At 38.2% G+C, this 72089-nt stretch overlaps 3 protein-coding genes across 4 annotated transcripts in view; all 3 read right to left on the bottom strand.

Annotated features, from left to right (window-relative positions):
* Positions 1-10402, bottom strand: part of LOC121387710 (obg-like ATPase 1) — a 20587-nt gene extending 10185 nt beyond the window's left edge. Inside the window, exons 1-5 of one of the 2 annotated variants that reach the window (XM_041518905.1) lie at positions 10199-10402; positions 6332-6489; positions 3937-4019; positions 3491-3551; positions 2480-2607 (exon numbers count right to left, since the gene is read on the bottom strand). In XM_041518905.1, coding sequence (XP_041374839.1) covers positions 2480-2607; positions 3491-3551; positions 3937-4019; positions 6332-6432 — 373 coding nt within the window. In that variant the 5' untranslated portion in view covers positions 6433-6489; positions 10199-10402. The remainder of the gene's footprint in view (positions 1-2479; positions 2608-3490; positions 3552-3936; positions 4020-6331; positions 6490-10198) is intronic. The other variant, XM_041518904.1, reaches the window with a different exon arrangement.
* Positions 10403-17491: 7089 nt separating this feature from the next.
* Positions 17492-28569, bottom strand: LOC121387867 (multiple epidermal growth factor-like domains protein 11). The gene is made up of 5 exons (XM_041519095.1): positions 28388-28569; positions 24802-24951; positions 24145-24288; positions 19126-19231; positions 17492-17942 (listed from the first exon to the last, which is right to left on the bottom strand). Exons 1-5 carry the CDS (start codon positions 28455-28457, stop codon positions 17654-17656), a joined length of 759 nt encoding a protein of 252 aa, XP_041375029.1. The 5' UTR covers positions 28458-28569; the 3' UTR covers positions 17492-17653.
* A 10725-nt stretch (positions 28570-39294) lies between these two features.
* LOC121387169 (multiple epidermal growth factor-like domains protein 10) lies at positions 39295-70780 on the bottom strand. The gene is made up of 9 exons (XM_041518194.1): positions 70624-70780; positions 68413-68625; positions 66779-67009; positions 63949-64077; positions 63018-63170; positions 56423-56566; positions 49867-50010; positions 42484-42595; positions 39295-39822 (listed from the first exon to the last, which is right to left on the bottom strand). The coding sequence occupies exons 1-9, from the start codon at positions 70778-70780 to the stop codon at positions 39480-39482; spliced, it is 1626 nt and encodes a 541-aa protein (XP_041374128.1). The 3' UTR covers positions 39295-39479.
* Positions 70781-72089: the final 1309 nt, after the last annotated feature.

Below are 72089 nucleotides of genomic sequence, written 5' to 3'. Positions count from 1 at the left end.
TTGAAAGATGATTTACACCAAAATCCCGAAACTACAATTCTTCCATGTTACAATTAATTTCCGCAACAGCCCCTATTACAAATGTGAATATCCCACCTAGAAATTCAACAATTGGTTTGAAAGCCGAATTATCACGGAGTTCACTACACCACCCAAACCTCAAACAAACATATATCGGGAAAACAAATAACTAAAATTTGTCTGCATGTTTAGAAATAATATTTCCAAGAAAAATAAATGGCGTGCACCCCCATGCACAACCAACAAAATTACAACAATTCTTTTACTAACAATGTACAACGATTAACCCCATAGCCAGTAATAAAGCATATGGAAACGGAGAGAGAGAGATAAACAAACTCTAAAATCTAGGCTTTAACACACCCCTAAAACATTAATTTACCCAAACCATAATAACTTACGTGTTGACCCTATGAAAACACATCAGAAAGTAAAGTTCCAAGTTTGACCACACGGGCAACACGAGGACGAAATCGTATCTCATTGGTTCATCCCAAATAAACAATCATATAAAAATTATTACCCATAACAATTACGCCTAAAATTCACCAAAATATTCTATTATTACTACAATAGTGTATCCACTTAACAAAATACAAAAATTAATTAAAAGAAAATACAAATAAAAATATATATTTTACTTCCTGTTAAATTACCGTACAACCTTTAAATATTACCCTACTTAAAATTTTATCTTAATAACAATGAATTCCATGTTTTTATCCCAGCAGTATTATTCAGTTAGTAAATAGTGATTAGTATAGTTAATACAGAAGAAATAGAGAATATAACAAAATAAAATTACAACTAAAAAAAGAAAATAGGACAGAAAAGTTAAATGGATAAAAACATGGTTCATTACAGTATGTCAAAGTTAAAACTACAATATTTTGCTTTTCTCACATTTTTTTTGGTAATAAATAATTACAAATTAATCAATCTCATGCATAATCTTTCCATAATTAAGCCATAATAATTTTTAAAATTTAAAGTCTTGAACTGGATGACAAGAGGTGTTTCCTGAATAGTATGTGGCTAAATATAGCATGGTCACCATCTTTGTTTCTTTTGTCAGTTGACTACAAAGACTTCTGGGTAAACTTAGTGTGTTGAAAGAAAGAAATATTTTATTGAATGACACACTCAACACATTTTATTTACAGTTATATGGCATCAGACATATGGTTAAGGACTACACAGACACTGAGAGAGGAAACCCGCTGTCATCACTTCATGGGCTACTCTTTTCAATTAGCAGCAAGGGATCTTTTATATGCACCATCCCACAGACAGGTTAGTACATACCACGGTCTATGACATACCAGTCGTGGTGCACTGGCTGGAATGAGAAATAGCCCAATGGGCCCACCGACGGGATTGATCCCACACCGACCGCACATCGAGTGAGCACCTTACCACTGGTCTACGTCCCCACTAGTGTGTTGAATGTGTACGCATAAAACAGTGATGTCACTAGTTAATGTGTGTGACACACTGTCAAGATTCACCCCTAAAATAGAAAATGTTCTTCTAATAAATGGAATTATTTAGTTGTAAATTTTCATAACAATATAGCTGAAGGTATAAACTTTTATGTTTCAACTTTCAAAGCAAAAATAAATAAATATTGTTGGCGGAAACTGCCATTACTGCAACTTTGACATAGCACTTTTAATCAATGGCCATACGGTATTATGGTAAATGTGACACTTCATTTAATATGTTACCGAACAAATAACAGAAAAATATTTGTTTGTAGAAATAAACCAGTAACAGGCAAATTTCAGGTGAAAAAGAAAATCAGGAAACCGATTTCTTATTGCATAACCCGTTATATAATTATCTATGTCACATCGTAAATTGACTACATTTTGCAAATTCCATGACCCATATACTCCTTGTTTCAAACACAAAGAAAATCCTGATATTTTCGGGTAATTCTGACATGTACATGCAGTCGTAGAGAAAACCAACTACTTTTTTCCATTAGCAGCAAGGAATCTTTTATATACATTTCCCCCACATACCAAGGCCTTTAATAAACCAATCATGGTGCACTTTTTGAGACAAAAACAATACTTAATAGAAGGAAGAAATGTTTTATTTAACGACACACTCAACACATTTTAATTATGGTTGTATGGTGTCAGACAAATGGTTAAGAACCACTCAGATAATGAGAAAGGAAACCCGCTGTCGCCACGCAATAGGCAACTCTTTCCAATTAGAAACAAGGGATCTTTTATATGCTGTATCCGACAGACAGGATACTACAAACTTTGTTACACCAGTTGTGGAGCACTGGCCGGAACGAAAAATAGCCTAATGGGCCCACCGATTGGGATCGATTCTAAACAGACAGCGCCCCAGGCGAGCGCTTTACCACTGGCCTACGTCCAGACCCCAAACTTACTAGAAGAATGGGTCTAGTGATGGGTTCTGAACTATGGGCACTTACGAACAACATGGAATATGGCATCACAGGCACTGATGTTGGAGAGGAAAGCGTTTCCGAGTCCTTTTCCCTCGTGGGCACCTTTCACAAGCCCTGCTATATCCACCACATTGAGGAATGCAGGAACTTTGCTGAAAAAAGAAGGAAACTGTTTATTTAACGACGCACTCATTACATTTTATTTATGGACATATGGCGTCGGACATATGGTTAAGGACCAAACAAACACAGAGAGAGGAAACCCACTGTTGCTAAAAAAAACAAAAAACGTATAATTATCAACTGTTTAATCATCGGCTATTTCATGTAATTCTGACACAGTCATAGAGAAAACCCGCTACATTTTTCCATTAGTAGCAAAGGATCTTTTATATGCACCATACCACAGACAGGATAGCACATACCACGACCTTTAATATACTAGTCACGGTGCACTTGCTGGAATCAGAAACAGCCCAATGGGCCCACCGACAGGGATCGATCTCAAACTGACCACTGGGCTACGTCTCGGCCCTTGTTTAAACGGATGTTGTCGAGCACGAAGTACTATCCACAACTTAACTGACATGTGATAACCTCCTTAAAGGGACATTCCTGAGCTTGCTACATTGTAAGATGTTTCCAACTAATAAAATATTTCTATGATTAAACTTACATATTAAATATATTTTCTTGTTTAGAATATCAGTGTCTGTATATTCAATGTGTTTGTGGTCGTCTTAATATTTGTAAGAAGCCAAAACTGGATTTTGGTTTCAAATAATTTCGTACGTACAATTTTTTTTATTTTAGGAAATAAAATGAAACTTAACCTAGTACAAATGTTAGAATGATCAGAAACACGTTTAATATACAGCCACTAATATGTCATGCAGAAAATTTTATTTGATATGTAATTACAATCGTTAAAAAAGTCTCTGTCAGTCGATAACATCTTAAAAATTGCAGCAAACTCAGGAATATCCCTTTAATGACTGTTCCCAACTTATTTTAATATCTGATCATTCTACTGACCTGAGCGGTTTGTAGTGGTCTACAAGAAAATCCCAACGTTTATCAGGTACTGGGACACGACCTGAAATAGAAGAAGAAGAAAGGAAGGAAATGTTTTATTTAATTACGCACTCAACACATTTTTTGTACGGTTATATGGCGTCAGACATATGGTTAAGGACCACACAGATATAATAAAAGAGAGGAAACCCACTGTCGTCACTTCATGGGCTACTCTTTCCGATTAGAAGCAAGGGATCTTTTATATGCACCATCCAACAGACAGGATAGTACATACCACAGCCTTTGTTACACCAGTCGTGGTGCACTGGCTGGAACGAGAAATAGCCCAATGGGGCCACCGACGGGGATTGATGCTAAACAAACCGTGCATCAAGCGAGTGCTTTACCACTGGGTTACAAGTGAGAGAAAGGTATTTACCCACACCTGACTTGCTAGTACTTACTTTCGTTAGGGTCTATTGTACAGAATGGAAAGTTTTCTGCATGTGCCTGGCTCTTTGTAAGCACATTGAAAAATGTTGATTTTCTGAAAGAAAACAATTATAATAAACATGAACAGGTATGGATGGGATCTAGAAAATCTCGTCTAAAAATAGTAAGATTCTGTGGAAAAATCGGTCATTATGGCAACACTTGAAACAAATGATTATGATATATTGTAATAATATTACTAATATGACCTGCTTATGTATTTACACAATTGTAATAATTCAAACAATGTTATCATAATTTATTTTATAGTGGAAATATCATCATGTATGGAAATATTGTCATGTTTGTGGGTGCCAAAAATAGCTGATTTTAATCTTTTAGGTTATTACTCTTAGATTATCTGACTGGTAAACAAAACCACCATGGTTAACGTACAGTAATGAACTGAGAAACCAAGACATTTGAATTTCTTTTAATCACACCTGTACATACACATATACCATATAAACTATCATAACAACAAAATATTTATCGACAAACCAAAATGTGTTTAATACATGACACAACAAAAAGTTTAAAGTTCTCTTTGGTTTAGTAACCCCACAATGGCACAAGCAGACTAATTAATTCAACCCCTGCAATGGCCAATGACAATCGGCAATCGGCAATGGGCAATCGACAATGGGCAATCGACAATCGGCAATGCCGTGGAGATTGCCGAGGAGGTTTTCATTCTCCACAGCACTTTTTTTGGCTATGGACTGTATTAGATTTTTTCCACGGCTTGTTTTTTTTTTTTTGTGGACGTTTTCTTAATTGCAGGGGTTGCTAATTAATCACTGACTACAGGATGCCAAACAAAGTCTTCAGAAGAAACCAGCTACATTTTTCCATTAGCAGCAAGGAATCTTTTATATTCACTTTCCCACAGAGTGGAAAACACGTACCGTGACCATTAATATACCATTTGTGGGGCAGTTTGGGATGGGTAAAACAAAACCCATAATGGGTGTGCCAGCTACATATTTCCATTATGTCATGTCATAGGGTTTTACGTGCACATTCAGAACAAGCTGTTGTAGCGCACGCCTTTTCCATTAACAGCAAGGAATCTTTTTATATTCACTTTCCCGCACAGAGGAAAACACATACCATGACCATTAATATACCATTTGTGGGGCACTGTTTGGGATGGGTAAAAACAAACTACAATGGGTCTGATGAGAAGGTTCAACCCAAGCACCTCAGGAGAGCATTCTACTGACTCAATTTTATCAATTAAATGGCGAACCTTTACATTCTAAAACTGAAAGTTACGAACTTCAGGATCATCAGAATTTTATTTGCTATGCAAAATTAATGTAATTCTTAGAACCAACCAATAGGTTATGCAAATGAAAATCACATGAACAAAAGTTACGGTTAAGGCGATGTCATACGATACGAGTGCATTGTATAAGAATAGTCACAAGAAAGGAAAGGAATGTTTTATTTAACGACGCACGCTAGTCACAAGAATAACCGAATGCATAGCAACCAATGAAATCATAATGTTTGTCTCGTCAATCGACTATTCTCGTAGTAGGAGGTATTCACAGGTCTAATTCCGGGTAATCAGAAAATATCTCCAAATTATCTCAAAAATGCAAAACCCAAAGCTCATTTCCAACAAAACATCATTTAATTAATACACATTTTTGAGGGGCCAAATTAACATCAAATTTGCCAATGCAGGCCCGTAGCATGATGGACATTATTGGGGGGGGGGGGGGGGGGGGGGGGGGGGGGGGGGGGGGTTTGACAATTGAACGAGTGCCAAAGGAACGAGTTATTTGGGGGGTTCGGGGTGCATGATTCAAAGGTTATTTGCCCGTTACTGTAACTCTCACCGTTAATCTTGATCCGTTAGTCTCGCTACAACTTTTACATTCAGTCGAGATGTAAAGGTTATCAAAAAAAAAAGAAAAAAAAAAAAAGCCCAAAATTATATGGGCCTGCAACTGTTCTAAAAATCTGCAATTGGTGAATTTGACGAGCGGGAGAGTTAGCCCCGATTTGTATTGTGTGGTGTCGCCTTTACCATTTGAAGATTTTGAAATATTGTCCCCTGATGACAGACCTTGATTCCACCCCATGACATAACAATAAAGTCAGTCTTGGTACATAATCAGTGAAACTTTCTTCCTAGATAATTTCACTTTTGGCTTCCAAACTATATAATTATATATCAGGCCTAGCTCTGGCACTCGCCAAATTCGCAAACTGCGAATTTTGAAAGCAGTTGGTGAATTTTATTTTCATTTGGCAAAATAATTTTAGATTATAACTGACATTTTAAAGAAAATAACTGCTGATTTCTGCAATTTTTTAAGTTTAATGGCCAATTTGGCATAATGTAATACCCACCCAACGTTGGGCAAACCAACTATTCCGATCTTCAGATTTGTCCCAACTCGACCAATCAAGGGTGGCGGTCCTGTGTGTTCCTCCTTTTTCTTCGGTGGCATTTTAGGATATCAATCTCAAACAGAGCAAAATGAAAATAATAATTTTGGGATATAAATCTAGAAAAGAACAAAATAAAAATGATAATTTAATGATTTCAAACTTTGAAGCTACATGTAATGAAAACGATCACTAATATTATATTAATACACTTTCTGGTTTTACTTAAGGACGCACTCAACACATTTTATTTTCGATTATATGATGTCACCACACAAGATATTGAGGGAGGAAACCCTCTGTCGCCACTTCATGGGTTACTCTTTTCTATTAGCAGCAAGGGATCTTTTATATGCAGCATCCCATAGACCGGATAGCACATACCAAAGCATTTTATATACCAGTCATGGTGCACTGGCTGGAGAGAAAAACAGGCCAATGGGCCCACTGACAGGATCGATCCCAAACCAACCGCACATGAAGCAAGCGCTTTACCACTGGGCTACATCCCGCCCCTCGATCTTTTTAGAAGCCACCTATTTTTCGATAGATCACTTAACATGACATTACAGTGCAAAAACAAAACACAAAATAAACCATCAAATAAATATTAACTAATTTTGCATTTTTATTTCGTGCTTTTTTGATAATTGATTGGTTGGGACTTTATTTGTGAACACAATAAGTGGAAGAATCTGGCAGAAATATGTTCAAGAAACATTTTTTTTTAAATTTTAATTGGCGACAGGTGGAGATCAGTTGAACTTAAACATCGAGTTGCTACTCCTATTTAAAAAAATTTAACATTTCAGAATTGTGTAGCAATGCAGGGCACAATATTTCACGAGAACCACTGTTCTGTTCGCATGTCAGTTACACACCATTAAAATCACGTGTACCGCTAATCGGTTACGTGGTGAACAATTACATTCTAAAATTAAAACTACAATATATCAGCAGTGAAAATCAGTTTGTTTTTTGAACCACCATTGTATCACAGAACCATAGTTCAAGTGTTTTAGGATTAGGTAGGCCTAACTCATCCGAGTTTGAATAACAAATATTTCACACGAGCTAACGATCATTAATTACTACTGATTGCATCATGTATGCCAAACCTTAACAAAGTTACAGTCTGTTTTGCTTAACACATTGATTTATTAATCATCGGCTATTAATTGAATGTTAAACATTGCTAATTTTGACATCTACGCTTAGAGAAGAAACCTGCTGCACGTTCCCATTAGTAGAATGGGATTTTTTATATGTACCATCCCACAGAAAGGAAAGCACACACCATGGCCTTTGATATATACTCCTTGCTCACGATATCGCGGAATTTACATTTTTGCAGTTTAGCATGCGCAATGCCCCCTAGTGGCACATTTATTATTAGAAATGTGATGACAGACAACACATTGTTTTGCACATTAACAAATTTGAAGAAATGTCAAAATTTTGGATACGTATTCATAGTTTTACTGTTTAGTCATAAAATAACAGTGTGATATTTTACTGACACCCCCATGCTTATGAATAGCCCCAGTACTTAACATACACGCATACAATTCTGCTCTGACAGCTATCCCACTACAATTTTACTACAATTGAAAAACGAAATGTTTTAAGTTGACTTTTCTTCGTTATTGTGTTGAAGTTTGTTTACTAGACATTACTACAAATGTGTATACAAAAAGAGCCATTTTTGACCTGTGTGGTCCACCATATTGTAACATTTGCAATTTACCACGATATCGTGATAACCTCCCTTGAACGGAAGCCAATGCTATGGTGTACTTCCATCAACTGTTTTAATGTTAGAACTGCATTTATTTGTCAACACAATTGCATGGACATGATGCAGATATAGCAAAAATTGCAACCCAAGTATATTTACCTTCATATATGTTAGTGCATTTCTTTATTTCTTCCAAATAGTTAAATACCGCAATATCGTGGTACACTCGTGTCACCTTAGTCTGCGCGGCACAAAAGTTTGCGAAAGTTAATTACGTATTGAAACAAATGTTGGGGTATGTTTGTAAACAAACAAACAACATTAATTTAATTCATAAAACCGTTGTTAAGGTAGTACTAAACCAAATAACTTCCGGCTGGGTCAAAGTTCGAGGTGCACCCAACTTTTGATAGAGAAGTGAACACCACAAGTCCTGTGATTGGTTATAAATGTGAGTGTGTTGGTTGTAAAAAATAATAAGTTCATCTGGGTAAAAAAAATTTGCAATTTTATTTCATCTAGTACCAATGTGTCAAGTAGCCTTGTGCTTGAAACATGTATGGGGTACCTGTGAAAAAAAGTACTCGAATTTTGTGCGAAACTAGGGTAGTCATAGACGCTACCCGTTATCTCAGAAACGAGCAGCTTGACCCCCATTTTTTTCTGATTCACTTTAAGTGTAAGGGGTGGTAGTATTTATATCCGTGGCGTTTATGTCGGTTGATACGTTGCAGGTAGGAGTTTTAGCCACATATGTTACTATTGTCGTCTATGGGATTTGATTTGGTAGTATACACCCTTAAAACACATCTTGATTTTGAATATATGTACAAAACTGGTAGATAACAATTTGATTGAAAAAACTCTGAATTAATGCACTAAAACTATACTTTTGCCAGCCTCGATCAACATGTTTTTGTATCACCTGTCAACGCTGTAATAATCAACCTTGTATATCAACTTACACAAGTTTACAGAGAAGCTTCAATACATACTGTACTTGTAATTTATGAATCCATAAATGAAATGAATGTTTTATTTTATCTGTTAACGTAAACATCAAAGCATACTTTGAATTTCCCTCCGCATGACACAATGCAAAATGGCTGCACACAGATTTTGATTCTGCACTTACAGCATGGCCTATTTTAGCTATAGTCTGTTTCAAAATTATCATTGATTGTCCTATATGTCTAACGAACACTATTTGTGCTCATTTACACACTTAATAACAGACGTTTGTTGAATAATAAAAAATAAAAATTGACATTGGCTTTTTAATAGTAATTCTGTGTTGTCCAAACTAAGGAGCATGGAACACCATTTATATTTATCTCATTTGCATAACCTAAATGTTTCTGAAACAGACTATAACAGGAAGTGTTTGTTGTTTAGAACTTACAAAAAGCTGGATTCATTATTTGTTTGCTATTTCTGTAAACATCAGCGACAGAAGTGGTTGTTTGAATGTTTGCTGCTTAGACTTATGTGCCGTCATGCAGGCCAGTAAATACAGGGGGGTCCCACTAAAAATGCGCTCATTACTTGAGTTTAAAAACATTAAAATTAAAATACCTTTCAGTAGTAACACGTTTATTGTTCCATTGTACTGTGGCAGTGAAACAAATATTTTTAAAGAAAGATTTTAACATAAAAATATAACACAAATGTTTAGGTGCCAGACTTAGGTGCCACCAGTGTACCCGAGTATACCAGTTGTGATGCACTGGCTAGAACAAGAAGTAGCCCAGTGTGCCCACCGACAGGTGATAGATCGTAGACAGACCACATATCAGGCAAGTGCTTTACCACTGGGCTACGTCCCACCCATGTATGACATATAGCTGGAATGAAAAAAACAGCCCAATGGGCCAACCGACTGGGATCGAACCCAGACTGACCGCGCGTCAGGCGAACGTTTTACTACCGACTGGGCTACCTCCCACTGTATGGGTACACTAGAAGACAATAATTAAATACTAATTATACCAAACTCTTAATTATGTCTAACATAACTGCCCTGGACACAAGCCGGTTCTAACCGTAACCCCGGCGTGGCATGCTGTGACGTGAAGTTGTGTTCAACTTACGGAAAGCGCAAGACGTCTCCGATTTAGGTTTAGTTTTACACAACTGCTGGTGCAAAACGACTGTCAGTCGTTAAAAAGCGGTACTGTAGTAAACAACAAAAATAACTTTTTCTTTTTCGCTTAAGGCGACCACTTATATTTAACGTGAAACAACGTCTTATGCCAGAATTCCAATGCGTGTTGCAATAATGGCGAAATGCAACTGCGCATGGAAGGAAGTAGCAGACGACGAGATCCGCATCTCACACCATAGTTTTCTTCTTCTGTTTTGTTCTGTTTTGTATTTGTTTTTTGTTTTTTTCACAATATTTGGTGTTCCACTATTTTATATTTACACTATCGTAATGGAAAATGTCAAAAGAAGATATTATTCTGCATTAGACATGTAAAAATGTTGGGTGTTGAGCGGAAAGAAGAACCCTTTTATGTTCTCTCGGATTGCAGGGAATGTGATTTACATAAACGTACGGAGACAGGGGACGGGGTGGTGGGGGTGGGGGAGGGGCAGGACATGGTGATTTAAGGAAGTTTTAAAAACTTTTAATACTGTAACTTAATTCATTTGAGTTAACATTCACCAACGATCATTCTGATAGATCTGCAATTAGTATGTCAAAGGATGTAGTATGGTAGTATGTCTGTGGTGAAGTGTATATATACTCTTCAAAAAAAGTAGGGGAACCTGAAATATTAATGTTAATATCAACTATTAGACCGAACATACGTTTTGACCACAGACATCCTAGAAAAGAACGTTCAGGTCTGTTTATCAACACACCGAAACACATTCCATAGTTTGCACGCGCATCACGCAGTTGCCCCGTACACGTGCGTGAGGTGTCATTCTCGATTTTGACAATTTCCAGGAAGGTCGATTAATCACTGTGGAACATTATTTCTGTCAATCTTTTTCATTCTGTTGATCATACAGTTGTTATTATTTAGTTTTAGTCATTTTTTATCATTTGAATTTGCGATGTACTCATAAAAAAACCAAAAAAAACATCAACTTTCAAATTTCAATTCTGATCCCAATCGTCCTTCAAGACCTTTGGTGGTCATAAAACCTACTGTAATACTGAACTACCGGTTGTAATGTTTGCCCAATTAATTCACTATTATCATATAACCATTCCTCACAGCTAATATACCTTACAATTTTGGCTATTGTAAATTCTTATTAGAGTTCCCCTACATTTTTTTGAAGAGTAGGCCTATATAATATTTCTAGATCCCTTGTTGCTAAGGGAAACAACATGTAGCGGGTTTCCTCCAAAGATTATGCGTCGGAATTATTCAATAAGAAATGAGGCACCGGACGTATCTCAGTGGTAATAGTCACTCTTTTGGTGGGCCGTTTGGGTTATTTCTCGTACCTGCAAGTACTCCGCAACTCGATGTGACACAAGCCGTGGTATGTTCTATCATGTGTGTATATAAAAGATCCCCTGCTGCTGATAGAAGAGTAGCCCATGGCGGGGCTTGCAACGGGTTTCCTCTCTCATATGGGTGGTCCCTAATCGTAGATACGTCCGACGTCATATAACATAATATGTCGAGTGCGTCGTTAAATAAAACATTACAACGTACCTTCATCCCAATAATAGATAATTGATTAAAACCTGTGTTCTGTAAAACATTACTACGTACCTTCATCCCAATAATAGATAATTGATTAAAACTTGTGTTCTATAAAACATTACTACGTACCTTCATCCCAATAATAGATAATTGATTAAAACTTGTGTTCTATTCATACCATCCCAATAATAGATAATTGATTAAAACTTGTGTTCTATAAAACATTACTACGTACCTTCATCCCAATAATAGATAACTGATTAAAACTTGTGTTCTATAAAACATTACTACGTACCTTCATCCCAATAATAGATAACTGATTAAAACTTGTGTTCTATAAAACATTACTACGTACCTTCATCCCAGTAATAGATAACTGATTAAAACTTCATTACTACGTACCTTCATCCCAGTAATAGATAACTGATTAAAACTTGTGTTCTATAAAACATTACTACGTACCTTCATCCCAATAATAGATAACTGATTAAAACCTGTGTTCTATAAAACATTACTACGTACCTTCATCCCAATAATAGATAACTGATTAAAACCTGTGTTCTATAAAACATTACTACGTACCTTCATCCCAATAATAGATAACTGATTAAAACATGTGTTCTATAAAACATTACTACGTACCTTCATCCCAATAATAGATAACTGATTAAAACATGTGTTCTATAAAACATTACTACGTACCTTCATCCCAATAATAGATAATTGATTAAAACCTGTGTTCTATAAAACATTACTACGTACCTTCATCCCAATAATAGATAATTGATTAAAACCTGTGTTCTATAAAACATTACAACGTACCTTCATCCCAATAATAGATAATTGATTAAAACCTGTGTTCTATAAAACATTACTACGTACCTTCATCCCAATAATAGATAATTGATTAAAACCTGTGTTCTATAAAACATTACTACGTACCTTCATCCCAATAATAGATAATTGATTAAAACCTGTGTTCTATAAAACATTACTACGTACCTTCATCCCAATAATAGTTAATTGATTAAAACCTGTGTTCTGTAAAATCAGTAAGGGGCGGGACATAACCCAGTGGTAAAGCGCTCGCTTGATGCGCGGTCACTTTGGGGTCGATCCCCGTCGGTGGGCCCATTGGGCTATTTCTCGTTCCAGCCAGTGCATCACGACTGGCCGTGGTATGTGATATTCTGCCTGTGTGGCGGTGCATATAAAAAATCCCTTGCTACTAATGAAAAAATGTAGCGGGTTTTCTCTCTGAGACTATAGGTAAAAATTACAAAATATTTGACACCCAATGTGCTCTAGCAGTGTCGTTAAAAAAACCAACAACTTTAAACTTAACTATAAAATCTGTTAAAAAAAAAAGCAGGTTGACGCAAAAACGCCCCCCCCCCCCTTCCCCCAAAAAACAAAACAAAACAAAAAAAAAAAAACCCCCAAACAACCCCCCTACAACAAAACAAACAAAACCCCCCACAAAAACACAAAAAAACAACAACCCTCCCCCCCCCCCCCCCCCCTAACACAAACCCACGACGCAGGCGCTTTGTGGCAGATATGAAAAATTGAACTACCGGTACTTTCACCTCCCCCGAGAACAGTTTAGGACTGCAACCATGGTGATCTCTAATGTGCAGGCCTACACGGTTCACTCGTTTTACTAATTCTAGTGCATGCAATTAATTAATGTGTTTTTTCACAAGTCCTGTACTACATACAAATTCTGCATCGACGTGACGAGAACTACAATATAATAATCTTATTCTTTAATTCCGCATAATTTCTAAACAGAGAATGTCAGATAGGCATTATGAGCTTGAAGGCGTTTTAGACATTTGGAAACGGTTCGCAGTGTCTTGTTGTGTAGTAAGGAAGACAACTGCTTTTAATAACATTCACAAGGCTGCAAGAGTCATCTCCCTTTATCTGCAAATATTATGAAGGCTGTTTACGAAAGTTACTTTCCTTCATTACTTTTCATAACATTGTAAAATGTACCACCGTTCGTGTCCTTTTGCTTAACAAGTGATTACGGACATTGTTGGGAAGCAAAAGGTTACTTACCACTTCACGAGACTAGGATCGATCCCAGTCGATGGGCCAATTGGGCTGTTTCTCGTTCTAGCCAGTGCACATTGAGTGGTATATCAAAGGCCGTGGTATGTGCTATTCTGTCTGTAGGATGGTGCATATGAAAGACACATTGCTACTAATGAGACTATATGTCAGAATTACAAAATGCTCGACATTCATTAGCCGATGATTAACAAATCAATATGCTCTAGTAGTGTAGGGGGTGGGGTATTTTGCAACCCCCGTAAAAGTGGCCCAAGCAAACTCGTAGAGAACTTGGGTGACCATCTCCAATATAAAATCTTGGCTACTCCAGCGTACGTAAATCAGTAGCATGTATAACAGATGTGAGGTCGTTCTCTGGAGTTACTACAGGTACCACATATGATTATTTTCCCGTTCCAGCCAGAGTTCCACGGCTGGCATATCAATGGAAGTAGATCAACCTGTGATAAAAGCGTAATTTTGTTCTTTCATCTCCTTGGAAACTCGATACTGTATACACAGTTGGTGAATGACAGACGAATAACCTTTCACACTGGTGTAATTTGATCCCATAATAGATTACGACTCCATGTGATGTAGGGTGCGGGACGTAGCCTAGTGGTAAAGCGCTCATTTAATGCGCGCTCGGTCTAGGATCAATCCTCGTCGGTAGGTCCCATTGCGCTATTTCTCGTTCCAGACAGTGCTCCACAATGGGAGTAACTAAGACCATGATATGTACTATCCTGTCTACGTGATAAGACGTATAAAATATCCTTTACTGCTAATCGAAAAAACCCTGCGCATGCTGTAGCCTCACCGTGGTGCAGGGGTGTAACATTCTCTTTGAGAATGGCCAATACAGTACAAATCCCCTTCTTTCCTTTGGGATACAATTGACATTTTGAATAAAGGTCAGTATCTATCTGTGATATTTGTATTTGTGCACAGTTCTTTACACTGTTTTTATTTAAATCTTGAATTTTTATATTGATGTTGATCATCACTTTATTTGTTTGCATTACCATAGTTTGACACCCAATAGCCGATGTATTTTTCGTGCTGAGGTGTCGTTAAACATTCATTCATTCATTCATTCCTATGGCGTGTTTGCATTTACCATAGTTTGACACCCAATAGCCGATGTATTGTTCGTGCTGGGGTGTCGTTAAACATTCATTCATTCATTCATTCCTATGGCGTGTTTGCATTTACCATAGTTTGACACCCAATAGCCGATGTATTTTTCGTGCTGGGGTGTCGTTAAACATTCATTCATTCATTCCTATGGCGTGTTTGCATTTACCATAGTTTGACACCCAATAGCCGATGCATTTTTCGTGCTGGGGTGTCGTTAAACAGTCAGTCATTCATTCATTCCTATGGCGTGTTTGCATTTACCATAGTTTGACACCCAATAGCCGATGTATTTTTCGTGCTGGAGTATCGTTAAACATTCATTCATGGATGCTAATCGAAAAGAGTAGCCCATTGCTTGGGGCGGAACATAACCCAGTGTAAAGCGCTCGTCTAATGTGCACTCGCTCTAGGATCGATCCCTGTGACAGTGTCGACGGGCCCATTGCGCTATTTCTCTTTGCAACCAGTGCTCCACAACAGGTGTAAAAGAAAAAAGTAATCGTATGTGTACTATCCTGTCTGTTGAATAGTGCATATAAAAGATCTCTTGCTGCTAATCGAAAAGAGTAGCCCATGAAGTGGTGACAGCGAGTTTACTCTCAATATCTGTGTGGTCCTTAACCATATGTCCGACGCAATTTACTTGAAATCAATTGGAAAATGTGTTTAGTAGCCAGCTTTCTAATATTAAGGTGTTCTTGTATGGAGATACATATACACGTATAGAGAATAGTACGCCTTTAGATACCATTTATCTTACAATGTGTTATTTTAAAACGTATCTATCGAAACAACTTGAAATGGATACGTTTTTAAACGAGTTATAAGATAAATTCTTTCTAACAGACAATAATTTAGTATTCTGCGTCTTACATACTCTACCCCCCCACACATAAACACAAAAGCAACCATTTAATACCACTTATCTTACAATGCCTTATTATAAATCGTATTTAACGAGCGAACGCGAAATGGATACGGTTTTAAACGAGTTGTAAGATAAATGGTTTCTAACAGACAAGAATTTAGTATTCTATGTCTTACATATTCTACTCACCCCCCCCCCCCCCAACAAAACAACAACAACAACCCAACAACAACAAAAAAACAACAACAACAACAACAACGTCACACACATACAATTTGTATGGCGTTGTCATGGCCTTATGGGCGGGACGTAGCTCAGTGTTACAGCGTTCGCCTGATGCGCGATCGAACTAGGATCGATTCCCGTCGGTGGGCCCACTGGGTTATTTCTCGTTCCAGTCAGTGCTCCACAACTGGTGTAACAAAGGCCGTGATATGTACTATCCTGTCTGTGGGATGGTGCATATAAAAGATATTTTGCTGCTATTCGAAAAGAGTAGACCATGACGTGGCGACAGCGGGTTTCCTCTCTCAATATCTGTGTGGTCCTTAACCGGTAAATAAAATGTGTTGGATGCGTCGTTAAACAAAAGATTACGATAAAATGCCCTATTAGTTTAGAAGTGTCCTTGTTATCTCTCTAAAGCAGCCCCCCCCCCCCCCCCCCCACCACCTTCTCCCGCTCGAACAAATCTTTTTATTTTAAATATATAAATATATTGTTCAGGGTAGCATGATGTAACCCCTGTTCGGTGGCCACATTCCAGACCCTCCCACATCCGCTAGAATGCCTGCACACGCTCCTACCAAGATCCTACATTATTACTTATGTCATGTCATAGGGTTTTACGTGCACATTCAGAACAAGCTGTTCCACACATTATTACTTATGTCATGTCATAGGGTTTTACGTGCACATTCAGAACAAGCTGTTCCACACATTATTACTTATGTCATGTCATAGGGTTTTACGTGCACATTCAGAACAAGCTGTTCCACACATTATTACTTATGTCATGTCATAGGGTTTTACGTGCACATTCAGAACAAGCTGTTCCACACATTATCACTGTACCCTGATTCTATTTATTGCTTTCCTCTCCTTATTTGAGGGGCGGGAGGTAGCCCAGTAAATCACTCGCCTGATACGTGGTCGATTTAGGATCGATCCCTGTCGGTGGACCTATTAGGCTATTTATGGCTCCAGCCAGTGCACCACGACTTGGAGGCCAGGACCCTGTTCCACGATGCGATTTTAGCCCTAAGATTACCCTAAGCGCATAGCTACCCTGTGCATTTAAGTTGATCTTAGGGCTAAGATCGCTTCGTGGAACGGGGCCCAGATCCTACGCCCATGACCGGCGTGGGCTACAACAGCTTGCTGTGAACGTGCACGCTAAGCACTATAGCCTGACCTGACCTGACCTGACCTGCACCACAACTTGTATATTAAATGTATGTGATATCCTGTCTGCTCAATGGTGCATATAAAAGATCCCTTGCTACTAATGGAAACAAATGTAGCGAGTTTCCTCTCTAAGACTGTAAGTCATAATGATCAAATGTGTGACATCAAATAACCGATGATTCATAAATCAACGTGCTCTACTGGTGTCGTTAAACAAAACAACTTTTAACTTTGCCCCTTTCTATTTGAGGTCAGGTGAATCACTGCACTGGTTTGTCTTCATTTCATTTCAACTTATGTTCGTGCTTATATCCAATTAAGGTTCAAGCACTGCTGTCCTGGGCACACACCTCAGCTATCTGGGCTGTCTCTGCAGGACAGTGGGCCGATTTGTCTAATCATGTTATGTTAGCGTAATCATTCTTAGGTGAGCTGAAGGAATCAAGTGATTCATACTGATTTGTTTCAAGGACCACATTTGCATAGCCACTCCCACTGCTAAAGCGATTGGGCTGTTCTAATGTTTTATCACGTGACTGTCCAACTGAACGAGCCTTGTTGTATTGTCCATCCGCCGTGTCGTATTCTAGAGAAGCGGTATCTGTCGCTTGATTTAATTGGCTGATTGTTCTATTCATCTCAAGATGCTCATTTGATTTCCACTTCCTCGGCAGACGTCTAATGTACCTAAAAGTATTATATGTACAATCATATATACGTATAACTTGTATACATGTATGTATATGTATATTTATGTGAATGTGTATGTCTATGTGTATGTGCATACTCTCTCTTGAAGGTGTTAACTTTCCTTATTACGCGCCACGTTATTGTGTACTCAGCTTTTTTTCTTTTTAGTTCCCAAATGTGTTTCGACAGGACAGTTTACACGTTACCTAATGATCGCACATAGCGTGAAACTTTAAGTAGTAACAAGGTATAACGGTATATATATATATATATATATATATGTGTGTGTGTGTGTGTTTGTGTTATTACATGTTTATATATATACAGCCACACATACAATCTCTCTCTTTCTCTCTATCTCTCTCTAACAACACACACACACCTCTACACACATACACACACACCTCTACACACATACACACACACACACCTCTACATACATACATACACACACATACACCTCTACACACATACATACATACACATACACCTCTACACACATACATACACACACACACACACCTCTGCACATACATACACACACCTCTACACACATGCATACACACACACCTCTAAACACATACATACACACACACCTCTACACACATACACACACACATACATACACACACACCTCTACACACATATACACATCTACACACATACACCTCTACACACATACATACACATACACACACCACTACACACATACATACATACACACACCACTACACACATACATACATATATATACACACACACCTCTACACACACACACCTCTACAGACATAGACATACACCTCTACACACACATACACCTCTACACACATACATACACACATACACCTCTACACACATACATACACACACCTATACACACATACATACACACACCTCTACACACATAAATACTCACACACACCTCCACACATATATATATACACATACATACACCTCTACACACACACACACACACACACCTCTACACACATACATAGACCTCTACACACATACACACACACACACATAGACACAGAGAGAGAGAGAGAGAGAGAGAGAGAGAGAGAGAGAGAGAGAGAGAGAGAGAGAGAGAGAGAGACACACACACACACACACACACACACACACACACAGACACCACTTTACACACATAAAACATATACAAACATGCCGTACTGACCAGCAGAGAGTACACATGGCTATGACCAGGAATAAAAGAAGAACTCCTGCTGCCACAGCAAGAGCGATGATGATATCGTCTCTGTGATCCTGGGTACTAGTGGCAGCTAGAGCAAAGAAAAATAAAACTCAACATCAAAGAAAATATATAGTGTACTGGTCAATATTTGGGGTTTTTTTAATAACAAATAAGTCGGTGAAAAACAAAAATACAATGATTTTACAGATAGACAAAATTAATAAATGTTACTAATAAAATACAATGATTTTACAGATTAACAAAATTAATAAATGATACTAATAAAATACAATGATTTTACAGATTAACAAAATTAATAAATGATACTAATAAAATACAATGATTTTACAGATAGACAAAATTAATAAATGATACTAATAAAATACAATGATTTTACAGATTAACAAAATTAATAAATGATACTAATAAAATACAATGATTTTACAGATTAACAAAATTAATAAATGTTACTAATAAAATACAATGATTTTACAGATTAACAAAATTAATAAATGTTACTAATAAAATACAATGATTTTACAGATTGACAAAATTAATAAATGTTACTAATAAAATACAATGATTTTACAGATAGACAAAATTAATAAATGTTACTAATAAAATACAATGATTTTACAGATAAACAAAATTAATAAATGTTACTAATAAAATACAATGATTTTACAGATTAACAAAATTAATAAATGTTACTAATAAAATACAATGATTTTACAGATAGACAAAATTAATAAATGTTACTAATAAAATACAATGATTTTACAGATAAACAAAATTAATAAATGTTACTAATAAAATAATGTCTTCTTATAGTTTGATGATTATACACGTTGACAAATAACTAATAAATATGACCACACATGAACATAACACAGACGCACACATCGTGGTATGTGCTATCTTGTCTGGGATGGTGCACATAAAACAAATCCCTTGCTGTTAATGGAAAAATATAGCGGGTTTCCTCTCTAAGAATATATGTCATTATAATTACCAAATGTTTGACATCCAACAGCCGATGACTGCAGTGGTAAAGCACTCGCCTGATGCCTGGTTGATCTAGGAACAATCCCCGTCGGTGGGTCCATTGTGTTATTTCTCGTTCCAGCCAATGCTCTACAACTGATGTAATAAAGGCTGTGGTATGTACTATCCTGTCTGAGGGATGTTGCAGACATTCATTCGCAAATCATTGCCACTCTGTGCAGCCTTCAGGAGTCCAGAAGTCAGAAAAACACCATTAGTGAACTGTTTGATGCAATTTCGTCATGCCACGCTTCCGTGAAAATTACAGATGGCGAGTCATAGGGATGCTTGAATCTGGGACCTCGCAGCGTGACGTCGCACATCAATTCAACGTCCACAGAAACACTATATGGCACTTATGGCAACGATATCAACAAAAGAACCAGGTCTGGGATGAAATGGAGCGACGCTTGCGACGTCTTCCAAATCCTCCAACAACACTGCAGGAACTCCGGCTGATCCTTCCTCAGATCTAGAATGGCATTCCCAGGAACTTTCTCCAGCGTTTAGTGGCTTCAATGAGACGACGGTGCCAAGCCTGTATCAATGCTCAAGTCGGACACAATCGCTACTGACTGTGTGAACTTCGCTCTGGACCCCCTCTAGTGGTGTGGCTCATTTGCATATGGCAGGTGCGCCCTTTTCATGGACCATTGCTCGTTTCCATACCTTCGGACATTTCTCTTTCCATGTTATAACGTTTCATACACGGCAGTAAAAACCTGTCACCAATTATCTTTGTCTTTTGTGTGTCACAATAAATTTTGCCTTTTAGTATACAATAGTAACGGTATTACTACTGTTGGGTGCGTCGTTAAATAAAACATTCCTTTCTTCCTTCAAAGTGACAGACCCTGGTTTGTAAACACTAAGGTATATTTTTCACTATTACAGCCGGGTTTTTTTTTATAACAGAAGTCAGACTTTACTTAGAATTTATTGTTTAGATTATCAGGGCCGTACCCTGATCAAAATCCTAGAAGGGGCACTACGTTTTTATAAACAAATGAAACACTATACAAATTAAACCCTGAGATGTGTATGCTATTTTCTGGAGTAAAAAACAAAAGTGAGATTCTTGGGGGGGCGGCAACTGTCCCATGCCGCCCCCCCCCCTCCCCGGAGGGTACGATCCTGATTATCCATTTTCGTAATGTTTATGGTCATAATGGTGTTTTTAAAGGTCCACAACCATGGCACATTATTAATACACAGTATATGAAAAAAAAAAATACATAAAGATTACATTATTAACCATAAAAAACAATAAATACCACCTCAGTTATTAATAAAGCAACTTTTTGTAAAAAGCTCGGGGGAAAAAAAAACCCCACTGATCCAGTCGATTTGACCCGCATCTGACCAGTGACGTAGCATCAGGTGAATTCCACTCATTCATTAGTAGGTTAGCATGGCGACAGCATGTAATGATTCTTCGGAAAATAGCTCATTCTTATCGAACGTTAGTTTGGACATTTTGGACTAGTCGCATTTGTCTATTTATTCTAATGCTACCTCGATTGGTGAGGAAGAAGGAGAAAATCAGTTTGAACCATAGTACACCGACCATGATCCGTCGAGCCAAATGCGATCAGCCTATTTGCAGCCCGGAGCCGGACGTCGCCCGTACACAAAAAACAAAGCCCGAATGTTAATGTCGAGGTGTACGTTGTTCATATTTGGCACAAAGATACACCTCAACACGATGCATTTATATATGTTAAAAAAATAAATGTAGGAAATATATTTTTTTAGAAAAAATACTAATTAATATTAACTGACGACTGGATAGCATTTAAATAATTAATGTATTGCAATTATTATTAAAAATTACAAAAACACGTACATACATTAAATATGTTTTAAAAAAACATCATTAAATATATTAAACAAGGCGCATTCATCGTCAGTCTAATCATTACTTGGTTACAGACATCTACGATTGGTACTTGTCTCGTTTACAAAATATGAAAATAGAAGATTTTATTGTTCAAAGTTAATCCTTTAATTAGTTAACAAAAGGCTTATTTGCAAAAGCAATACATGTCTACAGATTTCGCAGACATCGGTAGCTCGGACAGCATGTGACAGTCGGCTCACTACGAGATTAAGGAATCTAAGTGGTTGTGTGTGTACTGCCAATATGCTACGGTATCTGTGATTATGTAATGTTGTAAAGAGGTGTTTTCAGACGTCGGATGCACGTTTGTTCCCAATTTGCTCTGTCGGTGTCGGAAGGTGTGAATTCCGTTGTAATGAACAGAATAACACTGATGTACGTTTGTTCCCGACAATTTGTGGTCAGATGGTGTAAATGTCGCAGTAACGACGGTCGTTGTAACGAGGTCTGACTGTATGTTAAAACAATAAATGTAGCAAAAATATTTTTTTTTAGAAAAAATCGCATTAACATTCGGTAAGCCTATTCTTTTTTGTCTTCGGGCGATGTTCGGAATATCGTACAGCCCGAACATGAAAAATGCGATTTTTTTTATAAAACAAATATTTTTCCTACATTTATTTTTTTAACATACATAAATGCATCGTGTTGAGGTGTATATTTGTGCCCAATATGAACAATGTAAACCTCAGCATTAACATTCGGGCTGTTTTTGTCTCCGGGCGACGTTCGGGCTCCGGGCTGCAAATAGGCTGAACTACGAGATACAGGCTTGGAACAGACAAGTTCTTTAACAAAAGTTTTGGTGCCATTGCCATCGACCATCTTAGATAATTGTCGTAATCCCCAGGTGTGAAGTGGTCACTGCAAATCGAATCCCACCTTGATGGTCCTTTCCAATACGCACGTGTTCGGTTTAAGAACTGCTTCCGTGCAAACAATGTCGGTTTGTCTTTTGGAAAAATATGCAAACTTCTTTTGCCTTTAACTGCAGCTTTTGTACATCCATACACCGAAACAATGGTTTACCATGTTTCACATTTGAAAGATATCTTCAAAATAATATTCCACACATCCAATTCAATTCAATAGAATAACATTTTCGCGTTTTAAAAATACACGTGTTCCACTTCCATGTACAATGACCGAAAGGCTGCGAATCACGCGTTCATGTTATGCCGGTTAGCGCCTCACGGGGTCACGTGACTTGACTCTTGGAGTTCAGAGGCTTTTTGGCAAGCGATGGGGAAAACGCGACTTTTTATTGCGAATATATTAAAAACGGGTACATTTAAAAAAATTAAATTTATTGATACTTCATATATATTGTAAAAGGTATACGTAGATACCAAACAAAAGTGAATTACGTTTTTGATAAATGTAGACCTTTAATATCACAAAATGTATTTAAAAAAATGCACGTGCGTCTGAGAAATAACGAGAGTTGAGTTCTATTCTTAAAGGTATTTCACCGTTTTAAAAGTTAAAGTTTGTTTTGTTTAACGACACCACTAGATCACACTGATTTATTAATCATCGGCTATTGGAAAGAAAGAAAGAAATGTTTTATTTAACATCGCACTCAACACATTTTATTTACGGTTATGTGGCGTCAGACATATGGTTAAGGACCACACAGATATTGAGAGAGGAAACCCGCTGTTGCCATTTCATGGGCTACTCTTTTCGATTAGCAGCAAGGGATCTTTTATATGCACCATCCCACAGACAGGGTAGCTACGTCCCGCCCCTTTCACTGTTTCAGTGTCACAGGCTCTTGTTTTACAGACTCTTGTAAATATTGTAACGTTATCGAAATGTGTTACAGGTTTGTAGATTTACTAAATATAGTGTCCATTTTCACGGCTTAAAACTAGAGTCTGCGGCTTTAAACAGTTATACTCAGTGAAAGCATTCTTTACTGTCTACGGCTTTAAACAGTTATACTCAGTGAAAGCATTCCTTACTGTCTACGGCTTTAAAAAGTTATACTCAGTGAAAGCATTCCTTACTGTCTACGGCTTTAAACAGTTATATTTAGTGAAAGCATTCCTTACTGTCCGTGCATGTAAATCCTGTCCACCCTGGGAGGCATCCGTCATCGCAGTATCCCAAAGCATAGTGACAGAGTTGTTCTCCCTTGCAATGTCTGTCTGCACACAGCGATTCACAATTCGTGCCATAATGATCTGTATCGCAACCTGAAAATAAATAAATTACATCATGTTTTAAACAGCATTGTACATAATTGTGATCTTACGCACGCACGCACAATCTCTCTCTCTCTCTCTCTCTCTCTCTCTCTCTCTCTCTCTCTCTCTCTCTCTCTCTCTCTCTCTCTCTCTCTCTCTCTCTCTTCTGTGTGTGTGTGTGTGTGTCTGTCTCTCTCCCTCTCTCAGTTTGTCTGTGTCTCTCCCTCTCTCTCTCTCACACACGTGCTTGCACAAAAACACACATACAGAGTTTTATGGATACTCCTATTAGCCAAAATATGCTATTGCAATTTAAAGCGAAATGCGTCACAGAGCTATCAATTTCTATAAGCTCAATTTTATTGGATGATTTAGCTGTGTCGACGGTAATCACCTAGGAACAGCCAATCGTATGTCTTTAAATCGATATCACACATGTGTGTGTTGTTGGTGTATGTTATCATAAATGACGAATGAAATCCTTACCAATGGATGTGTAAGATATTAAAACAAACTACATACGCTCGACACAATCCACAGAATAAAATCCTCGTTTACAGCCGCTGACACACTCTCCAGTCAAGTGATCACATGACGAACCGGAACTATCCTGACACTTCCGGTTGACGCACAATTTTTCACAGTTTTGACCATATTGACCGTCTGGACATTCTGAAATATTTGTTTACAAACACAAAAGTACGGCGTAGAAAACACAATGGCAGTTATCATGAGTAATACATTAAAAAAACCCACCACCAACCCCCCCCCCCCCCCCCCCCCCCAAAAAAACAACCCCAAAAAACCCCCCACACACAACAACAACACAACAACAACCCCACAACAACAACAACCAAACAACAACAACAAAGAAACAAACAAAACAAAACAACAACAAAACAAAATTAATGTTTCAGTAAGTGTGAAAAATCAGCGAGAAAAAACAACCTTTCAAGGGAACGCCTGTTTTCTAATACTAGACCCGAGACGATTGTTTTATAAATTGCACCCTATAAAAACTTTAAAAAAAGTAAGAAGAACACTAAAGTTTATTTATTTACTTATTCAAATTATTTAGGTTTTTAAATTAAAGGCAAACCCTATACCCCATAAAATGGACACTTTGGATTAAATTACAAACGTATACCACATTTGGATAACGTTACAAGAGAGTAAAACAAGAGTCTGGGACATTGAAACGGTGAAATACCCTTAAAAATAGACTAAAACTCGACTCCATAACCGTTACTTCTCAGACGCACGTGCGATTTTAAACATATGAAAAATGCATTTTGTGGTATTAGAAACACCAGGATGACCAGAAACACTTCAGTTGTACGGAAATGGATGATCTAAACAATAAAATATAAGTAATGTTTGATTTCAGTGATCATAAACGGCTCTAATAGTGTTTAAAAACTAGGGACTGTCCCTTTAAAAATGAAAATTAAAATACATTTGTACTGCTATCATAATAGATATGTAATGTTGTGGCTATAACCAACAAACAAACAGAACAAAACAAAACATCACAAACACCAGCATAATGTATTTCATATCCTTAACCATCAAAACCCCAGCCGCGGTGTGCTATGACCAACAAAACAAGGGGCGGGATTTAGCTCAGTCGGTTAAGTGCTCGCTTGAGGTGCTTGCGTCGCAGGATCGAACCACCTCGGCGGTACCATTCAACTTGTTTTTTCTCGTTCCAACCAGTGCACCACAACTGGACAAAGGCCGTGGTATGTGCTTTCCTGTCTGTGGGAAAGTGCACATAAAGATTCCTTTGCTGCATTAGAAAAATGTAGCGGGTTTCGTCTGATGACTATATGTCAGAATTGACATCCAATGTAATAATTATAAAATTAGTTAATTTCTTTATTTGTCATGTAATTTAATTGCTATGTTGAGAGGCCCCCGAACCTGAAGTGCCTCCCCCCAAAGTTCTAAATCCGGCCCTGACTATCGCATATATGACTCGGCTATACAACACACAATAACCCTAACACAATGTTTGCTGACCCAAAACAATTGTCACCAGATATGGGCGTAGGAAAATGTTTATTCTTCAAAAAGAGGTAATAGATATGCTAAACTTATAAATAAATGGGCACCCGAGTAATAGTTTGGCTAAAATGATAAATAAGTGGCACCCGCCTAGTCCGAGTTCCATTATATACTTAAATGCCGATTTTTTAAAGAACCCAGAATTATTTACTTACCACAATGCTGTCAATCAAAACCTAATACATATAAATTTTATAATATCTTCAACAGCAAGAAAGCCGGTTTCCTTCGTAAACTGTCAATTTTCTGTAAATTTATTATGAATACCTTTAAGTCCCCCGGCTAAAATACCTATATGGATATGTATTTTATGTATGTTTGTATGTATATATAAATATATGTATTTGTTTATTTATTTATTTATTTATTTATGTGAAATACTTATACGTTTGCCATCTTGTCAAAATATATGTATAATTGTATTATGTACCTCATATGCCGTGGTTTACGGCCTGAGAGTAAATAAAGTTCTGTTCTGTTCTGTACTGTTCTGCTGGTGCCCGAAACGTCAAAATACTCCCTCAGAACAAAACAAGGTTTGAAAATATGTTAAGTATTAATATCAATTTTCAGACGTTTTCGATTCTAATGTTGGACTGATGCAAGGTGAAGGCTTATACTAGCTATTTATGTTCTCTTTATACATACACCGTCCTCGCTGGCGTCGTGGTTAGGCCATCGGTCTACAGGTTGGTAGGTACTGGGTTCGGATCCCAGTCGAGGCATGGGATTTTTAATCCAGATACCGACTCCAAACCCTGAGTGAGTGCTCCACAAGGCTCAATGGGTAGGTGTAAACCATTTGCACCGACCAGTGATCCATAACTGGTTCAACAAAGGCCACGGTTTGTGCTATCTTGCCTGTGGGAAGCGCAAATGAAAGATCCCTTGCTGCTAATCGGAAAGAGTAGCCCATGTAGTGGCGACAGCGGGTTTCCTCTCAAAATCTGTGTGGTCCTTAACCATATGTCTGACGCCATATAACCGTAAATAAAATGTGTAGAGTGCGTCGTTAAATAAAACATTTCTTTCTTTCTTTATACATACATGATTTTAAAAACGAGTTAATTAGTGGCTTTGAGAGCTAATGTATTTACATGATATCTCATTGTTTCTTTTAATGTATGCCTACGATACTTTTTTTGGGGGGGGGGGGGGGGGGGCGTTAGACAGTAGAGGGTCCTCAGAAATGCTGGATGTGCTTTTTTTCATATACAAGTAGTAGTAAATGGAATATTGATAGTAAATTAATATAGAAAAAACTAAAATTGTTGTATTCAGAAATAGAGGGAAATTGGCTGTTAAAAAAAACCCATGGATGTATAAAGATGACTTGACTTGACTGAAGTTGTTGATTGTTTCAACTACCTTGGACTGAATTGTAATCGCAAATTTACTAGAACACAGAATGTTAAGAAAGTATAATAATGTGTGTCTTAATAAGGACACGAAGTTACATGTTTTGGACACCCATGTGTCCAGTGTTTTAAATTATGGATGCGAAGTATGGGGTTTTCACCGCGCTCGTGATATTAGATATGTGCATATGGGTTTTCACCGCGCTCGTGATATTAGATATGTGCATATGGGTTTTCACCGCGCTCGTGATATTAGATATGTGCATTTGGGTTTTGGTAAACGAATGTTTGAACGTTATGAAAGACACCACAACTGGAGTTGTTTTAACAGGACTAAGAAGAGTGATTTTGCAAATAGTGCGTAAAATGAGAATAGTTAAATATCGGTTGAAACTTCTACAAACAAAACATTGTATTTTGAAATCATTATATCAAAGGCCGTGGTATGTGCTGTCCTGTCTTTGGGATGGTGCTTATAAAATATCCCTTGTTACTAATAAAAAAATGTAGCGGACTTCGTCTCTAGGACTGTAAGTCAAAATTACCAAATGTTTGACATCCACTAGCAGATGATTAATAATGTGCTTTAGCTGTTTCGTAAAACAAAAACAAACTGTTAACTTATATTGATACTTTATACTGTCCTTAAACTAAAATAATGAGGTTTTAACTAAAACCCATACCTGACACGGCCTCTGTTTTTAAAGCCATCCATAATGCAACGAGAAGCAAACGTGACCATCTCTTCGTCATGTTTAAACAAAAATGTTTGTAAGGTTAGAACCAGGAAGATGTGATAACGAGCTGGAGATTCTGGCCTCTATTATAGCTAGGGACACACTTCGTCTGCTGCTTTCATCGTCAATAATAACACCGACCTGGATTTCTTCACTGTATGATTAAGGGTCGTCCGTAACCGTTCGAGTGTGGTGGGACGAGACACGTTACAGTCATTCCCCATATGAACAGCATTCCTAGGCTACATCCTTTGATGGTGAATCTTAGATATGATAACCACTCACTGGATACCCTGCGTCTCCCCCCCCCCCCCCCCCCCTCCTCGCGACCTATCAAGACAAGACTTTATTTACACTCGGGCCGTTACGCAACGGCATAGGAGGAATATATACATAAACATTTTGTTATATACATGTTATATCCATACTAACCTCCTAAGGGGTGCTGTAAAAATCGGCTTCTTTTTTCTGTTGCTCAGTATAGCATATTATCATTATGTTATTCTACAGTATCTTATCATCTCCTGTAAAGCCAGTCTTGTGACTGTCAAATATTGTTATTGTATATTCCTCATATGCCGTTGTGCATCGGCCTGAGCGTAATAAAGATCAGGGGACTAATTCACTAAACTCTCGCAACTTTGCGATCACGCAGTGCAATACTAAAAGATTTACAAAGAGGATGCTTTGTTGTCTAGCAGAGCCTAAGAGACCGTTGTGAATTAGGCCCCTGTTCTGTTCTGTTCTGTTCTGTTCTGTGATAAAGTTAAATTTAAAGTTTGTTTTGTTTAACGACACCACTACAGCACATTCATTTATTAATCATCAGTTATCTCATGTCAAACATTTGGTAATTTTGACATATAGTCTTCAAGGAAAACCTCTACATTTGTTCCATTAGTCGCAAGGGATCTTTTATATGCACCATGTCATAGACAGGGTAGTACATACCACAGCCTGTGCTATATATACCAGTCGTGGTGCACTGGCAGGAAAGAAGATGGTGTGATAATGGTTTCGGGAAGATGGTGATCTAGTAAACGATTGTGTCCTCAGGTCACTAATTTATTTATAATTATGTTCGTGCTCAGGGCCGTTCCCTGATCAAAATCCTAGGGGGGGGGGGGGGGGCACTACTTTTTATAAACAAATGAAACACTATACAAATTAAACCCTGAGATGTGTGTGCTATTTTCTGGAGTTAAAAAAAAGAAGGTGAGATTCCTATGGGGACAATCGCCCCCTTGCCCCCTGGAGGGTACGGCCCTGGTGCTTATATGCAATTAAGGTTCAAGTCCCTTGTCCTGGGCACACTCAGAGCCGGTGTAAGGATCCGCGGGGCCTGTAGCACAAATAACAGCCAACGGGGCGGGACGTAGCCCAGTGGTAGAGCGCTCGCTTGATGCGCGGTCAGTTTGGGATCGATCCCCTTTGGGCTATTTCTCGTTCCAGCCAGAGAACAATGACCGGTATATAAAAGGACGTGGTATGTGCTATCCTGTCCCGTGCTACTAATAAATAAAAAAGTGGCGGGTTTCCCCTCTAAGACTCTGTCAGAGTTATCAAATGTTTGACATCCAATAGTCGATTATTGATTAATCAATATGCTCTAGTGGTATCGTTAAAGCATTTTTGTTTTTAGGTAATGCCAAGTTGTCTTGTTAATGCCCCAGTCACACGTATGACAGCGTAAGACCGTACAGTACTTGTAGCAAGACCATCGTACGAGCACCGCCGACCTTCCTACCACAAGATACGATCAAATCGGTCGAATCCAGGTTTTTGAACATGTTCGAAAACCTCGCTGCGACTGATTTCGGTCGTGCCACCACCCAAGACCATCCACGACCACTGGTGTCTTGTCGCACGATTTTTTCTACGATTGTCCACGATCCGCAGTCGCAGACGATCGTAAATTATCTTAAGTTGTCGTAGCTCTCAGTGTGACTGGGGCATTAGTAGTTTTTTTTAACCCCGACCAAATACTAGTAGCACTTCGACCTAATGGGACAAAACATGTCATTTAGATTAAAGACGTAGGTACCCTGGTATATCTACAAACTAACAGAGATGTTGAACAAAATGAAGTTTGTTTGTTTTGTTTAACGACACCATTAGAGCTCATTGATTTATTAATAATCGGCTATTTGATGTCAAACATTTGGTAATTCTTAAAGAAAATTCCCTACTTAACCGTTTAAGGAGTTTTAGACTATTTACTACTCAGTTGCCCCCCCCCCCCCCCCCCAACAAAAAATCCTAGCTACGGCCCTGAGTCTTAGAGAGAAAATCCATTAATAGTTTTAAACAGGATAACACATACCACAGCCTTTGATATACCAGTTGTGGTGCACTGGCTGAGACGAGGCATAACCCAATGAGCCCGCCGACGGTGGTCGATCCTAGACAGAGCGCGCATCAACCGAACGCTTTACCACTTGGCTACGTCCCGCCCCGAGATGTTGTACAAGTACACTAAGAGGTAAGTTAGAAATTAAAGGGACATACCCTAGTTTTTAAACACTGTTTTTGATAACTAAAATCAAACATTACTTATATTTTACTGTTTAGATTATCCATTTCCGTAGTACGGAAGTGTTTCTGGTCATACTGCAGTTTTTTAAAAACACAAAATGCATTTTTCATATTTTTAAAAACGCACGTGCGTCTGAAAAGTAACGGTTATGGAGTCGAGTTTTAGTTTATTGTTCAGGGTATTTTACGGTTTCAACCTCACAGACTCTTGTTTCACTCTATTGTAACTTTATCCAAATGTGACCGGCCTCGGTGGTGTCGTGGTTAGACCATCGGTCTACAGGCTGGTAGGTAATGGGTTCGGATCCCAGTCGAGGCATGGGATTTTTAATCCAGATACCGACTCCAAATCTTGAGTGAATGCTCCGCAAGGCTCAGTGGGTAGGTGTAAACCACTTGCACCGACCAGTGATCCATAACGGATTCAACAAAGGCCATGGTTTGTGCTATCCTGCCTGTGGGAAGCGAAAATAAAAGATCCCTTGCTGCTAATCGGAAAGAGTAGCCCATGTAGTGGCGACAGCGGGTTTCCTCTAAAAAATCTGTGTGTCTGACGCCATATAACCGTAAATAAAATGTGTTGAGAGCGTCGTTAAATAAAACATTTCTTTATTTCTTTCTTTTATCCAAATGTGTTGCAGATTGGTGAATTAACTAAACTTGGTGTCCGTTTTCCACAGGCTGAAACTACAGTCTACATACTGCAATCTAATCCATGTAATTTAATCCCAGTAGGATCACGTTTGAACCTCTCAAGCAACCTGTTTCGCTCTTTGAATTCATCCTTGCATGTATCATAAAACCATGGTTTATTGAAACGCTTTGGCACTGCCGAAGTCTTAGGAATAGTTTCGTCTGCAATGTCCTTCAAGATGGAAGTGAACAAAGACATGGGATCATCAGCATCAGTAATGGCAAAGTGTTGCAGACGAGAGATGTTGTACAAATACACTAAGCGGTAAGTTAGGAATTAATCAATCTATATACTCCAATCTAATCCATGATATCTAAACTATGAACTGTTATAGAAAGTCGTTGCTCTCTACAAATATTTAATGCTGAATTCAGCTAAAAGGAAGGAAGGAAATGTTTTATTTAACGACGTATTCAACACATTTTATTTACGGTTATATGGCGTCAGAAATATGGTTAAGGACCACACAGATATTGAGAGAGGAGACCCGCTGTCGCTACTTCATGGGCTACTCTTTTTCGATTAGCAGCAAGGGATGTTTTATATGCACCACCCACAGACAGGGTAGTACATGCCACGGCCTTTGGTACACCAGTTGTGGAGCACTGGCGGAAACGAGAAATAGCCCAGTGGGTCTACCGACGGGGATCGATCCCAGACCGACCGCGCATCGAGCGAGCACTTTACTACTGGACTACGTCCCGCCCCAATCCAGCTAAAAGTGCACTTATAAAAAAATATTTTATAAAACATATCTTCATCAATTGCAGGTCCAGACACTAGTATAACACACAAGTGAACTATGTACAAATTTATTTGGCCAAAAATCATCAATATACAAGTTATCAATATAACACAGAAATGCACTACAATTTGATCAGTCCTTTGGCAAATCATTAATGTAACAGAAATGCTTTACAATTTTAACAGGTGGCAAATCATTAATATAACAGAAATGCTTTACAATTTTAACAGGTGGCAAATCATTAATTAATTCAGTAATGCACTACAGTTTTAACAGGTCGCAAATTATTAATATAACAGAAATGCTTTACAATTTTAACAGGTGGCAAATCATTAATATAACAGAAATGCTTTACAATTTTAACAGGTGGCAAATCATTAATATAACAGAAATGCTTTACAATTTTAACAGGTGGAAAATCATTAGTATAACAGAAATGCACTACAATTTTAACAGGTGGCAAATCATTAATATAACTCAGTAATGCACTGCAATTTAACAGGTGGCAAATATAACACAGAAAGGCACTACATTTTTAACAGGTGGCAAATGATTAATATAACTCAGTAATGCACTACAATTTAACAGGTGACAAATCATAACAAGAGTGCCGGTGAGGTACATGATACGCCTGTCAGGAGTTTGATGGGAAGCCATAGATATTAATGAATATGTTACGGGTATGATTCAGTTCCAATTATGTGAAATTTTTGCAATGGAATGGATGAACAGTTCAACGTCTAAACAAGATTTTCCTTTGTTGTTCAGAATATAGACAAATTATCTGATTTATTTGTATCACAGTGACCTAGTAATTGTATGTGACACACCGCCACCCCAGGTTATTCCTACATGTAAGGTTTGATGGTCCTGTATGTATCTGTATGCAAGATATGATCCGGAAAGGATTTACTGTTATGTGCAGTAGACCGTGAAAAGTAGGACCTAATAATAGTACGCGACACACCGCCATCCCACGTTGTTCCTACAAGGATTTACTGTTATGTGCAGTAGACCGTGATAAGTAGGACCTAATAATAGTACGCGACACACCGCCATCCCACGTTGTTCCTACGTGTGAGGTTTGATGGTCCTGTATGCAAGATATGGTCCGGACAAGAAGAAGTTAACAGACAGACGTACGTACGCTATACCATAATACGATCCATCATAGACGGGCGTATAAAAATGACAGACCTTAGTGTTTAAACACTACGGCATATTGTACCTCTGAGAAGTAACGGTTATCGGGACGAGCTCCAGTCTATTTTTAAGGGTATTTTCCCGTCTTGACGTCACAGACACGTTTGACTCTATTGTAACTTTATCGAAATGTGTTACAGGTTTGTAGATAAACCAAACTTGGAGTCAATGTTCACGGGCTGAAACTAGGGACTACGACTTTAATATAACACAGTAATGCACTACAAATGTAACAGATGGCAAACCATTATAATAATACAGTAAAGCACTACAAATGTAACAGATGGCAAACCATTAATACAACACAGTAAAGCACTACAAATGTAACAGATGGCAAACCATTAATATAACACAGTAAAGCACTACAAATGTAACAGGCTGCAAACCATTATGACAGAATGCACTACAATTATAACAGGTGGCAAATCATTAATATAACATCTAAATGCACTTCAATTTTAACAGGTAGCAAACCATTATGACAGAATGCACAACAATTTTAACAGGTAGCAAACCATAAATATGACAGAATGCATTACAATTTTAACAGGTGGTAAACCATTATGGCAGAATGCACTACAATTATAACAGGTTGCAAATCATTAACATAACACCTAAATGAACTACAAATGTAACTGGTGGCAAATCATTAATATAACACAGAAAAGCACTACAATTTTAACAGGTGGCAAACCATTAATATAACACCTAAATACACTTCAATTTTAACAGGTGGCAAACCATTATGACAGAATGCACTACAATGATAACAGGTGGCAAATCAGTAATATAATACAGAAATACACTACAAATGCAACAGGTCGCAAACCATTAATATGACAGAATGCACTACAATTATAACAGATGTCAAACCATTAATACTAGTATAACAGAAAAGCACTACAATTTTAACTTCCACTAAGTCAATACAATGACACAGAAATGCTATATAACTTTAACTGGCACAAATCACGAATATAACTATAACAGAAATGCACTACAATTTTACAACAATGTCGGACAATTCTAACTGGCAGCAAAATATTAAATTAATAAAAAAAATGCACTACAATTGTAGGTTGTAACTAATCACAAATTATTAATATAATAAAAAAATCACCAATATAACACGGAAATGCACTACAAGTTTAGTTGGTCACATATGTTAACGCAATTCACACATATACTAGTTATAACTTGACTGACAACATGTCACTAACATGAGGCACAAATGCACTACAAGTTTAGTTGGTCACATATGTTAACGCAATTCACACATATACTAGTTATAACTTAACTGACAACATGTCACTAACATGAGGCACAAATGCACTACAAGTTTAGTTGGTCACATATGTTAACGCAATTCACACATATACTAGTTATAACTTGACTGACAACATGTCACTAACATGAGGCACAAATGCACTACAAGTTTAGTTGGTCACATATGTTAACGCAATTCACACATATACTAGTTATAACTTAACTGACAACATGTCACTAACATGAGGCACAAATGCACTACAAGTTTAGTTGGTCACATATGTTAACGCAATTCACACATATACTAGTTATAACTTAACTGACAACATGTCACTAACATGAGGCACAAATGTACTACAAGTTTAGTTGGTCACATATGTTAACGCAATTCACACATATACTAGTTATAACTTGACTGACAACATGTCACTAACATGAGGCACAAATGTACTACAAGTTTAGTTGGTCACATATGTTAACGCAATTCACACATATACTAGTTATAACTTGACTGACAACATGTCACTAACATGAGGCACAAATGTACTACAAGTTTAGTTGGTCACATATGTTAACGCAATTCACACATATACTAGTTATAACTTGACTGACAACATGTCACTAACATGAGGCACAAATGCACTACAAGTTTAGTTGGTCACATATGTTAACGCAATTCACACATATACTAGTTATAACTTGACTGACAACATGTCACTAACATGAGGCACAAATGCACTACAAGTTTAGTTGGTCACATATGTCAACGCAATTCACACATATACTAGTTATAACTTGACTGACAACATGTCACTAACATGAGGCACAAATGCACTACAAGTTTAGTTGGTCACATATGTCAACGCAATTCACACATATACTAGTTATAACTTAACTGACAACATGTCACTAACATGAGGCACAAATGTACTACAAGTTTAGTTGGTCACATATGTGAACGCAATTCACACATATACTAGTTATAACTTGACTGACAACATGTCACTAACATGAGGCACAAATGCACTACAAGTTTAGTTGGTCACATATGTCAACGCAATTCACACATATACTAGTTATAACTTGACTGACAACATGTCACTAACATGAGGCACAAATGCACTACAAGTTTAGTTGGTCACATATGTCAACGCAATTCACACATATACTAGTTATAACTTGACTGACAACATGTCACTAACATGAGGCACAAATGTACTACAAGTTTAGTTGGTCACATATGTTAACGCAATTCACACATATACTAGTTATAACTTGACTGACAACATGTCACTAACATGAGGCACAAATGTACTACAAGTTTAGTTGGTCACATATGTTAACGCAATTCACACATATACTAGTTATAACTTGACTGACAACATGTCACTAACATGAGGCACAAATGCACTACAAGTTTAGTTGGTCACATATGTTAACGCAATTCACACATATACTAGTTATAACTTGACTGACAACATGTCACTAACATGAGGCACAAATGCACTACAAGTTTAGTTGGTCACATATGTCAACGCAATTCACACATATACTAGTTATAACTTGACTGACAACATGTCACTAACATGAGGCACAAATGCACTACAAGTTTAGTTGGTCACATATGTCAACGCAATTCACACATATACTAGTTATAACTTAACTGACAACATGTCACTAACATGAGGCACAAATGTACTACAAGTTTAGTTGGTCACATATGTCAACGCAATTCACACATATACTAGTTATAACTTGACTGACAACATGTCACTAACATGAGGCACAAATGCACTACAAGTTTAGTTGGTCACATATGTCAACGCAATTCACACATATACTAGTTATAACTTGACTGACAACATGTCACTAACATGAGGCACAAATGCACTACACTATTAAAGGGACAGACTCTAAACAATTTTAAACACTACAGCATCTTTTTCACCATTAGAGCCGTTTATGATCACTGAAATCAAACATTACTTATATTTTATTCTTTAGATTATCCATTTCCGTAGAACCGAAGTATTTCTGGTCATCCTGGTATTTGTAGTACCAACAATAGCATTTTTCATATTTTAAAAAACACACGTGCGTCTGAGAAGTAGCGGTTTATTGATTCGAGTTCTAGTCTATTTTTAAGGATATTTCCTGTTTTAACGTCACAGACTCTTCTTTCACTCTGTTGTAACTTTATACAAGTGAGTTACAAGTTTGTAAATTAACTAAACTTAGTGTCCATTGTTTACGAGTTAAAACTAGGGTCTGCGCCTTTAACTGACTGCAAGTCACTAATACTTCACATAATGCGTAATGATATTAACTATATAGTCCTTCTCAGCCTTCGTTTATTCCTCCTGCCTAAAACGGATGCTTCAGTATGGGTTTGGTTACATGGGCTGTCCTGAATGTGATGTCATTGTTAAGATGTCGCCGACTAATAAAAACATTTCAATGACTAAAATATTTTTTTTTAAATCCCAAACCATTCTGCATAAAATATCAGTAGCTGTATAATAAATATGTTTCTAGTCGTCTTAGTGTTTGTACTAAGTCAAACTTCATTTATTTTATTTCCTAAGATATATATATATATATATATATATATATATATATATATAATAAAAACGATAAAAGAAAACAAGTGTACAGTATATATGTATTGTATGATATATATAATATCTGGTCGTACCAAAGTTTCAGAATTGACGCGGTGATTATTCTGGGAAAGCATGGATTGCACAGAAAAGTTGGATATATTTAGAGTTGTTTTTTTATGTCCTCATCTGCCTTGATTCCTCCTCATTGGCCATGGTGCCTCCGCATTTGCCTTGGTACCTTAAATGCTTTCCTTCACATTTCCCACACAGCCAAGGAAACTGTTATGCCTTCGACTTTGCCTCCGAATGACCTCACTTGGACCCACATTGAGGCGTCACAGTATTATTATTATTAGCGGTACAGCGTTATTTCTGGTGTATATGGCACTCTTGTAGCTATCGTGCAAATTTGAGAGAAAAAACCCCGTTGATGCGCAAGGTCAAAGTTGACGCAAGTTCTGACCAGAGACCAGGATAATATATGTTGGCTTTAGTCGGAAACATCTTATGCAGTGGCAGAAAATTAGGTCAGGTTCGGTCAGGTCAGGTCAGGTCATAGGGTTTAACGTGCACATTCAGAGCAAGATGCTGTAGCGTACCCTTGTCATGGGTGCAGGTGTCGGACTGGGCCGGCTCCTCCGTCCAGGACAAGAAAAGGGTTTGGAGTGGGTGCAATCTAATTAAAATTAGCTCCACTATTACATATGGATCTAACAGCAGCCCGTTGGAGCTCATGTCTAGTTGACCTTTCATTCGATCAATCAAAACCTTACTTGCAAAATCATGCCAGTAATTTGAAAAAAAATTGAAAACATTCGGGATTATGCCGAGGGTATACGAAATGATTCGGGTGAATTACGAAGTATGCCGGAAACTAATTTCAATATAAAATTTTATATAAAATTCGTTTCAAGACGAAAAAAACAACCCGTGATGGTATAGCTATACAATCTGTTTATACTAGTATACAATCCAGAGTTTATTACTGCACTTTTCTCACTGTTTTTTCAATGTTGAAATAGACCAACAAGTTCGCCTATTGCATAAATAGTCTCGATCGATATTTTTAGAATTTGTATGCTCCCGAATAACGTTATAAAAGGCGAAGTGTAATTGGTCGATATTTAAATTGTTATTTATAGATGAAATGTCATCTGGACATGGGAGTTTACGCAATGCTGTTAGATCTACTGGCGAGACCAGAAGAGCTAATTTTAATCAGATTGGAGTGGGTGGGAAGAGGGGACCGCCCGCGCTGTCGCGGTCGGTAGCGGGCGCGGGCATTAGTGGTGCTGTTCAATTTTAAATATCCTGTAGGATTAAGTCAAAAAGGTAAAGGTTGCGCAATTTTCTTGCAGTAATTTTGGCGCGTTTTAGAACGGTTCATCGAAAGAGAGAGGGGAGCTGATGCTTAATTTTGATTTTAGTTTGCCGAATAATAGCTCCGCAGCAAATTCAGAAGTCTCTTTAAAGGGATATTCCTCAGTTTGCTACAATTTTTAAGATGTTATCGACTAACAGAGACTTTGTAACGATTATAAATACATATCAAATATATTTTTCTGCATAAAATATTAGTGGCTGTATATTAAATGTTTTTCTGATCTTTCTAATATTTGTACTAGGTTAAATTTCATTTCATTTCCTAAAATATTGTTTTTTCTTACGTACGATATTATTTGAAGACAAAATCCAGATTGGGCTTCTTATAAATATTAAGACGACCAGAAACACATAGAATATACAGACACTGAGTTTAATCGTAGAAATATGTTATTAGTCGGAAACGTCTTACAATGCAGCAAACTCAGGAATGTCCATTTAAGTAAAAAAGGTAAAGGTTGCGTTTTTTTTTTTAAAGTAATTTTGCCGCGTTTTGCAACGGTTCATCAAAAGAGAGAGGGGAGCTAATGCTTAATTTTGATTTTAGTTTGCCGAATAATAGCTCCACAGCAAATTCATAAGTCTCTTTAAGTATTAGCTAAGTACTGTCTATATGACGCCTAGCTTAGCGTAATCATTCTGTTGTACCTGTAATGAGTCAAGTTTTGCATAGCCATTCGTTTGGTTTGCATTGACATAGCCCGCAGGCTCGTTTGGCGTTGAATAATGGGATGTTTGAGCAACAACGTTCGCGGTGCCTTGGTACGTTTTCTTTTGTTGTGTCGTATCCTCCACTTCAGAATAGGTGTTTTCGGGAGTGCTGGAACCATTATATTTTCCAAGCTCGGTGTTGTATCCGACAGCATCGAAAACCGAAGCTTTGTTTGCTATGTTATTCTTTACGTGAGTAGCTTCACGATCAGTCGGTAATTTCTTCTGACGTCTGATGTACCTAAAATAGCATTAATTAACTAGATTAACTTATTTATTATTATTATTATATTTGATCATCATGCTCATCATGATGGTAAATGTGATGATGAAGATAATGATGATAATAATAATGGTAATAATAATGATGATGATGATAATGGTAATAATAATGACGAAGATGGTTATAATAATGATGAAGATTATGATAATGGTGATAATAATGATGATGAAGATTATGATAATGGTGATAATGATGATGATAATGGTAATAATAATGACGAAGATGATGATAATGGTGAAAATAATAATGATGATTGTAATGGTGATAATAATAATGATGATGATTGTAATGGTGATAATAACGATGATGATGATTGTAATGGTTATAATAATGATGATGATAATGGTAATAATAATGATGATGATGGTAATGGTGATAATAATAATGATGATGATGGTAATGGTTATAATAATGATGATGATAATGGTGATAATAATGATGATGTTGGTAATGGTTATAATAATGATGATGATAATGGTAATAATAATGACGAAGATGGTTATAATAATGATGAAGATTATGATAATGGTGATAATAATGATGAAGAAGATTATGATAATGGTGATAATAATGATGATGAAGATTATGATAATGGTGATAATGATGATGATAATGGTAATAATAATGACGAAGATGATGATAATGGTGATAATAATGATGATGATTGTAATGGTGATAATAATAATGATGATGATTGTAATGGTGATAATAATGATGATGATGATGATGATGGTAATGGTGATAATAATGATGAAGATCATGATAATGGTAATAATAATGATGAAGATGATAATAATGGTTATAATAATAATGATGATTGTAATGGTAATAATAATGATGAAGATCATGATGCTAATGGTGATAATGATGATGATGATTGTAATGGTAATAATAATGATGATGATGATTGTAATGGTGATAATAATGATGATGATTGTTATAATACTGATGATGATTGTAGTGGTGATAATAATGATGATGATGTAATGATGATGATTGTAATGGTGATAATAATGATGATGATTGTAATGGTGATAATAATGATGATGATTGTAATGGTGATAATTGTAATGGTAATAATAATGATGAAGACGATGATAATGGTGATACTAATAATGATGATGATTGTAATGGTGATAATAATGATGATGATTGTAATGGTGATAATAATGATGATGATTGTAATGGTGATAATAATGATGATGATTGTAATGGTAATAATAATAATGATGATTGTAATGGTAATAATAATGATGAAGATGATGACAATGGTGATAATAATAATGATGATTATGGTGGTGGTGATGATGACAATGATGATTAATGATTATGATAATGTTGAGGATGCTAATAATGATGATGATCATCATCAGTATACATAAATATGGCATTAACCATAATGATTACCTACTTCATTATCAAGTGGAGTAGTAGTAGCAATAGTGTAATGTCCCCACTAAAACATACTGATAAAAAAAAGTTTGTTTTATTTAACGACGCCACTAAAGCACATTGATTTTTTTATCTTATCATCGGTTATTGGACGTCAAACATAATAATGGTTATTCTGACACTGTGTTTTTTTTAGAGGAAATCCGTTGTCGCCACACAGGCTACTCTTTTACGACAGACAGCAAGGGATCTTTTATTTGCACTTCCCACAGGCAGGATAGCACAAACCATGGCCTTTGTTGAACCAGTTATGGATCACTGGTCGGTGCAAGTGGTTTACACCTACCCACTGAGCCTTGCGGAGCACTCACTCAGGGTTTGGAGTCTGTATATGGATTAAAAATCCCATGCCTCGACTGGGATCCGAACTCAGTATCTACCAGCCTGTAGACCGATGGCCTAACCACGACGCCACCGAGGCCGGTATACTGATCAATTAATCACTGGTTATTGGATGCCAAACATTTGGCAATTCTCATTTGTAGTCTTCAGAGACAATCTGACAGATATGTTTTCCACTTGTCAGGTCAGGTCAGGTCAGGTCAGGTCAGGTCAGAGTGTTTAACGTGCACATTCAGAACAAGCTGTTGTAGCGCACGTCTGTCCTGGGCATAGGTGCCGACCTCGGCCAGCTACTACCTCCAGGACAGGAAAGGGGTGGTTTGGGTTGGAGGGGTGACCGCCTGCACTGGTAGGTGCAAGGGAGCACCAGCAGTCCGACCGGGGTCGATAACAGGCGGAGGGTGGTATGGTGCTATGGAATTTGGAAAGTCCCGTAGGAATAAGCCAAAGAGAATTGGTGCGCATTTTTGTGAATGAAATTAGATGCAATTTTGAACGGTCCGCCAAAAATTAAAGAAGGGAGCTGCGTATGTTCCACCTGTATCAAGGAGGCTTTTATATACACTTTCTCACAGACAAGACAACACATACCACTGCCTTTGATATACCAGTTGTGCGGCACTAGTTAGGATGGGTCGACTGATATGGTTCGAACCTATGTACCAGACATCATTGGAGAGCGCTCTGCCATCCGAGTTAGATACCGGCCCTAATAGTAATAGAAATAGTAATAACAGCAGCAGTAGTAGTGAGATTGCCCCCGCCCCTGCCCCTCCCGCAGGGTACGGCCCTGATACATAAATGATTAAAAGAAGATATTCTGACCAGCAAAGAATACACGAGACGATGATTAGGATTAAAAGAAGAAGTCCTGCTCCAGCAGCGAGGGCGATGATGATGATGTCCCCGTGGTCTTCAGTGTCAGTTGCAGCTAGAGCTGAAGTAAAGACAAAGACAATTATAGACCAGTTAAAACATATAGATCTGTGCAAAACAGGCCTGGTGCTTATAAAACTTTTAGAGTCTAGACTCGAGACCTTAATAGAGCCTGAGACAGTAATGTCATGACAACGCCATACACACTGCATGTGTCTAGACTCGAGACCTTAATAGAGCCTGAGACAGTAATGTCATGACAACGCCACACAAACTGTGTGAAGTCATTATAGAGATTAAAAATCTCATGCCTCGACTGGGATCCGAACCCAGATATGTTTTCAACTTGTCATACTCGATTATTTCAGACTAGATTTTTAATAAACATAGGGCCTACTCTTTAAATCATTTAAGTACAGTAAACACAAATAACGTTTTGTTTTGCGCAATACAAAACTTGTTTATTATTCAAATAGAGTTTCGAAATGCTTTTTGAATGTTGCAGAATGTAGCGAGCGTCTTACAGAGAATGACGTCATGTATCTTGTATGACGTCATATGGCAAAAGCCTTTTTAGGTTGACGATACTCGATTTGCGTACACAAAAATAGAATAAATAATGATTTCCCGACTATTCTTGTAGGATTTAAGGATAAAAGAAATAACTGGATACTGTCTTAAGATATCGGCTTTATCCTGCTCATTCTAGTCTTCGCAGGATAAAGCCGATATCTTAAGTCAGCAACCATGTCATGTCATGTCATGTCATAGGGTTTTACGTTCACATTCAGAACAAGCTGTTGTAGCGCACGCCTATCGTGGGCACAAGAGCCGGCCTTGGCCGGCTCCTCCGTCCATGACAGGAAAGTGGGGGGAGGGGAGAGGAGGGACCGCCTGCACTGGCAGGTGCAAGGGAGCACCAGCAGCCCGATCAAATCGGTAGCAGGCGGGTGGGGGTGGTGGTGGTGCTATGGAATTTGAATGGAGCAGTTAAATGCCAAAGAGAAAAGGGTGCGTAATTTTGATTGAGGGAATTTGGCGCAATTTTGAACGGTCGGTCGAAAGGTAAATGGCCGAGCTAATATAGGTTTTGATATTAGTGAATCGAGAGTAGCTCGTTAATTTTAGACCTTTACGATGCTGTGGTGTCTCCCTAGGTTGCCCATAGGGCCCTTATAAAGGGCCTGACCGCTTCTGGTCGAGGCATCACCAAGTACCAAGTTATTACCAGCAGCAAGTATTGGGGGTTTGGGTGGGGGAGGCCGATATTCTTTTGTTCAGCTTCCCCCGGGTGCATTGCAATTGTATACTCGGAACGGTATTCTTTTGTCCGGTTCCTTGTCAGTAACCAGTTATTCCATATATATATATACTCTTCAAAAAAAGAAACGCAAAAGGGTACAAATGGGTTATAACTCCGATTTTATGTTTCCTACCGGTCCATGCTTTGTGAATATAAGGTCATTGCATGTCCCAAACACATTCCCACGGTTACATTCGATAAAACGCAGCTACTGTACAATAAAGTTCCAAAATGTGAATATTCGCAAAAACGCAGCCACGTGCAAACCATGTCACCACTGCACGTGCGTTGTCTGCACGTGCAACATGAACACCGACAGTATAAAAGTGCAGGGTGTTCGCTTGCCTGGCCTCTGTATCTGGCCGACAGTTGACAATCCAGGACATGCCACGTCTCAGTGAACCGCAGAGAAACAATGCCATCGGCCGACTAGACGCAGGCGAATCCAGAACGGCCGTTGCCAGGGCATTCCATGTGTCCCCAAGCACCATCTCCAGACTGTGGGACCGTTACCAGCAACATGGATCAACACGTGACCTCCCTAGATCCGGTCGACCACGGGTCACTACCCCCGGGCAGGACCGCTACATCCGGGTACGCCACTTTCGGGAACGATTGACTACTGCCACCTCCACAGCCGCAGCAATACCAGGTTTGCGCAGGATATCCGACCAGACCGTACGGAACCGCCTACGTGAGGTAGGAATTCGTGCCAGACGTCCAGTTCGAGGTGTCATCTTAACACCACAACACCGTCGACTCCGACTGCAGTGGTGCCAGATTCATCGACAATGGCCTCAACTGCGATGGAGACAGGTGTGGTTCAGTGACGAGTCCCGATTTCTGCTCCGACGTCATGATGGAAGATGTCGCGTGTATAGGCGTCGTGGTGAACGTTATGCGTCAAACTGCGTGCAGGAAGTGGACAGATTCGGCGGGGGTAGTGTCATGGTGTGGGCAGCCATCTCACACACTGGCAGAACTGACCTGGTCCACGTGCAGGGCAACCTGAATGCACAGGGCTACATTGACCAGATCCTCCGGCCACACATCGTTCCAGTTATGGCCAACGCCAACGCAGTGTTCCAACATGACAACGCCAGGCCTCACACAGCACGTCTCACAACGGCTTTCCTACAGAACAACAACATTAATGTCCTTTCTTGGCCATCGACATCACCGGATTTGGACCGACGCCTCCGACAGCGACAACCACAGCCCCAGACCCTGCCCGAGCTGGCAGCAGCCTTGCAGGCCGAGTGGGCCACCATCCCCCGGGACGTCATCCGTACTCTGGTTGCTTCAATGGGCAGGCGGTGCCAGGCAGTTGTCAACACACGCGGAGGCCACACCCGGTATTGACTCCAGATGACCTTGACCTTGGTGGTGTGTCCTATCACTTACTCACAATGGACTAGAGTGAATTGTGAACAATCCTGCAACATTTGGTAATTATCGGACTCACCATTCAATAATTAAATCAATTCTCCAAATGTTACGACAATGTGGTTTTGCGTTTCTTCTTTTGAAGAGTATATATATATACAGTAAACTCTCTATATATCAAATTTGCTGGTGCCAGCCGGTTAGTTTGAGATATCGTTACATTTGAGATAACTAAACATCTAAAATTTATTCTCATGGAGAAAAAAAAGTAAAATCACCGTGTAAAGTAGAAAATCTTTTATTGCGTGAAATAACAGTCAATTTCACAAATGCAAACACAATACATAATTAAATCATTTAAACCACTTCAGTACCTCATCAACATCGACAAACTTAGCATTTCGCATTTTCCGACGTTTTGCATTTGAATTCAAAGCCGCTTCCTTAAGTTTATCAGCTGATTTTATCCAAGTTGATAAGGTGCTTAATAGAATATCAAACTCCTTTGCAATGGCGTACAATCAGAGATTTTCCGACAGGTGGCGCTCGTGCACTATACACCATTCCTTTTTCTATATTTGTATTGTCGTAAAGCACCGATCAGTATATCCACTCTATTATTCCCGACCTAATTGTGAGCATGTATGTGACTAAAGCGTAGAACGGCTAAAAATTAAAGTAAATAATAAAAATCTACGAAATTCCGCAGTTGGTAGTAAAAAAAAAAGAAAAAAAAGAAGAATAAAAAAGAACAAAATAATGTCCAGCTAAATCGTGGGTTTTCCCCAACCACGTAGGCTAGTCCGTACCGTTCTTACAACTTTCTATCATATATCCACCATGCCAAAACCATTAAATGTGTACATATTTGACTGATAATACTTGAGTGTTTGCAATAAAAAAAAACGGTAACAGCATTTAATAAAGTTTTAATTTGTAAAACGCCACGTTCCATTCTTCGCTGTTTACTTCCGGGTTCTATTCAATGTTATTTGTTTACTATAGTTTGACACCCAGTAGCCGATGTATTTTTCGTGCTGGGGTGTCGTTAAACATTCATTCATTCATTTACTATTCAATGTTTGTTATCGCGATTTAATATGAAGATATACGTGTTTAAAACCACAAATTATTCGTTTGCAGAGTAGAGTAAATTCAACCAAATTTGTCAACAATTATTTTTAATAAATTATTTCAATGAAATTAAAAATAAAAAACCCCAACCCAACCCAACCCAAACAAAATAAATAAATAAAATAAATAAATAAATATATTCAATGTAAAAAAAATTAAAATTAAAAATGTTTATATGTATACATGTAATAAATTAAAAAAAATCAATAACATACATATATAATTACAGAAATAAATATTAAATTTTCAAATGATGAAAAATAAATAGGAAATTAAAAATATTAAATATATAGTTAGTTTTTTTCACATGTAAGTAGAAATATAACAATGCTTTTTCATACACATTTACATGAAATTAGAAATGATAGTGGTATTGTTTTTCAATATTTATAATTTGTTAATGTAAATAATTTAATTTGTGTGTACAAAATGACATAATCTGATAGGAATTCTGATTTCACTGAGCCTGTTTTAACATAAATCTATTTGACCTACCGATATCTAAATTTTATACTTTTCAGTACTTATATTAAGAAAAGTCCAATGTAAATAATCTTTATCATGGTTCATACACTTATTTACCAAGAAATTTCATGACTTTCCATGATTTCCACTAATAATGAAATTAACAGCAATTCAGACATTATACTATTTTTTCTCTCCAAAAGCTGCAATTAAATTAAAGAAACAAAATACTGCTATTTTACAAATGTGGATTTCTAAAACCAGATGCAGCAAGAAATAATTATGACTATATATAAAAGTACACTTATGGTTTACTAATAGTTTAAAGTGAATATGGGTACAACACCAATTAACACTAATTACATTAATTTCAAAAGATGCATTACATGCAGTATTCACACATGGCTTGTTTCATGTTCAATGTATGATGAGTTACTTGCTTAGCATGTACATGTATTTGATAAACTGTACATAAACAATACCTATCTGGTATTTATATTTTCAGTCCAACAGTGTGGGTTTTTTCAATGCCATGCTAGAATTTATCACAATGTAGTCCACATACTCCCCCAAAAAGTAAAAGTATTATAAACTGTTATAGGCTTAAACAGTCACTGGAGAATAAAATGTTGGGATTTTGCTACGTTTTTCCAAAATAGTCCAGTTAGGCAATAATAAGAAAAAAGACAAAGAATAAAAAGAACCCCCCCCCCCCCCCCAAAAAAAGACACAAAAACAAAACAAACAAAAAACAAATATTAATATTTCCAGTTTCAGGATATTTATGTAAATAAATTCTAGATTATAATTTGGAAAGTATTTTGTTATGGTTAGTTTGTTTTTGGGTCAGTAGCAAAAACAAAACAGTTTGTTCTGTTATGCCTCAAGTATTTAATCAAATCTCACATTGCAAAACAAGCTCCGCAGTCTCTTTAGAATAACCAATAATGAAAAGAAATTAATATTTTTTTACAACATCTCAGCACATTTTAAATTTGGTGTTAAACATCTGTTTCAGAAAAACAGCCTGCATAATTTTGACCCATAGTTTTGACACTTGGCATAGATACTGACTCACCAAGAAGGTAAACCCATGGCCACCACACAGGCTACTCCTATCAATTACTTTAATTTCAGCATTTTCACTTTTATTGGAGTTATTTGTTTACACCACCATCACAGCATCCTTTGGTAGTGTTTTTGTCAGTAATTTCAGATATGCTTAGTATAAAAAGAAAATGCATCCTACATACATATTACAGCTTACAAAAGAGATACCCAACTAATAGGCCCCCTATAGATAGATTAACAAAGGAATAATCAAATGTAGAGTTTAACAAATGAAGAAAAGAAAATTTTATTCTGCCATGTACCTAAAAAAAATTCTGGTAACATGACTAAAAAATATTAGGTAGGGCCAGTCTAAACTTTAAAAAAAACAAAAAAAACAACTACATCTGTACTCTTTTTAACTTAAAAAAAAATGGGGAAAAATAATCAGGGTAAGCCTTTTTTTTTAGGTAGGGTCGGTTTCAAGAAACAATTGGTTTTACACCTCAATGGGCACTCCACATCTCACTATTCTGTTTATATTGTATGTATGCTATTTGCATGTCTCAAACTATTATTTTCTTCTTCAAATTGTGTATTAGGGGCTGTGAAAGAGGTGAGGGCCGATAGGGCCATGGTCTCCTCTTTTTTCTGTTACTGTTCTCAAAAGTCTGGAGATGTCATAGACCCTATGTTAACATCTGATATTTAAACTTATTCCGGGTGAGCATGCCTTCGAACCCCCACCAACAGGTTCGGGCCCTCAAATACATGTATACACACACACACACACACACTCTCTCTCTCTCTCTCTCTCTCTCTCTCTCTCTCTCTCTCTCTCTCTCTCTCTCTCTCTCTCTCTCTCTCTCTGTGTCTCTGTCTGTCTGTCTGTCTCTCTCTCACACACACCACAACCTTTTAACAGCACACTATAAGTACCCCCACCCCATCCCCACTTTCAAATACACTCCGCTGGCCCTGTACATAAATTTAAAAAAAAGTGTTGTTTCTAAAACATTTCTTTTAGTCTGTGAAATTATTGATTAAAAATAAATTAATTAAATAATCGACAACAAACATGATCAATGCCATGGGGGGTAGGACTAACTCACCTAAACCCTCCCTCTCACCAAAAAGCAGTGAACAAAACACACAAAAAACAAATGTCCACATAGCATATATAAAAGGAAGAAAATATAATATTTCAACTAGATTTTATTCAAATAATATATAAATAATTAATTTTGTTTTGAATCCACACACCGAGAATGGATAGGTTTTTGGCAATGACATACAAACGCCTCTTTATTCAGCGATTCACTGTTTGTTTTGTTTTTTGTTGTTGTTGTATTTTGTCATATACTAGATCCGTTATGCAGTCCAGACATTCTTTGTGCAATGCATCATCGTCTGAAAAAATATGACCACTTTTCCTGTTCGTACAGAGGTGGACAAGTAATTTAATACGACCATTGGCTTCAAATCACACTACTGAACAGCTGTTTAAAGCGAGACTCTAGGGTGTATAGTGACGACGCGACCTCTAAGGGGGAGATAATTTCTGGGTGTACGCCATTTGGATCTTAGGTTTTGTCCCAAGTTCAACTGCCTTGATTGTCTCATATTTCTTCTCAAAAGAATGTACTTTCTCTTGCGTGTCAGAGTTAAAGCACTGGATCCAGCTAACCCCCCCAGTGCTCAGACTGGGTCCTTCACTGGATTGCTCGCAGCGTTCGTTCTCCGACATATTGCAAGATGTATGCATAACAAGTGTGTGTGTGTGTGTATATATATATATATATATATATCAGGGCCGTAGCTAAGATATTTTGTTGGGGGGGGGGGGGGTAGTTAATAGTCTAAATATCAGGTGTTCGCAAAAAGTGAACATATCCTTCCCCACTGGTGGCACCCGTCATGAGTAAACAAAAAACACTGTGGTATAGAATTATAGAAAGTAGATAATAAATATCAAGAGAGTAATCTGCCCTTACCTTCAGTGCAGGTGAGTCCTGTCCAGCCTGGCAGACACCCGCCAACGCAGTGTCCCAGTTCATTGTTACAGAGTTGTTCCCCCTTGCAATGTCGGTCTGCGCACGCTGTTTGACAGTTAACACCGAAATGTTCCGAATCGCAACCTATAATTTTAAATAATTCAGTCATTTGTACATCATGATAAATAATTCACATTCGCCCATACACACCCACAGAGCCGGTTTATCCTAGTAGTACACGAGGGAACTGCAAAATATATATCCTGGGAAGGGGACCCCGCTGTTATTTGTGCTACAGGCCACGCCGATCCTTAACACAACCCTTTGTGACGCCCATGCACAAATGTATTATGCACAATACGAATTTCAAAACTTTTGTTTCACTATCTATCGGCCTTTAGGCTAGTAGGTTGTGGGTTCACATCCCAATAAAGACTTCAGCACGAAATGAGTTGGGAGGTGACTTCTTCAACTCGTAGGCGTGCAGGCTCCCACTTTTGTAGGGTGGAGGGGGTGGAGGTGGGGGAGGTGGGGGTGCAGGCTGATTTTTGCCTGAATTAAACAAAAATGCCCGAATCTGGATAACATTATTTATTCATATTAGCATTACTGTCAAACAGGCAAATAGGATTGCAAACGAATCACTGCGTATGTTTACATAAATAACAACTAACATTGTGTGTAGAATGATGGAAAAAAACATCGTGAAAAAGTTTCAGGCCAGCTCATTTTACCTGAAAATCTATATTGTTTTTGCCCGAATTTAAGGTTTTAATTCACCTCTAGGAGTTCAGTTGTCCACCCCCCCCCCTCCCCCACCTCCCGCCTCCAACTGAATATATTGTGAGCATTATATATTTTTGTAAAATATATTAATCTATGGACATCCGTGTCACATTCCGATGCTCCCTCCACCTTACGTTGGCGCTTAAACTTGGCAACATGACTGGGACGGTGTGGTTGCGAACAAGCTTCATACTATGAAGCCGGTCTTGGGAAAGTGGCAGTCCTCCTATAGACAGTGCAGGAAGGATGAGGTAGTCTTGTGTCGTGCCCGCATCGGTCATACATATTTGACCCATTCATTTATCTTAAAGAAAGATCCTCCACCTCAGTGTGAGCACTGTCAGTGTACTCTGACGGTGCGCCACATTTTGGTGGAGTGTTAGCATCTTAAAGAAACTCGAAAAGATATATTTGGACCACGAAATGTGATGGAATCCTTTCGATTCCATCCAAAACGTATCTTAAAGTTCCTACGTGATATTGACTTCTATTGTAAATTTTAAATGTTATCTAACTGTGATATTTGTATTTTTGCACAGTTCTTTACACTGTGTTTTAATTTAACTGTTGAATTTTTATAATGATGTTTTGTTTTGCATTTACCATAGTTTGACACCCAATAGCCGATGTATTTTTCGTGCTGGGGTGTCGTTAAACATTCATTCATTCATTCATTCATTCATCCATCATTAAAGTGGCAGTCCTCCTACAAACGGAGTTGGACCCATACATCGTGTTATGGCTGCCTACTCTCACGACTGTCATAACATAACGTCTCTTGGAATCCGTCCTGTGCAGAAATTCCAGGCTCGTAGTAAACGATACCTTAAAGGAGTGGAGGTGGGGGTGGTGGTTACAATCTCTAGGGTGCACAAACCGGTTTTTTACTTTACTTTTATTTATATATTATAATATAGTAGGAATGAATGAATGTTTAAGACACCCATATAGAGGAGGGTGGGGGGAGGATGGAGGGTATGAATATGCTAATAGCAGATAGTAATTATCATGTTACCGCTTCTAATAGTTTTTCCGGTACACTATAACTGGTCAAAGACAACTGATCAAAGACCCAGTTAATTAACATGGAATGTTATGTCATGTACAACATTACATATTAATTAACTGGGTCATGTGCAATCTAATTAAAATTAGCTCCACTATTACATGTGGATCTAACACCAGCTAGTTGGAGCTCATGTCCACCAATGAAAACCTTACTTGCAGAATCCTGCCAGTGATTTAAAACTAACAACACTGCGTAATCCCCAATGTCCAGGTAACATTTCGTCTGTAAATAATAATTTAAATATTGACCAATCACACTTTGCCTTTTATAACGTTATTTGGGAGCATACACGTTCTAAAAATATCGGGCGAGTCTATTTTAGTGGCCGCAGTACAGCGAACCATACCAATACGTACGGGATGGGTTATCAGTCTTCAATTTTACTAATTTTATTTATAAAAAACCCAAACCTAAATCAATCTTCAGTTTTACATCACAAATTATTTATTTTATAAAATAAAACATGTTTTAAGGCATTCGTAATTCACACGAAATATGTCGTATTCCCATGTCCATATAATACCCTGACATCTGATCCTCCATCTCACCCTCAGTTAACAAGGTAGTGCGAGCTGCCAACAAACTTGGATCAGCCCCCTGCTCTAGGATTAACTCTTGTCTATTACAAGGTAAGTCCCCCCTATCAAACACAACTGGTTCATTTCCCCTCTGCGGGAGATCAACAGGTTCCACTTCATTTAATTCCTCAGTTGACTTATCTACCATTTTACTGATAACCTCATCCACTCCAATTTCATGGCTCACACACGTATCAGACAAATCACAAATATCCTCTGGGTCTCGTGCTAACCTACTGGCCATAGCCCTAGTCATTACACACGCAGGATATCTAGTCTCATCAACCTCACACACTTCTATGGGTAAAGGGCTGTCTTCAATTAACAAATGGTCACATTGCGGCTGACAACATTGACTAGTCAAATCATTACCCAACAAAACTCCTATGTTTTCAAAAGGCAAGTCCTTCACAACACCCATAATGACTGGTCCCGTCACAAACTTCGAACACAAGAAAACGTTATGTAACCGGACAACCATATTTTCTCCAGTAACTGAGGTTAAAGCCAAACTACGTCCTGTATCTGAATTCTTAATACCAGCTAAACACTCCGACGTGATCAGCGACTGACTACAACCTGTATCTCGATAGATTGACATTGCCTTAGGACTCAATTCTTGTTTCACATCACAAACCATACCAGTGGACACATACGAGTTTACCTTCTCTGCCATGGGACTAACCATTAACTCTCTCGCTAACGGAGCTGACCTCACTAAACCGACCACTTGCGCATTATCGCGTTTCCTTTTAAAACAGTGCCCGACAAGATGGTTATCCTTTTTACAGTAACTGCAATGTGGACGAAAAGTTCGTGCATTGGCTGATAATGCAGGCTTATCCTTACTTTGCCCACCAGGTGCATTCCTTGCCCGACTAGCTGACCAACTAGATGACTCTCCCCGATAGTTACTTTCCTGGGAAAAACCTGGCTGAAATTTCTTCTTATCACCCTGTTGTATAGAGCTACCCTGTACTGCCTGAGCTTTGTGTATTAACACGTAGTCATCTGCCACTATGCCTGCCTCCTCTATCTTTTTGACATCACGATCCTCTAAATAAATACGTAAGCTAACTGGTAATCCATTTTTAATGTCCTGTAAGATCCACAACTCCCGTAACTCGGTATATGACTCTACCTGATGAGACACCACCCATTTATCAAACATCCCTGCCTTCTTAGCCACAAACTCACTATAAGACTGACCCTGCGTTTTTCTCAACTCGCTATACCGTAAACGATAATCCTCAGGTCGTAATTCATACGCCCTCAACACTGCCGCCGTAACTAGGTCGTACTGACTTGCTCGCTCATCACTCATTGAATTATAAGCTACACTAGCCTTCCCCTTAAACTTAGACACGGCTAACAATGTCCACTTAGACTGCGGCCAATTTAGCTGTTTAGCAGCCCGTTCAAAAAGTTGGAAGAACATATCTACCTCTTGGTCATCAAATACAGGCACTGATCTATAAGCCTCCGACATGTTAAACCCATTTCCGGCTTCTCGTCTGACTTCTTCAGTATTCAACTTTAACTCATGTTCCACCTTTAATTTTGCTAACTGGAATTCTCTATCTCTATCTCTATCTTCTCTATCCCTCTCTTCTCTTTCTCTCTCTCTCTCTATCCCTCTCTCTATCTTCTCTATCTCTATCTTCTTTCTCTCTATCCCTCTCTTCTCTTTCTCTCTCTCTCTCGCTATCCCTCTCTTGTCTTTCTCTATCTGTATCTCTATCTTCTCTATCTCTATCTTCTTTCTCTCTATCCCTCTCTTCTCTTTCTCTCTCTCTCTCTCTCTCTCTCTATCCCTCTCTTCTTTTTCTCTATCTCTATCTTCTTTTTCTCTCTCTCTATCTCTATCTCTCTCTCTCTATCTCTCTCTTCTCTCTCTCTATCTAATGCACGTTCTTCTCTTTCGTACTCAAGCTTTTTAAAAGCTAATTGTTGTTCCACACTTAACTCATTTATCTCTATCTCTGGAACAATCTCACTGTCTTCCATAACAGGCCTATCACCAAAAACTTCCTGGATAATAATTGTCTTTATATCACCTAAGGTTTTAGCTGATGTTAAATCAATTTCTCGCTCACCCGCGATTTCATCTAATTCGGCCTTACGTGCTCGCATAATCTCCACTACACTGAGCGTAGGCCTATCCAGCAAATTCTTATCCATGTTTAGATATGACGCACTTATTATTAATTAATTTTCTAGTGAACAACGTTGCTACTTCTGGTAATTTGTAAAAATAATTTATAATGCCCCCATTTACAAACAATACTTTTTTTAAATATGCATGTCCCGTTTCAGATCCCGGACGAGCCCTCAATTTTCTACTCCTGTCACGGGGATTCTATAATACCCGTAACTGAATAAAACACGATTGTCCAAATATCTCTCCGAACTGTATATCTATTAGATCTCTCTGTAACAGGCAGTTATACCCGCTGTGGCTCGTCTCTAGGTATGATCAGAGATACGATCTTATATAAAGTATATATTATTATAGTACGTTTAGTTCACTAGAAAACACAACAAAACACAATACACTTTGGAATCTGTATTAACCTACGCTGACAGATGTACTGCCGCAGTAGTTAATTAATAACAACAATAATAACAACCCAGAACTGATCACTTAATTACTTAATCGCTAGGTGTCTAGTTTACACAATATGCTAATCACTTCACCGTGACACAACACCCACACGTGTGATAATTGAGAAACGCTAACACACACACGTGTGATAATGGAGAAACGCTTCCAGGGGAACTTAATTAATAAAGGAATTACAACACTATTCCTAACTGGTTAATTTTTAATTAACCCTAACTACTCATTCAATAACCTTGTAATACAGAATTAATACTGGTACCTATCACAAAGACAATAACCTACAGTTTACCTAGGTCCTCTAGGATGACTGGCTAAGCTTTATATATATATATATATATATATATATATATATATATATATATATATATATATATATATATCAGAACGGTGAGCCTACAGAATACTGCGTCAGATGACCGGCAGCACCGTCTAAATAATATTGGTATAATATAGTAATAAAATATTTAAAGTCACATCAATCACATCAAGGTTATACACAGAGCAGAAAATATATATTTACCAAAGTCCCGTCTGAACTAATATAGATCGTTCAGTGGACGACGTTCGTGATCCCCTGGAGCCTTCCTAGTTCTCCTCGATATATCTAAAATCCTAGCTATTTATTCAAAACTCTCAGAGACAGCGAATATCGCCTGGGGGTACAAGGCGGTACCTCACGTATCATCTGAATTCCACAGCGACCAAGACGGCATATCTTTCTCTTAGATCGCCAGACTCAATGACGCCAAGTCGCCAAATCACGGTTGTAAAAACCGCACTGGCGGAGGTATTACGTAACTACTGGCCACATGGCTCCGCACCTGGGCTGGGTGTGTATTAGAAGTACAGCTCGATGACCGTAGCGCAAAGGTATCACGTAACAAGTTGCCCACCTGGGCTAAGTGCATTTGGAACTGCACACGGCCTTCTAAAACAATTAATATCGCCACAGGCGAAAAGAAATTAAGAGCATGTACCGTCACAATATATATATATATATATATATATATATATATATATATATATATATATATATATATATATATGTATGTATATATTAGTATATACATATTTTTAAATAGAGGTTGTTTCCAAATCTGAACGAGAAAACCGTAATACATGATCAGGGCCGTAATGCAGTGGCAAACTAGTGGTTGATTCCACGAATCTCTATCTAGTGTCTCGTCTATAGAAGGGCAGTCACTCCCGGGGAAATCCTTTACTGGAGATTTTGTCCTTGTACCGCCACAGAGGACTGCCACTCTTAGGCTAGTTTACTGAATGAAAACTAGCACAGAACAGAGCTCATTGCAATAAATATAGCTGTGATGACAGACACTAATGGACCACTGTCATGACAGTGATGATGATATCAGGTGTTCGCAAAAAGTGAACATGTCCTTCCCCATTGGTAGCACCCGTCATGAGTAAACAAAAAACACTGTGGTATAGAATTATAGAAAGTAGATAATAAATATCAAGAGAGTAATCTGCCCTTACCTTCAGTGCAGGTGAGTCCTGTCCAGCCTGGCAGACACCCGCCAACGCAGTGTCCCAGTTCATTGTTACAGAGTTGTTCCCCCTTGCAATGTCGGTCTGCGCACGCTGTTTGACAGTTAACACCGAAATGTTCCGAATCGCAACCTATAATTTTAAATAATTCAGTCATTTGTACATCATGATAAATAATTCACATTCGCCCATACACACCCACAGAGCCGGCTTATCCTAGTAGTACACGAGGGAACTGCAAAATATATATCCTGGGAAGGGGACCCCGCTGTTATTTGTGCTACAGGCCACGCCGATCCTTAAAACAACCCTTTGTGACGCCCATGCACAAATGTATTATGCACAATACGAATTTCAAAACTTTTGTTTCACTATCTATCGGCCTTTAGGCTAGTAGGTTGTGGGTTCACATCCCAATAAAGACTTCAGCACGAAATGAGTTGGGAGGTGACTTCTTCAACTCGTAGGCGTGCAGGCTCCCACTTTTGTAGGGTGGAGGGGGTGGAGGTGGGGGAGGTGGGGGTGCACGCTGATTTTTGCCTGAATTAAACAAAAATGCCCGAATCTGGATAACATTATTTATTCATATTAGCATTACTGTCAAACAGGCAAATAGGATTGCAAACGAATCACTGCGTATGTTTACATAAATAACAACTAACATTGTGTGTAGAATGATGGGAAAAAACATCGTGAAAAAGTTTCAGGCCAACTCATTTTACTTGAAAATCTATATTGTTTTTACCCGAATTTAAGGTTTTAATTCACCTCTAGGAGTTCAGTTTCCGTCCACCCCCCCCCCCCCTCCCCCACCTCCCGCCTCCAACTGAATATATTGTGAGCATTATATATTTTTGTAAAATATATTAATCTATGGACATCCGTGTCACATTCCGATGCTCCCTCCACCTTACGTTGGCGCTTAAACTTGACAACATGACTGGGACGGTGTGGTTGCGAACAAGCTTCATACTATGAAGCCGGTCTTGGGAAAGTGGCAGTCCTCCTATAGACAGTGCAGGAAGGATGAGGTAGTCTTGTGTCGTGCCCGCATCGGTCATACATATTTGACCCATTCATTTATCTTAAAGAAAGATCCTCCACCTCAGTGTGAGCACTGTCAGTGTACCCTGACGGTGCGCAACATTTTGGTGGAGTGTTAGCATCTTAAAGAAACTCGAAAAGATATATTTGGACCACGAAATGTGATGGAATCCTTTCGATTCCATCCAAAACTTATCTTAAAGTTCCTACGTGATATTGACTTCTATTGTAAATTTTAAATGTTATCTAACTGTGATATTTGTATTTTTGCACAGTTCTATACACTGTGTTTTAATTTAACTGTTTTTATATTGATGTTTTGTTTTGCATTTACCATAGTTTGACACCCAATAGCCGATGTATTTTTCGTGCTGGGGTGTCGTTAAACATTCATTCATTCATCCATCTCCCCCGCGAGTGCTGTAACCTCACCGTGGTGCAGGGGTGTAACATTCTCTTTGAGAATGGCCAATACAGCACAAATTGAAGTTTAGAGTAAAATTCGATGTCCGTAAAATTCTGTGATATTTGTATTTGTATTTTTGCACAGTTCTTTACACTGTTCTTGTTTAAACCTTGAATTTTTATGTTGATGTTGATCATCACTTTATTTATTTGCATTACCATAGTTTGACACCCAATAGCCGATGTATTTTTCGTGCTGGGGTGTCGTTAAACATTCATTCATTCATTCATTCATTCATCCATCATTAAAGTGGCAGTGCTCCTACAAACATCGTGTTCAAATGAGTTATGGCTGCCTACTCTCACGACTGTCATAACGTCTCTTGGAATCCGTCCTGTACAGAAATTCCAGGCTCGTAGTAAACGATACCTTAAAGGAGTGGGGGTGGGGTGGGGGGGGGGGGGGGGTTACAATCTCTAGGGTGCACAAACCGGTTTTTTACTTTACTTTTATTTATATATTATAATATAGTAGGAATGAATGAATGTTTAAGACACCCATATAGAGGAGGGTGGGGGGAGGATGGAGGGTATGAATATGCTAATAGCAGATAGTAATTATCATGTTACCGCTTCTAATAGTTTTTCCGGTACACTATAACTGGTCAAAGACAACTGATCAAAGACCCAGTTAATTAACATGGAATGTTATGTCATGTACAACATTACATATTAATTAACTGGGTTATGTGCAATCTAATTAAAATTAGCTCCAGTATTACATGTGGATCTAACACCAAACTTAGTAAATTTGTTAGTCTTATAATGACAAAATTTAGAGATCAACAGTAATTAAGTTTATTATTTGTAGCAGTATATATTATATGTATGTACAGTATGTTATACATGTATATTGCCACCATCCACCTTGGCACATGTACCACCGTTGGTGGTCTTTATGTGAATAAAGAAGTTGAAGTTGACCAGCCAGTTGGAGCTCATGTCCACCAATCAAAACCTTACTTGCAGAATCCTGCCAGTGATTTCAAACTAACAACACTGCGTAATCCCCAATGTCCAGGTAACATTTCGTCTGTAAATAATAATTTAAATATTGACCAATCACACTTCGCCTTTTATAACGTTATTTGGGAGCATACACGTTCTAAAAATATCGGGCGAGTCTATTTTAGTGGCCGCAGTACAGTGAACCATACCAATACGTACGGGATGGGTTATCAGTTTTCAATTTTACTAATTTTATTTATAAAAAACCCAAACCTAAATCAATCTTCAGTTTTACATCACAAATTATTTATTTTATAAAATAAAACATGTTTTAAGGCATTCGTAATTCACACGAAATATGTCGTATACCCTCAGGATAATTCAGAATGTTTTCAAATTATTTTTAAATCACTGGCAGGATTCTGCAAGTAAGGTTTTGATTGGTGGACATGAGCTCAAAGTGGCTGGTGTTAGATCCACATGTAATAGTGGAGCTAATTTTAATTAGATTGGGTTATGTGCAGCTATTGTATAACAAGACATATTATTAATCCAACGTTTCCATTCATCCGATTGCGTTTTTTTCTCGTTCCAATCAGTGCACCACAACTGTCTGTGGGAAAGTGCATATAACAGATCCCTTGCTACTGATGGACAATATAGCGGGTTTCCTCTCCAAGACTATACGTCAAAAGTACCATATGTTTGACATCCAACAGCCGATGATTAATTAATCAATGTGCTCCAGTGGTGTCGTTAAACAAAACAAACTTTAACTTTAGCTTCTAATAAATTTTTAAATGTTATATTGTGTTGGTGTATTACAGGTACATAATGCTTATTGTTGTACATTTTCTCGGGAAAAATACCTTTTTGAGGACGGAACCATATTTTAAAGTTCAAAGTTTGTCTTGTTTAACGACACCACTAAAACACATTGATTTATTAATCATCGGCTATTGACTGAGAACCATTTGGTAATTTTAACATAGTCTTAGAGAGGAAACCCGCTGAATTTTTTTCCATTAGTAGCAATGCATCTTTTATATGCACCATCCCACCGACAGGATAGCACATACCACGGCCTTGGGTATACTGGCTGGAATGAGAAATAGCACAATGGGCCCACCGACGGGGATCGATCCCAAACCGACTGTGCATCAAGCGAGCGCTTTACCACTGGACTACTTCACGCCCCACACTTTAAAGGGTTCAAAGAGAACAAGTAGCATCACCATGGCAACGTCTCTTCAAGCAATGACCATTTTTATATCTCCTTTTACGGCTTTTAGTAATTTTTAGTAATTTTTTTTAAATTTTAGTAAAATGTTTTTAGTAATATTTGTAGTAATTTTTAGTAATTGTTTTGTAATATTTTCGTCACTTTGACCCCGTAAATATAATTTTTTAGATGGCCAACATATTTCGTTTTATTCAGCACCTCCAAATTAGGTTAAAGGGACATTCCTGAGTTTGCTGCAATTTTTAAGATGTTATCGACTAACAGAGACTTTTTAACGATTATAATTACATGTCAAATATATTTTTCTGCATAAAATATTAGTGGCTGTATATTAAACGTGTTTCTGGTCTTCTAATATTTGTACTAGGTTAAATTTAATTTTATTTCCTAATATATATGAAGACAAAATCCAGTTAGGGCTTCTTACAAATATTAAGACGAACAGAAACACATTGAATATACAGACATTTTATGCAGAAAAATATCTTTAATATGTAAGTTTAGAAATATTTTATTAGTCGGAAACATCTTACAATGCAGCAAACTCAGGAATGTCCCTTTAATAAGCATGTTCAATATAATCCTTAAAAAAAAAATGCTGGCAGGGATCCAGGAGGGATCGACAGGGCCAGACGCCCTTGCTGAGGAAGACAAATACCCCCATCCCCCATTTATTTTAAAGTGCGTTCACCGTTTATATACAACTTTCATTGAAAGTCATTGCATGTAGACCCTCCCCTGCGCAAATGCCGAAATGCCTGAAATGCTCGCACTTCGATACATAAAATGGGACCTATCTCCTGAACGGCTACAAACACCAATGCGTGTTCCCAGGATAGCGTGCTTGAACCATAGTTGTAAATATTCATGGATCTATGATTCAAACAGATGCATGTGCTGGGGGGGGGGGGGGCGAGGTCGGGAGTCGAATGTCTTTCCCCACACCTCCGCTCAAGTAAATTTTCTTTTAAAAAAACCCAACAAACCCCCCCCCCCCACCAAAAAACAAAAAAACAACCCCAAAACAAAACAACATTTTCAGGAGGATCATGTCTCGATCCTCCTCTGATAGACTTCGCTCACCACAGTCTAGACTACTCTCTCCCTACTCAAATCCCTGCACATGCGCCTGTCAAATTAAAGTAAAATAAGGTACTCACTATCTGTGCACGTGTCTCCTTGCCAACCATCCCGGCATTCTCCGCCACAAGATCCTGTCATGTCACATGGTGCGTCGCCATCTTTACAATGTCTGGCATCACAAGACAGACTGCATAGTGGTCCATATTTCCCAGCACAATCTTTAAGACATAATATAATGTGTGTGCAGGGCAGGTCCTCAAGATTTATATTTAAAGTGAGGAATGGATGCACAGTCTATTTTGTATCACGCGCCATTTTAAATAAGTTAGTATTTCTGTCTTCTGAGCTGTTCAACCTGTCTCAACGTCCTCTACCGTTTTAGTCTCTGTGTAATTTCTTGCATCCACCTGGCATCCTTGACCTCTGGCGCTAATAAAGCTGGTCTGACCCACGGCACTAACTAACGACCGCCGGTAGTTGGGGAGTATAGCAGGTGGTTACAAGTGTCTCTTAACAATGCCAGAAGTAACTACTGACCACTCACCGAAGTGGTCAGACCATGCCCACAGCTAAAGCCGATGGGAAATGGCAGGTGTGTGGCATGGATAGCCACAAGAGACAAGCATCTGTCGCGGTTGTAGAGACAGGGACTAAGATGTGGAGGTGGACAACGAAAGATCGGGAAGAACTGTGTAAAAACTAACGTAACCATTATAAAAACACATTACTTTGGTAAAAAGCTTTAAAAATATTCGACGAAATATGTAACAATTTTTTAATGAGCATCCATACAAATTGCATAGTTAAATGTTTAAAGTTAGAGTCTGGTTTCTAATCAACATCTAATGAATATCAAACGTTTGATAATTTTGACACGTATGAAGCTGTCAGTGAAAATCTAGAATATTATGCAGACCCTGGTTTCAACCAATAAATGGATACTAAGTTTGGTTCATGTACATACCTGTAACACCCTTGGATAAAGTTACAACAGAGTTCAACAAGCGTATGCGACGTTGAATCAGGGAAATACCCTTAAAAAGTAGACTACAGGTTGTACTATGCCAAATAAAATCCCATAGGTGACCATGTTAACGTGTGTGCTTAAAAACACTATATGCAATATATCAACCAAACTATGACCAATAAATATCAGTACTGCAACCCCTACCTCAAAATATTTCAACCCGTAAAAATGGACACTAAGTTTGGTTCATTTGCACACCTGTGACACCCTTGAATAAAGTTACAATAGAGTTCAACAAGTGTATGCGACGTTGAAACACGGAAATAACCTTAAAAAGTAGACTACATCGTGTCTCCTAACTGTTAGTTCTCAGACGCACGTGCGTTTTAAAAATATGAAAACCTATTTCTTGGTATTTACGGTTATATGGCGTCGGACATATGGTTAAGTACCACATAGGTACTGAGGGAGAAAACCCGCTGTCGCCACTTCATGGGCTACTCTTTTCGATTAGCAGCAAGGGATCTTTTATATGCACCATCCCATTGACAAGATAACACATACCACGGCCTTTGATGTACCAGTCGTGGTGCACTGGCTGGAGCGAGTAGAAACACCAGGATGACCAGAAACACGTTTGATGTACGGAAATTGACAATCTAAACAATAAAATCTAAATAATGTCTGATTTCAACCCAAAACGACTTTAATAGTGAAAAGTACATAATAGTGTCTAAGCAAAACTAGGGTCTGTTAATTTAACAGCAAGGGAATTGTTCATGCATTTCTCATACTATTATAAATTACATTTACATCACAGTCTAGAATTTTACCCTTTGTACAGTCTTGTTCCATCCATCCCGTTGTACATCCGTTGTCACATCGTCCAGTCAGTTTATCACATGACGATTTACCAAGTGATTCATCACAGTGTCTGCCGGAGCAAGATTTGTCACACAGAGGACCATAGTGATCAGAATCACACTCTGAAATTAATACTGAAAGAAATGAAAGAAATGTTTTATTTAACGACGCACTCAACACATTTTATTTACGGTTATATGGCGTCAGACATATGGTTAAGGACCACATACAGATTTTGAGAGGAAACCCGCTGTCGCCACTTCATGGGTTACTCTTTCCGATTAGCAGCAAGGGATCTTTTATTTGTGCTTCCCACAGGCAGGATAGCACAAACCATGGCCTTTGTTGAACCAGTTATGGATCACTGGTCGGTGCAAGTGGTTTACACCTACCCATTGAGCCTTGCGGAGCACTCACTCAGGGTTTGGAGTCGGTATCTGGATTAAAAATCCCATGCCTTGACTGGGATCCGAACCCAGTACCTACCAGCCTGTTGACCGATGGCCTAACCACGACGCCACCGAGGCCGGTAAAACAATTAATACTGATGCGTGATAATTTGTATTACGCTTAGAGTGTCCGAAGAGAAGTTTAAATGTAATTGAGCACCCCCACCCAACCGCCTAATCATATTCTCGATTTCGCCACTCAATGTTTGTATATCACGTTTACGCCAGCTATGGTATTGCCTCTAGTCTGCAAAGGATTAGCTGAACAAGCATTTGGTTTAAAGGATTAAATATACAAATATTTAATGCTCTTAATCTGAAGGAATAAGCAACCATCATATTTAATATATTTTTTGTTCCTTCAAAATGATATAACATTTAAATACTGCAGTTCGGTTTCGACACCTTTAACCAGCACGCTGAAGGCGCTTATAAATGATACCATGCATACCACTGCATGAGGTCCCAGTCCAGTTCGGTTTACAGCCTCCTGTACAGTCTCCAGTTACGTAGTTACACGTTCCATTCAGACAGTGACAGAACTGACTGCAGTCATCACCGAAAGTGCCAGCATCACAGACTGAAAATAGAATTAATAGAATGGAATGACACAGACGTCAGGAGATCCTAGCAAGTGGAGAAGCCAGTAATAAAGTAATTCGTCTTTCAGCCATGCCCATGTCCCCCCCCCCCCCACCTCCCTTCCCCTTCCCCTGCTTTCCGACGGCAATTACAAGACAATTAGCATGTAGAGGCAACAATACCAACGTTTACTACATATAAGACGTATTTATGAAATAACACTGCTCAAAGTTGGATTAGGATCACGTATATGTCTGAACATGGAAACGTGTACATTCCAGGTATTAGCTAAACTTTATTGATCATTGTGTGGGGCGTTTAGAAAAATGTAGCGGGTTTCCTCCTATTGAGCTATTGCTCGTTCCAGCTCGACTGGTATATCAAAGGCCGTGGTATGTACTATCCTGTCTGTGGGATAGTGCATATAAAAGATCCCTTGCTATTAATGGAAAAATGTAGCGGGTTTCCTCTTTATGACTGTCAAAATGACCATATGTTTGACATCCAATAGCCGATGATTGATTAATCAATGTGCTCTAGTGGTGTCGTTAAACAAAACAAACTTGATCATTATGATGCACATGGGGAAGCATCGGTTAGGTAGGCTAAAACTAATCTCAATGTTATGGTCAGAGAAATAGTGACAGGTGTCCGTTACAAGGGTGAAATCTCGGCTATCTGCCAGGACAATTGGTTAGTTATTAGAGGTTAGTGGTTAGTGAGAGAGAAGAGGGTGTAGTGGACTTACACTTACCTATTGAGTCGTTAAAACACGCTCTGGGTGGGAGCCGGTGTCCCAGTTTCAAATTCCTCCCGTATTCAAGTTACTCCCCGGTAATTTGAACCTAGTTTCAGATTACCGGGGATTGTTTGAACCTAGTTTCAGATTGCCGGGGATTGTTTGAACCTAGGTTCCGATTACCGGGGGTTGTTTGAAACTAGTTTCAGATTACCGGGGGTTGTTTGAAACTAGTTTCAGATTACCGGGGGTTGTTTGAACCTAGTTTCAGATTACCCCCGGGGTAGTTTGAACCTAGTTTCAAGCTACCCCCCTTAGTTTCAAACGACCCCCCGGGGGTAGCCTGAAACTGGGGGGTAACTTGCACATATATGGTAGTTTCAAATTACCCCAAGTTTCGGATTAACCCATTTAATATCTCAAACGAGACGGCGATTCATAAACGTGTAGTGAATTAGACTAATTTTACATAGTGATATTTCCTGGGGAGAAAAATGGTGAGTGACTGAATCATTGTTTAACGTCCGTGTATATACATAGACGACGTGATGTCGACGCAGGAAGGGGCTATACGTAAAATATAATAGGACAGACATATTATGTGTTCTATTATTTACGTATTGACTATTAACAGTTTATATCTGAACTTAGGTAGTAGTATACAAGAAATAGAGATTATTACACGAGCGGGTGTGTCATACTGATTTTACGAAACGAGTGACAGATTTCTTTGTATGAAATCTGTCACGAGTTAATAGTCGATGTAAAAACAAGTTTCGATGTAAAAAATATACCCTATTTGTGAAAATGTACTGATTGTTGGGTGGGGGTAATTTGAAACTACGGGGGGTACTTTGAACCTAGGTTCAAATTACCCGGGGGGTAACCTGAACCGGGGGGTAATTTGACCGGTATCGGGCTGCGAACCCTGTACCTGCTAGCCTTATGTCCGATGGCTTAACCACGACACCACCGAGGCCGGTGTCTAACCAGCCTTAAGGACAGTGAGTTAGATTTTAGTGAGAGAGAAGAGGGTGTAGTGGTATTACACCTACCCAATGAGTCGTTTAAACTTGCTCTGGGTGGGAGCCGGCTGCGAACCCAGTACCCACCAGCCTTTTGTCCGATGGCTTGACCACGACACCACCGGAAATGCTCGTTCCACCATACACAAGTGCTTTAGGCCCTGGTTTCGTACTCAAGCACGACCATATCATGCTAGGGACGTTAAGAACTATCGTTACAAGAAAACTTTCGAGCGAATGGTTCATTTAAATGAAAAGGACCCACATAGGAGTTGACGGTGCAGTACAGGTTTTATTTCTCGTATCTGATCAAAATAAGCTGATACAGTATTTCATTTCATTTCATTTCAACTTATTTTCGTGCTTATATCCAATTGCAGGTTCAAACACGCTGTCCTGGACACACATTTCAGCTATCTGGGCTGTCTGTCCAGGACAGTGGGTTAGTGGTTAGTGGCTAGTGGTTAGCGGGAGAGAAGAGGGTGTAGTGGTCTTACACCTACACACTGAGCTCTGGGTGGGATCCGGTACCGGGCTGCGAACCCTGTACCTACCAGCCTTATATCCGATGGCTTAACCACGACACCACCGAGGCCGGTATGATACAGCGTAATGAGAGATCTATTTATATTCTCCAACTACTTATTGGTGGAGATGTTTTCGTACAGTGCATCATTCCACAACGTTGTTTTACTACTGTACAAAAGCATCCGTGGTCCATGAGGGCATCAGCCAGATATCTTTTGAACTCTGTGCTGAGATACGAGCTTAAGTATGTTGCTTGGTGTTGAGTGCGTCGTTAGTATGTTGTTGCGAGTTGTTGTGCAAATTTATTGCAGAAGGAAACAACGTGCATGCTTTATTTGATGAAGAATATTCACGCAAATGACATATTTGAGGACAAAACAAATACATGTACGTGTTTTATAGCTTACCAAATACTTGGACTTCGCAGAAATCCATAGCCCTGTCACCAGTGCCAGTAATATCACCAGGGCTGATATTAGTTGTTGCTTGGTAGAGTGTGATGTATCTAGCTGTGTCGTTACATGTCATCCACGTCACATCCGGGCTGTCTAACGTTGTTGAACCACACAGGTGACCAGTGTTTGTTTGGTTTACATCGACAGAGCTGTATACCCGAACGCCGTTTCTGCGAATGTTATCTGTGCATACAATTATAATAGTATTAAGAAAGTGGAATCGTCAACAGTAGCGTTTACCTGAAGAATCTTACACATTGGAGATCTGAATAAATAAAACCAAAGAAAAACGCCTTCAAGATAATAAACGCTGAAAGATATACGAAACATATTACCATCATCAAAGTCGTCGTCACTATTGCCATCACCACCATCATCATCATCATTATCATCATCATCATCAATCATCACCATCATCATCATTATCATCATCATCATCAATCATCACCATCATTATCATCATCATCATAATCATTATCATCATCAATCATCACCATCATCATCATCATCATCATTATCATCATCATCATCAATCATCATCACCATCATCATTATCATCGTCATCACCATCAGCAGCAGCAGCATCATCAATCATCATTATCAATATCATCATCATACTTCCATCAGACTTCTTTTCCCCCACCACCTTTTATATGTTCCTGTCGTTCCATAACACATGCATAAGACAATATTGGTGTCCCTCCGAATGTGGGTTCCCCAATAAAATCCTGACTTATCCTGGTAGGTATTGGGTTCACACCCTGGTATCGGCTCACACCCAGAGCCAGTAAGGTTATTCCACCGACGTATCTCTCTCTCTCTCTCTCTCTCTCTCTCTCTCTCTCTCTCTCTCTCTCTCTCTCTCTCTCTCTCACTCACTCACTGATCACCTCGAAATTGAATTTTCTTGTAAATTAAGATCTATCTACAGGTGTATTTTCAGATGGATGTTCCAAACAGCTTCATTGCTTGTTACAAGAATAGGTCATGATAACACAGTCATATCACATTCACCCTGGCTTCTGAAATGTTTAACCTCTTGAAATTCAAAAATAAATTAAATTTCACTGTTTCACTCTAAAATGTGTTGTCGTCACTGTAGAAAGTGTTATCTTCACTGTAAGAAAGCCGGAACTATTTTGCTGCTGGCATTTTAAAAATAAAGGTAAATTGCCAAAAGTTATGTAATAAATAGAAAAGCTCATGTTTTTTTTGTCAAATATGATTTATATCTTGCGCGACGAGTGTGATATGATTGCAATCTTCACTCGATGAGATATAAATCATATTTGACAAAAACCATGAAATATCCTCTATAGATCACTTCTCAGGAAAACGGCTGCTATCGTTCATTGAAGCTACTGGTCCAGGACAAAGGTGTGTATCCAGAACAGCGTGCTTGAATCTTTATTGGCTATAAGCACGAAAATAAATTGAAATAAAACAAACAACAAAAAACAAAACAAAACCCCAACAAAACAAATAAAAACAAAGAATCAATAATTTAAAACAACAAAAATAAAGAAAAAAGGGGGGAAAAAAAGATACACAAATTAACTGGCGCTTTAAGTGTAAAGTTAACTCACAGTCTGTTCGGAAGTGGACAGCCAGCTTGTGTGTGTAATACTTTCTGCCCAGGTCAAGCTGCCACCATGTGGACGCATCCGTGAATCCTGTGAGTATGCAGTATCTCCCGGAAAAGCCTTCTGTCAGATTCCCATCCACGGCGAGCGACGAATTCGCCCACGTATTTGGCTGGTACGAACTCTGTGTGGTTGCTTTCCCCAAAGCTACATTTTCTGAAAACATACAACACAATACAGTGAAACCTCTAAAAACTGGACCCTCAGTAAACCGGACTTCCCTCAAAACCGGACGTTTTACACGGTCCCGTGATTTGCGTATCTTTTTTAACACTAAAATTTACCGTTCTAAACCGGAAACCCCTCCAAACTGCACCGGACGAAATTACCCGGTCTCATTGTGTTCCTTTAATGCAAATTTTACCTCAGAAAACCGGACGGTCACACCGACGTCAATCATTACTTCATTACTTATACTTTGAATACCCATGGCTGTCCGGTTTTCAGGGGTTTCACTCTATTTGATATGCAGTTCTGTCATATAAAACCATCAGGGAGTAGGCGTGGCCCAGAAGCGTATGCGGGTTGGGTGGGGGTTTCGGCGGTTACCCCCCTGGGGTTGTCCGACTCGACCCCTTGAAATGTTCGCTTACCACCGTACGCAGATCCCCCACCCTAGAACAACCAGTATCCCTAGACTGGTACACCAAAGGCCGTCGTATTAATTGTCCCATCTATTGGAAAATGGATATGAAAAGGTTCCTTGCTACGAGTAGATACTATTAGTTTGAGCTAAAATATTGTTTTGCCTTTCATTAAATATAGTTTCTTTAATAATTGGTAGAGGGACAGTTTACCACGTAAGCAATCTGCGGTTCCTGTGAAGTTAAAGGGACATTCCTGAGTTTGCTGCAATTTTTAAGATGTTATCGACTAAAGGAGACTTTAACGATTGTAATTACATATCAAATATATTTTTCTGCATAAAATATTAGAGGCTGTATATTAAACGTGCTTCTGATTGTTCCAATATTTTTACTAGGTCAAATTTCATTTTATTTCCTAAAATATGCTGGGGGGTTTTCATACGCACGAAATTATTTGAAGACCAAATCCAGTTTGGGCTTCTTACAAATATTAAGACGACCAGAAACACATCGAATATACAGACACTGATATTCTAAACAAGAAAATATATTTAATATGTAAGTTTAATCGTAGAAATAGTTTATTAGTCGGAAATATCTTACAATGGAGCAAACTTGCGTAACTTACATGCTACTAGAACAACGGTTCGTGTGAAATATTGTACTCTGCTAAGACTCAACGTAAGTGGTCTTTAAGTTTGAGCAAAGTGTCGAAATAAAGTTTGTCTTGTTTAACCACACCACTAGAGCACACTGATTAATTAATCACTGGCTACTGGATGTCAAACATTTGGTAATTTCTGATGTACCAGTTTGTTTTATTTAACGACACCACTAGAGCACATTGATTAATTAATCACTGGCTACTGGATGTCAAACATTTGGTAATTCTGACGTACAGGAACCCGCTACATTTCTTGTTGCAGCAAGGATTGTTTTTTACATATGCACTTTTTTACAGACAGGGCAGTACATACCATGGCCTTTGATATATCAGTTGTAGGCCATTGATTGTGACGTGAAAAAACCCTGTCGATATAACTACGTCAGACACCCACCGTCGGTGGGCCCATTGGGATATTTCACGTTCCAGCCGGTGTACCACGACTGGTGTATCAAAGGCCGTGTACGTGGTATGTGCTATCCTGTCTGTGGGATGATGCATATAAAAGCTCCCTTGCTACTAATGAAAAAATTCAGCTGGTTTCCTCTCTAAGACGATATGTCAAAAATTACCAAATGGTTGACATCCAATAGCCGATTATTAATAAATCAATGTGCTCTAGTGGTGTCGTTAAATAAAACAAACTTTTAACGTTAGACACCAAATGGTAGAAAATGTGTTGCGGTTTAACTAAAACTAATTATGACTTTCCTTTCCTTTCGGTGAACAGTGGTGGATCCAGGAAATACTTTAGTGGGTGAGCATGGACTATCTCATAAAAAAGACACATAAAATGGCACTTCCATATATTGGGGGGGGGGGGGGGGGGGGACCCCAACTCCCCCATAATCCGCCTCTAGTGAAATGCTATTTGGAATAATGTTATCTATAAGGCATGCTTACCTCTAGTGCAGTTTGGTCCTGACCATCCTTCGTTGCAGTTACCAGAACAACCTGTGACGTCATCGCAGTTGAGGGCGTCACAGTGACAGGTGTAGCTGCAGTCCAGTCCATATGTCCCTGCTGTGCAGGCTCCTAGCAACGAAAACAGTAATGCCATTATAAATTTAGTGCTTCATTTTCATCCAATTCTTTTTAAAATTTATTATTTTTCATTTATTGATTTTTATTATATGTTCCCTACAGGACCCGACTAATTTTCTTATCTCCTAAGTTCAAGGACTATAACCCTGCCAAAAATGGAGATGTGGCTATAAAATTCAAACTTGATCTGTAACAGTACATGTTAAAGCTATAAAATTCAAACTTGATCTGTAACAGTACATGTTAAAGCTATAAAATTCAAACTTGATCTGTAACAGTACATGTTAAAGCTATACAATTCAAACTTGATCTGTAACAGTACACATATGTTAAAGCTATAAAATTCAAACTTGATCTGTAACAGTACATGTTAAAGCTATACAATTCTAACAGTACATGTTAAAGCTATAAAATTCAAACTTGATCTGTAACAGTACATGTTAAAGCTATACAATTCAAACTTGATCTGTAACAGTACATGTTAAAGCTATACAATTCAAACTAGATCTGTAACAGTACATGTTAAAGCTATACAATTCAAACTTGATCTGTAACAGTACATGTTAAAGCTATACAATTCAAACTAGATCTGTAACAGTACATGTTAAAGCTATACAATTCAAACTTGATCTGTAACAGTACATGTTAAAGCTATACAATTCAAACTTGATCTGTAACAGTACATGTTAAAGCTATACAATTCAAACTTGATCTGTAACAGTACATGTTAAGGCTATACAATTCAAACTTGATCTGTAACAGTACATGTTAAGGCTATACAATTCAAACTTGATCTGTAACAGTACATGTTAAAGCTATACAATTCAAACTTGATCTGTAACAGTACATGTTAAAGCTATACAATTCAAACTTGATCTGTAACAGTACATGTTAAAGCTATAAAATTCAAACTTGATCTGTAACAGTACATGTTAAAGCTATAAATTTCAGCTCAATATCTTCAGGCATTCCGAAATAAATGTGCTGTAAACAGATTTTCGTATCTCTAAAGTTCAAGGGCCACAACTCTATCAAAAATGATGATATCGCCATGAAATGCAAACGTGATCTGTAACAGTATATTATCAAAGCTTTACTCAAAATTTCAGTTCAATACCTAGAGGCATTGTGAAAAAAAAAGTCAGACAGACAGAAGACAGAAGGACAGAAGAAGAAGGAAATGTTTTATTTAACAAAGCACTCAACACATTTCATTTACGGTTATATGGCGTCGGACATATGGTTAAGGACCACACAGATATTGAGGAAGGAAACCCGCTGTCGCCACTTCATGGGCTACTCTTTTCGATTAGCAGCAAGTGATC

The sequence above is a fragment of the Gigantopelta aegis genome, chromosome 13 (assembly GCF_016097555.1).
Source record: "Gigantopelta aegis isolate Gae_Host chromosome 13, Gae_host_genome, whole genome shotgun sequence".
Classification (NCBI taxonomy): domain Eukaryota; kingdom Metazoa; phylum Mollusca; class Gastropoda; order Neomphalida; family Peltospiridae; genus Gigantopelta; species Gigantopelta aegis.
The sequence above is the reverse complement of the archived record's forward strand: the minus strand, read 5'-3'. Positions and strand labels throughout refer to the sequence as shown.

What these genes read in the sequence shown, in the direction of transcription:
- LOC121387867 (XM_041519095.1), bottom strand. Translation starts at nt 28,457, where the DNA reads ATGACGAAGAGATGGTCACGTTTGCTTCTCGTTGCATTATGGATGGCT. An exon ending in AAAAACAGAGGCCGTGTCAG is followed by an intron (nt 24,952 to 28,387) that starts GTATGGGTTTTA and finishes CAAATATTTCAG; the next exon opens with AATGTCCAGACGGTCAATAT. An exon ending in GCCATGTGTACTCTCTGCTG is followed by an intron (nt 17,943 to 19,125) that starts GTCAGTACGGCA and finishes TAATACTTTTAG; the next exon opens with GTACATTAGACGTCTGCCGA.
- LOC121387169 (XM_041518194.1), bottom strand. Translation starts at nt 70,780, where the DNA reads ATGGCATTACTGTTTTCGTTGCTAGGAGCCTGCACAGCAGGGACATAT. An exon ending in AGGACCAAACTGCACTAGAG is followed by an intron (nt 68,626 to 70,623) that starts GTAAGCATGCCT and finishes GTATGTTTTCAG; the next exon opens with AAAATGTAGCTTTGGGGAAA. An exon ending in TGTCCACTTCCGAACAGACT is followed by an intron (nt 67,010 to 68,412) that starts GTGAGTTAACTT and finishes TTGTATGCACAG; the next exon opens with ATAACATTCGCAGAAACGGC.